General features: G+C 49.6%; 3 protein-coding genes across 8 annotated transcripts; all 3 read right to left on the bottom strand.

Annotated features, from left to right (window-relative positions):
* Positions 1–12857: 12857 nt before the first annotated feature.
* Positions 12858–31467, bottom strand: CACNG7 (calcium voltage-gated channel auxiliary subunit gamma 7). Of its 2 annotated transcripts, none has more exons than XM_033128329.1 (6): positions 31371–31467; positions 28408–28632; positions 27656–27742; positions 27025–27159; positions 14654–14799; positions 12858–14258 (listed from the first exon to the last, which is right to left on the bottom strand). In XM_033128329.1, exons 2-6 carry the CDS (start codon positions 28601–28603, stop codon positions 14001–14003), a joined length of 822 nt encoding a protein of 273 aa, XP_032984220.1. In that variant the 5' UTR covers positions 28604–28632; positions 31371–31467; the 3' UTR covers positions 12858–14000. The 2 variants fall into 2 exon arrangements, with proteins under 2 accessions (XP_032984220.1, XP_032984219.1); XM_033128328.1 differs by having other exon boundaries at positions 12859–14258; positions 27025–27165.
* Positions 31468–33270: 1803 nt separating this feature from the next.
* PRKCG (protein kinase C gamma) lies at positions 33271–49993 on the bottom strand. Its single transcript, XM_033128860.1, has 18 exons — positions 49440–49993; positions 49044–49075; positions 48023–48105; positions 44609–44720; positions 44329–44460; positions 43660–43816; positions 42811–42945; positions 42473–42560; positions 42164–42193; positions 40106–40258; positions 39587–39775; positions 38568–38659; positions 38417–38479; positions 38150–38288; positions 37034–37114; positions 35843–35950; positions 34454–34594; positions 33271–34216 (listed from the first exon to the last, which is right to left on the bottom strand). Exons 1-18 carry the CDS (start codon positions 49607–49609, stop codon positions 34028–34030), a joined length of 2094 nt encoding a protein of 697 aa, XP_032984751.1. The 5' UTR covers positions 49610–49993; the 3' UTR covers positions 33271–34027.
* Positions 49994–52574: 2581 nt separating this feature from the next.
* MYADM (myeloid associated differentiation marker) lies at positions 52575–59811 on the bottom strand. Of its 5 annotated transcripts, XM_033128289.1 has the most exons (4): positions 59554–59811; positions 58462–58941; positions 56522–56587; positions 52575–54999 (listed from the first exon to the last, which is right to left on the bottom strand). In XM_033128289.1, exon 4 carries the CDS (start codon positions 54995–54997, stop codon positions 54035–54037), a length of 963 nt encoding a protein of 320 aa, XP_032984180.1. In that variant the 5' UTR covers positions 54998–54999; positions 56522–56587; positions 58462–58941; positions 59554–59811; the 3' UTR covers positions 52575–54034. The 5 variants fall into 5 exon arrangements, with proteins under 5 accessions (XP_032984180.1, XP_032984178.1, XP_032984179.1 ...); XM_033128287.1 differs by lacking the exon at positions 58462–58941; XM_033128288.1 differs by lacking the exon at positions 59554–59811 and having other exon boundaries at positions 58462–59233.
* Between the last annotated feature and the right edge of the window lie 9974 nt (positions 59812–69785).

The raw sequence follows: 69785 nt of genomic DNA, 5'->3' as shown, positions 1-69785 counted from the left end.
CCCACAATCCCTGACACTCTAGAACACTCCTCCAGCCCCCTCCTGCTCCTCCCTTCTGGTCACTGTCCTCACCACTGGGAAAACCGTCCCTCACTCCAGCCCCCCTCCGCCCCCACCCTGTGCTCCTCCTCCCAAGGCCTTGTCCCTTCTTCCTCTCCTACAAGGCCCCCATCACCATTCTCCACGTACATTTCTACTTGCTTCCTGTGTTCCAGACAAGTTCCCCCTCTTCACCTACTGTGTCCCCTATCCAAGAAGCATAAACCCTTCGATCTCTCTTCAGCTAAACAGAAAATCTTCCCAAGAATTCTCACCGTTTGCACAACCTGGAAGAACCACATGGTTGCCAACACTACCACCTCCCCCCCAAACACATCATCTCCTCCGCCCGGGAACCCCCTTCCCTGAGCAGACCCCTCAGTCGTTGGACCAAGGTTCTAAACCTCCAATGCACCTTGAAAAGGTCACCAGAGGCCCTTTCAAGCTACTGATACCTGAGTCCCACCTGAGAAATTCTTATTTCATTGGTCTAGTCTGGCGTGGCCCTGAGCAGCTGGGCTTTCAAAAGCTCCCTGGGGGATTTTGATGGGCAACCAACACTGCATTGGACTCACTGGTTTAGAAGAATGCCCCCCATCTCCATCACACCCCCTCTAACAGCCCCCAAGATCTCCCTTGGACTATCCCCATCCCCTACTATGTCTTTGACTCAAGAAAACCCCCCGTTATTTCCTTTGCTTAACGAAGTCTTCTGAGTCTGGCCCCCACTATCTCTACAACTTAGACAAACTCATCATGACCATCACTTTCTCCTTCTGCATTTGGAAAAATTTCTTCCATGAGCTCCATGGCATTTTCTACTTATAGGAATCCCTTCCTCCAGACCCTCAATTCCTCCGCATTCAGAATCTCCCCAGCTGGCCCGCAGCCCACTGCTGTCTAAGGAAACCCACCCCGCCCACTCCTCTGCCCTTCCACCATCTCCCACTCCTCCAACCCCCACCCCAGGGCAAACCTCCTTATCTCATCACACCGGATAAACCCCCCAACTCAAGATTTCCCCAACTCACTTGGACCTCCCACTCTCTTTCTGTGTTACAAGAACCTTCCTCCCCCTGCCCTGACTTCTTTACATCATGAAGAATCCCCTTTACTCCTGCCCTCTTCTCCGCTCACTCCAACCCCCAGCACCTCATCTACTCAGGAAAATCCCCTTCCTGCCCCCAGACTTCCCTTCTAGGGAACACCCCCAGGACTGCCCCTACTATGTCTCCTGTACAGGAACATACATTGTACATGCATTTTCTTCCAAATTTAAAAAGAATCCCTCCATAGACAATGCCCCTCAGAAAAACAATGATCTCCAAGACTACAACTCTCTTTCAGTCAGGAATAATTTCCCACTCTGCACCCCTCCCCCCAGTGTCCATTCATTTCCCTCTTCCAAAGCAGTCCCACCACCACACTCCCAGCCCTGCCTTCCGCCCCTTACCCCAACCCTCCTTCTAGGCATGTGTCATTTACCTCCTTCCACCACTCACTCTTTCCTACACTTTGTCCCTAAGCCCCCTATTATAGTTAAAAGCCTGGAAGCCATAGAAGGGGAAGAAAACTACGCAGGGTCCCAGTACCAGGGTGACCTTGGCCTCTTCTGACCCCATCAGCTGGCCCCCACTAAGTCTGCTCCAAGGAGGGGCAGTTAAAAAAGGTTGTCTATGGGGGGTGTCTCTATGGCAACTGGGCCCAGTGCCCCACACACGTGTTCTCTCCCCCACCTCAATTCCTGCCTTCCCATAAGCAGTCCCTACCCCAGCCCCATTTATCAGACACTGGACACTGACGCCCCCAGCCTCCCTCTCCTTGCTGCTGGCCCCTTCCTCTCTTTCCTCTCCATGCATACGCTGAGTTTCCTCTCCTCTCCATCTCTGGGCCTCTTCTCTCCGGATCTGTGCCCCTCACCACCAGCACCACCACCTCCACTGTCCTAACAAATTTCTGCTCCCACCCAGGTGAGCCTGTGACCTCAGGATGTACCCTTCCCCCTGCTGGGCCCCCTACAACCCAAGATAAGGAGGAAATGGAAACAGGAAATAAATGAAGGAAATTCTTCATCAAGAAAAGATTTGAAGACCTTTTCTGTTGTCGATTTGGGGGGCAATCTATTTGGCTTTAGGGGCTGTTCCTTTAGTCCATCTGTCGGCGGCAGCAAAGGAGGAGGGAGCAGGGGACCCCCAATTCTAAAGCTTCCGGATATGACAGGGGTCACCGTCCCCTCTCCCTCTGAAGGGGACCAGCTCCTTCCTCCAGAACTAGTGGATCACAAACCCTTCATTCTACATCCACCCACCTCCGATCAATAAAAAGATCTGTCTCACCTCTGTTAATGATAGGTCAATTCTCCGATGCACTGGGGAGGGGATGATGAGCCCCCCTGTCGGCACCCCCCGAGAAACCCTTGTGGTTCCCAATTCTCACTGGTCCCCCTCCCCCAACAACGAGGGACCCAGGCGTCCGATCAGGTTGGGGGTGGAGGTGAGGAGGCGTAGGGGGGATGGGGGTGCTGAGGTGGGAGGGGAGGCTGAGGAGCAGCTCTGAGCCCTGGCCCCAAGGGAGTGGGGGGTCAGGATGGGGGAAAAAAGGTGAGGAGACAATTTGGTTCTCGTGTCGCTGGGTAAAGTGCGGAGCTGGAGGACGAGAGAGGGAGGGAGGAGGGAGAGAGGGGGAGGGGGAGCCGCTGGGGATGGGGGAGCCACAGAGTGGAGATGGCTGGGGGGGGACGAAAATGATTGGGGGGGCAGGGTCTGGGTGGCAGAAGGAAACAGGGGAAAAAGAGAGAGAGAGACCCGAAAAGGGAGGGAGAGAGACAAGGAGAAGCGGAAAGAGAGAGACCCGGAGACTGGGAAACAGAAACGGGGGAGGCAGAAATTTGGGGGAGGCAGTGACTGGTAGCAGAAGGAAGTTGGAGAGACACACACACACAGAGAGAAATATCCAGAGAGAGAAGGGGTCAGAGACAGAGAACCCAAAGAGAGAAACCAAGAGACTGGGGGGAAGGTGGGGGATGGGGAAGGGTTGGAGTAAGGGAGAGGAGGAGGGGACAGGGTCTGGGTAACAGAAAGAAAGAAGAGACACTGAGAGAGTCATCCAGAGAGGGGGGTGAGACAGGTGGGGAGGGACAGAGAGAGACTGAGAGGATGGGGGAGAGAGAGAGAAATAAAGGGGGGAGAGAAAGTGAAGATGGGGCAAGGTTCCAGTAGAGAAAGATGCTTTAGAAAGAGAAAAGGAGAGAGAGACAGACAGAGAGAGACTGAGAGAGAGAGAGAAAGTATGAGAGAAATTTTGGGGAGAGGGGTCTGAGTGTCAGAAGGTGCCTGGAGACAGAAAGGCAGGTACAAAAGGAAAGAGAGAGACCCAAAGAGAGAGACAGAAGGAGAGAGACTGTGAATGGGAAAGAAAGAGAGCCAGGGAATGAGAGACAGAGATAGAGACCCAGGAGGCATCAAAAGGAAGGTGGAGAAAAATTGGAGAGGGGCCAGGCTCAGAGGAATGAAGGAGGCCCGAGAGAAGGGACACCCCGGCCTCCGTCCCCACTCGCATCCTCAGCCCCTGATCCCTACCCCCACCCCCATTTCAAAGACACCACCCCCACCCCCACTAGCCTCCATCTCTCCACAGCATCGCTTGCCGCTGCCACCGCCTCTTCCTGTCGTCATAGCAACAGGATCCAGGCGCCCAGCCAAGGCTGGCAGCAGCGGCCGGAAATGAGGGGAGGGCCTTTTAAAAAGGACCCCAGGAGCTCTCCCCTTTCTCGAAATCCAAGGGAAAACTCAACTTCTCCGGGTCTTCCCACTCCCACCACACCCCCTCAAATGGCAGGGGCAAAGATCCCCTGAAAATAAAATTATATTACATTAATTTTACAAGGATAGCAAGTCTTTTGAGTTTCACCAACATTTTTTTTTTCTTTTTATCCCCTCCCCACCCCTAACTCAGAGTTTGATTCCCCCAAGATGGGGATGGGAATGAGGAGAAAAGTAGGATGCAAGAAGCTTGGGTGGAAATAAGTCTGAAAGAAATCTGTCTGGGGTTAGGTAGGAGGGCCATGACACAATTTTGAGAAGAGTTAGAAGTAGCCAGTGGGTAGGGAGTGGACAACTTGACGTAGAAAATCAGATGAGAGCAGAAAGTTTGGTCTTGGGTTCAAATCTCAGAGATGCCCCGTATGTGAACTTGAGCAAAACATTTCCTCTCTTCTAGACTCAGTTATAGTGGGGGGAGGAACTGCCTCCAATTAAATGAGGACATTGATGAGAAAGGGTCTTTGCACACTGTTCTAGACTCTGTCCTCAGGCAAATGCTATCAAATATGCAAAGGTAACTGGTCCAGAGTGCTGGGCTAAGCAGTTTGCATGCTTTGTGGTCTCTGGTCTCCTGCAATTCTTATAGAATCTTTGCAATGTGGGCACTGATGTTCCCATATTATAGATTAGCAAACCGAAGCTTGGAGGTGGATAGTGATCTGCCCACGATCACAGGGGACAAAAATCCCTCTTTCTGAGGGATTGCCAGGGGTGGACAGCAATAGGTGACCTTCAGAGCCACTCAACTCAATGCACCATTCCTGGGCCAACTCCTCTGTTTTGAGGTCCGGCAGAAGACAGAGATAAGCTGTGTCCCCCACACATCCAATTACCTCTCCCAGAAAGAGCCTGTACCCTGCAGCTCAGATTTCCACTGGAATTTCTACAGCTCAGTTTACTTACCATGCCCCATGGGGGAAAGGAGTTTAGAGAAACATTCGGACACCCCTGGTTTAGAAGAAAAGAACACCAGCCTCAAGAGAAGGGGGCTGGAATTCACTCCATTGAGAAACATTTGTTCCGCCTCTGCTCTTCCGCCAGGAGAAGGATACAGCTGCGGACAATAATGGGAAGCCATATAAATTAAGCACTGATATTACAGACTCTAAGTGATTTGCAGGCATTGAGTCAGTCTTCTGGGTCCTGTTATTAGCCCCATTTTAAAGATGTGACAATTGAGGCTGGGGGAAGTTAGCACATGGAGCAGGTAGGACGCGGTAGTGGTGGAAATCAGCGTGAAGTCTTCAGATTCCAGACCCTTGCTGTCTTCACTGCTTCTCTGTGCTTGGGTGGGTGGGTGAGGTGTTGTTTATATCCTAAACGAGGTAACTGAAAATAAACAACAAAAACAGATACTTTCAAAGGGTGAAAACAACTCTAAGATAATAAAATAAGACAGGGTTTTAAACATTGGAAGTATTGACATAAGGTGGGGGGCACGCTGTGCATTGTAGGAAGTCGAGCAACATCTCTGGTCTCCACCCACTAGATGCCAATAGTAAGGGATTATAATAAAAAGAATTCAGTTTGTCCCACCTCAAATCCTGTTCCTTACTGGGAAAGCCTTTTAAAGTTTTTAGCTTCTCTTACCTGCCTTTATGTCTCTAAATAATAATTATCTCTTGGATGTGTCAACATTATGGATTTTTTTTCTCTGATAGATAAGGATTTAACTCATGTAGACCTCATTTTCCCCTCTCTTCCTCCCAATATAAATATTTTTAATTCTTCTATGGGTTAATCCCGTGACGTTAAGTAACAGACTTACATCATGATTTCTTGTTTCAGAGGATATTATCTCTTTTTTTTTTGGCAGCTTTACTGAGATAGACTCCACATACCATACAATTCACCCACTTAACGTGTACAATTCAATGGCTTTTAACTATAATCACAGAAGAGTGCAACCATCAAATTTAGATCCATTGTAGAACATTTTCATTAACCCAAGGAGAGCCCGCACTCCCCTCAGCCAGCCACCACTCCCAATCTCCCCACATACACCCAGCCCTAGGCAATCACTGATCTGCTCTCTGTCTGTAGAGATTCTAGACACGTCATACAAACAGAATCATACAATATATGTTGCTTTGTTACTGGCTCCTCTCACTTAGAATAATGCTTTCAAGGTCCACCCATGTTGTAACTTATGTCAGTGCTTCATTTCCTTTTATTGCCAAATAACATTTCGTTGTATGAATATGCTACATTTCACTTGTCCATCCGATATCTGGGTTATTTCCACAGTTTGGCTATTATGCGTAATGCCGCTATGAACCTTCATGTACAAGTTTTTGTGTGGAAATGTTTTCACGTCTCTTGGGCACATCCATACCTAGGAATTGCTATGCCATAGGTTTATCTTTCTGAGAAATGAGATAGCATCTCTGGACTTCATTTTGTAAGATAGAAACACTAGAGCCCTTGATCTCCCCTTCATCTCAGGGAAGGACCCTTCAGAATGAATGTCACAGACAAGTTATGGGCCCTTTCAAATTTCCCAATTTGCTCGTGAATTCATCTCACATTAGCCAAAGTCTCCAATGGGCTTGACCAGGAGACCTAGAGACTGTAGACTCAGAGATACCGTGTTTCCCCAAAAATAAGACCTAGCCAGACAATCAGCTCTAATGCATCGTTTGGAGCAAAAATTAATATAAGACCCAGTATTTATATTATATTATATTATATTATATTATATTATATTATATTATATTATATTATATTATATTATATTATATTATATTATAATGTTGTATTACATTATATAAGACTTGGTCTAATGTTATAGTAAAATAAGACCGGGTCTTATATTAATTTTTGCTCCAAAAGACGCATTAGAGCTGATTGTCCGGCTAGGTCTTATTTTCGGGGAAACACGGTAATTCTGCTAAGCCCTTACTCCTGAGAAGGTCCTCCACCTTCTGATCCCATATGGTAGGTAGAACTCTAAGATTGCCCTCCACTGGTGTACACACCCTGTAGAATTCCCTCCCTTTGAGTGTGGGCAAGATCCGAGAATAAGATGGGGTGTCACCCCATGATTAGGTTGCATTGTATGACAAGGGGAAGGGATTTTGCACGTGTAATTAAGGCTCCTAATCATTGACTTGAAACTAATCAAAAGGAAGATCGTCCTGGGTGGGCCTTACTTAACCAGGTGATCTCTTTTAAAAGTGTCAAGAAGTCAGAGAATCTCAAAGCAAGAGATCCTCCTGCTGTTGTGGAAGGAGCAAACTGACCTGTTGTAGAGAGGGCCACGTGGTGAGGACCTGAGGGTGGCAACTGCTGGCGAGAACATAGGGTCGTCGGTCACAGCCACAAGGAAACAAATTCTGCTCAGCCTTGGGGAGCTTGGAAGTGGGTCTCTCCCTAACTGAACCTCCCGGTGAGACATCTTGACTTCAGCCTTGTGAGATTCTGAGCAGAGGACCCAGTGGTACTGTACTGGATTCCCGATCCATGGAAACTGTGACATAATAAAACATGTGTGTTTCTTTTAAGCCACTGTGTTTGTGGCAATTTGTTACACAACAACAGATAACTAATACATCCTGTAAATCACATTGCCCTGTGAAGGTCACACAGAGGCCACTTGGCCAATGTTGCCTTAAGGCCTCCCAATGCCTCCCTCTCCCTCCCCATGTGTGGACCTCTCTCCCTCCTGGATCTCTTTCATATCCATACCCTTCTCTCCATCCTGCTCTTATTTGTGCCACCAGCCTATACCACTGGTCTCCTCCAGTCCAATTTTCACATGGCCCTTACAGGCTTTTTCTAACATTCAGAGCTGACCCTGTCCCGCCTCTGCTCCAAATTCTCCTATGGCACCCTACTGCCCTCAGGAGAAAATCTAAGTTCCTCACCTATGTTCCTTGCCAAGAGCACCAGTCATGTCTTATGCCACCCGCCCCAGTGCTGCCTCCAGCAAACTGGAGTCATTTCCCCCACTACACTCAGCTTCTTCATGCTTCTGAGGTTTCTGAGTATGGCTCCCTTGCCCAGAATCTCCTTCCATCTCTCAGCCATACAACAAAGCTCTGCCTTCTCTTGAAGATTTGAAGTGCATGCTCCTTCCTCTGGGAAGCCCTCCCTGACCTTCCAAGGCTGCATCAGGCGTTACAGCTGTGCTTCCACCATGCCCTCTGTTGCCCCCATTAGAGCACAGTCATCCTGCATTGTGATTGGTGCATCAGTCGGTCTCCTCCAGCCAAACAGGAGCTGGTCAAGGACAGGCACAGGTATGGTTCACTTTGGTGTCCCCCAGAGCCCAGCCCTGGTAGACAGGAAGCCTCAGTCCCCAGGTGCTGGATGGAGGGAGGGAGGGAGGGAGGGACGGATGAAGGAATGAATGAAAGACTCGGGGAAGGAGTGCATACAGACGCTAAGGCGCCTGCCCTCTGGCGTCCATTGCAACCTCTTGTCCCCACCCAACCCCGGTCCCTGCCCCACATCCTGAATGTGCTGTTTCCCAGGTGCTCAAGTGTTTGTCATCAACAGCAGCTGGGCCCTTTGTGTTTTCTCAAGAGGAACAGAGTGGTGGTGGCGTGTTTTCCTGCTGTACCAGGAAGAGAAAATCAGCGTTTCTAAAACGTCCTCATTCAGGGTGAAGTGGAAATATTCCAGCACTAAGGAGTCTGGTGGCTTGGGTTCCAATCCTTGCTTTTCTTTGCCTCCCTAAAAGACCCAAAACCAAACCCTTGTTCTCTCTGCACCTCCACCCTCTTGTCTGTAAAAGGGAATGGGGGTGAAGTTAGTGATCCCCCTCTGGATGGCATATTCGGGTTCCAAATCACACATCCCGGGAACTCTGGCAGGGCTTTCTGGGTGTCCGGGAAGCCCCTGAAACTATGTACCAAGTTTTGTGAATATGAGTGTTCTCTTCTGGGGGTCCATAGCTTTGATCTGATTCACAAAGGGCCCCCTCATCCCTTACAAGTTGAGCCGCTGCTCATAAGTCAACTTAGGAAAATCTCATTTGTGTTAATAAAAATAAAGGCAGAATGACAAACAAGGGAGAATCTACAAATGCATAGATGTTGTCTAAAGCAGGTTTTTCTCAACCCCAGCACGAGTCACATGCCGGTAGCATCCTCCCTCGCCCCCCAGGGGTGATATCCCAAAATGTCCCCAGATATTGTCTGATGTCCTCTGGGGGCAAAAATACCCCACGTGGAGAAACACTGGTCTAAAAGAAGAAACTGATAACACTTGTTCCCTCTGGGAAATAAGACTGGGATTGAGAAGAGGGAGAGGAAGAGAGTTACTTCTTTCTTTGTACCCTTCTCTCTGCTTAATTTGAAAAGCACAACTTAAATTCATAATAAAAATGAATGTATTGTTAAATTACAGTAGTCCCCCCCCCCATCTACGGTTTTGCTTTTCACTGTTTCAGTTACCCGTGGTCAACCTTGGTTTGAAAATATTAAATGGAAAATTCCAGATATAAACAATTTATAAGTTTTGAATTGCATACCGTTCTGAGTAGTGTGATGAAATCTCTCACTGTCCAGCTCCGTCCTGCCCGGGACATGAATCATCCCTTTGTCCAGCATCTCCACGCTGCAGACACTGCCTGTTAGTGACTTATTAGCCATATCGGTGATCAGATGAACTGTCGTGGTATCGAGAGGCTTGTGTTCAAGTCATCCTTATTTCAGTTGATAACGGCCCCAACGTGCAAGAATAGTGATGCTGACAATTCAGATGTGCCTAAGAGAAACCGTGAAGTGCTTCCTTGAAGTGAAAAGGTGAGTTTGCATTGGAAAAAACATAGTATATACAGAATTCAGTACTATCTGCGGTTTCAGGCACCTACTGGGGGTCTTGGTATGTGTCCCCCAGGGATAAGGGGGGACAACTGTACCTCCACTCAATGGACCACTATATGATCATCGAAAAAATAAGACAAATCTCTACTTCTGATATATTGTCTCTGTGACATACAGCAGCAATGCTTGAACCCTTTGGTCTCAGGACCTCTCTATGCACTTAAAACTTTTAGGGGACCCCAAAGAGCTTTTGTTTATGTGTATTATGTATATTGATATTCAACATATTCAAAATTCAAATGGTGATTTTAAAATATGTATTCATTTAAGTAAAATAATAAACTCATTGCATGTTTACATAAACAACTTATTTTAGTTAAAAATAACTATATTTTCCCAAATAAAGTGGTGTTGGCTTATATTTTTGAAAATCTACTCAACCTTTGCTCTCATAGAAGAAGGTTGAGTTCTCATATCTGCTTCTGCATTCAATCTATTGTGTTATCATCTATCATGAAGCTACCCAAACCTTCTGAACTTATCACACTCATGAGAGACTAAGAGTGAAAAAGACAAACAATATTGTAGCATGACTATAAAAATGACCTGGACCTCGTGGACCCCTTAAACACATCTCAGGGATGCCCAGCGTCCTTGGGCCACACTTGGAGAACCACTGATGTGTAGTATTATGCTGTACATGAACCGAGTACAAAACACTGTGTAAAAATGATGATAGACAAATAGATGGAATTATGTGGCTTCAATATACATGGAGGTATACAGCTTAGTGGTGAAGCATGGCAGGCTCAGGAGTCTCCCAGAGTTCAATCTTAGCTTGACCACTGACTAGCTGTGTGCCCAGGAGAAAGTTAATTAACCTCTCTGTGCCTCAGGATCTCATTTATAAAATGTGGATGATAATAAAAACACCAACCTCCTTGGGTTATCGGATGTAAAGTGCTTAGGACTTGAATGCAAAGTGGCTGGCACATAGGAAATGCTCAATAAATTATGCAACTAATTTATGCAAAGTATTGTTATTAAGCAGCCTTGAAAAATAGTAAGGTAAAGTTACATAACTGATGTTAAGTGATCTCCATAATACATTGCCATGTGAAATTAAAAGGTACAGAAATGTGTGCATACTATGATAAATGTTGTGTCAAATAAATGTGCACATATATGCTACCTATTCACCTGTGTGTGGATTCAAACACATGCATATATGCTTCAATATGCATATGGTATTCTTAAAATTATATAATACATGACAAAATGATAGTATCTCGGGGGAGGGTGGTTTCTAGATGTCAAGAGGTCAGAAGTAGGACTTACTTTTCACAGCATTCCTTAAAAACACACAAATCTTTAACTATGAAATCCCATTCAATTTCCAAAGTGTAAACAGCAAAGCAAAGAAACAAATAAAAAACTAACTTGATGTTTTCTGAAAAAGAACTTTAGGACTTTAGGTTATGTTCTGGACAAAATCAGCAAATATGCCGTGCTCACACCGAGACTGCCCATCCTGCTGGCTAAACAGACAGCACCAATTGATCAGAAAGGCAGACAGTACTAATTGATGGGGGACATCACTTCCCACTGAGCAGAAGTTCAAAAATCCTTACCAACAGTGTGCTGCGGGCAGCCACTAAAAATTTATTAATCTTTACAAAGAAGCTGAAACATATTTGCCATCCTAAATCTCAAGCATGACTGCCAGAAATTCCTGAAATCATTGAAAATGACTCAGAATATTTCCCCCAGGGAGTCTAATCCTGCTGAATCTTAATTCTTTCCTGCTAACCTACCCCCCACCCCAACTCTCCCTGTTCCAGAAGGATTTGAAGCCCTTCCTTATAGCCCAACCCCCTTCTTTGTTACAGAAAAAGAAACTGAAGCCCCAGAGATTAAGACTTGCTCAAGGTCACAGAATGAGTTTGCATCAAATTCCTAGTAGTAAAATACAGCAGCTGAAAGACTAGACTCTGGGGTTAGACAAGCCTGGGTGTGAGTTCTTCTTTTGCATCTTACCAGCTGGGACACCTCACCTCCCCAAGTCTCAGTTTCTCTGTCTACAAAATGGGGGTACCTGAAATGCCTAGTTCACAGGATGCCTTGGAGAATCCGATAAGCAAGTAGATGGGAAGTGTTCAGCATAGTGTCTGACACCAAATGACAACTTGATAAATGTGGTTGTGGCTGAAGTTGTTCTGAGTGTCCCCAAGAGGCTAAATCATGACAAGGCAAAGAACCCAAGGGCTAGCTAGCACTGTATTTTCTTTTCAATACATCTCAAGAACAAGTTCAAGCACTCAGGCTGTTTTCAGTCCCTCAGTGTAAAGGGTGAGATCACAGATCTGAGCCCACTGTGTGTGTGTGTGCGAGGGGGAGAGAGAGAGAGAGAGAGAGAGAGAGAGAGAGAGAGAGAGAGAGAGAGAGAGAGAGAGAGAGAGAGAGAGAGAGGTGGAGAGATTGAGAGAGTGAGAATTCTTGCACCAGGGCTGCTCACGAGATCAGGTACGGGAAGAATGTGTGGCAATAAATGGTAACAGTTAATTCTCAACAGAGTGACTGAGCCAAGTGTTAGGAGAACCCACTGCTCCCTCAAGGCTCCCGGGCTCTGCCAATTTCTATCTGTGTGACCCTGATGGAGTCATTTTACCTCTACAGCCCTAGCTGCAAAGTGAGTCCAGTAAACTCAACATGTAGGCTTGGGGAGAAAATTAAATGAAGCAGTGAATGTTCTAGAAGGAAGGCGAGTAATAGTAACAGTACTCTAAGTGGTCAGAGTAATACCAAGAGTTAATTTTTATTGATCCTGACCCGTGTCATTTGCTGTCCTACATGCTTTACACGGACTGAATTATAAAGCGCTGCTGTTAATAATGATAAGGATTAAGCAATTTAACAAACACCAATCTAACCTCATTCCCTGACCCTAGGGATAGAGACCTAGACCCAGCCCCCAGTATCCAAAGCCCACCCCATCCCCGGCAGGCGGAGACGTGTTTGAAATAAAGTTTATTGAAGTTTCTGTTGGTATTTACATATGATACACAGTAAATAACAGAGCCAGGCCCCCCCAACCCACCCTGCTCCCCACCCCCAAACCCCTCCCCCCAGCCTCGTTAAAAATCGCTGCGTAAAGACAGGTTAACTGCTGCGGTCCCCCCTCCCGCCTCCCCCCTAAGATGCAAACTAGAAGCCCCCGTCCCTCCCCTGCCGCCCTCCCCCCACCCCGGGGGCCTTCCTGGTTCCGTGTACAACACTGTGCTACCTCGCCCCTCTTCCCCTAATAAGGGGCGGTGGGCGAATTTCTGGGACCCCCCCAAATCTGTCCAAGGGGGAAAATGGACCCTTGAAAGAGGCCAGAGTTGGGGGTCTGAGATGGGAAGGAGGACTTCAATGAGGGGGAGTGCCAGAAAATGGAAGACTTCGAGGTTTAGGGGGTGTCGACCCCCGCTACTGCCTCTGCCTCCTTTGAGGAACCTCAAGGGGGAAGAGGCGGGCACAGGTGTGGAAATGGCGTGGAATTCCCTCACCCCAGGGTCTCCATCCTTGTCCTGTGGTGTGCGGGGCTGGATGCACCCAGGGGCTTTGGATGAGTAAGTGGAGAGGAGGGAGACAGAAGGAAGAGGAGGAAGAAAGAGAAGCTAAGGACAGCTGAGAAAGCAAGATCGGTTGGATAGCGCTCCCTGACCGGCAAGTAACCTTCTGGCGGCCTAGAAGAGCCCAGCCGGTGAGAAAGAAGGGGGTCTCCAGGGAAGCAGAGAAGCGCAGGGGGAGACCAGATGAACCATACCCACAGCCTCCGGCCTCCACCCCACCCCGGAGCTGTGGACGGAGCAAGGAAGTCCCCCACTGCACCCAAGGACCCCAAGGTCCTGAGGTGAGACTGGGCCAGAAAAGAGAGAAGTCGGCAGAGGGGAGAAGAGGATGGTTGGCATTCCTGGCGGCTGCCGGACCCTACTCTCCAGCCCAGCGCCCCTACGGGGAGGGAGCAGATGGGAGAGCTCAGCAGAGGTGGGCGCCTCAACCGCCCGCTGGCTGCTGAGCCAGGTGCGCAGAGCCGGAAAACGCCGGAGGCAGTAATTGGCTGAGGGGCAGGGCCAGAGGAAACGGACGGACCCTACGGACAAGGGAGAGGAACCATCTGGAAGGAAGGTCCAATGAAGTGGACAGGCCAGGAAGGGGGAGGGGCTAGAGTGGTGGGCGGGGCCACCGAGAAGGGCGGGGCTAAAGCCAGAGCAGCATTCCCCCCCACCCCAGGTGAGAGCGAGGAGTTCGGTGGAGGGAGGGGAGCTGCGTTTCAGGGAGACCGGTGAGGGTGTGGAGGAGAAAGGGAGCTCCGAGTGGCGGGGCCTCAGCAGGGTGAGGTGGAGATGTGCAGATGGTCTGGATACTTGATGGCGGGAGGGTAGTTCTGCGTCATCTGAATGGACACGTCGCTGGAGATGTCGGAGGGGCTGCGGCCGCGGCGCCACGCCTCCGGCTGCAGGAACTGGCCCGAGTAGTCGGAGCAGTCGCTGAGACGCGGGCGGTAGAAGGCCGGGTGCGGGCGATACATCTCCTCCTCGGCGTAGCGCTTGGTGAACAAGTACACGGACATCACGCCAGCCCCCTGTGGCAAGGCACGATCAGAGTCCCAGAAGGTGGCCCTGGGCTCCCTGTTACCCCAGGACCCAAGGTTCTGGGCCTCTAGCTTCCTCTTTCCCCAGAAGCCAGGAATTAGGACCCCAGTCCCCTCCTTCCCCAGGACCCCAGGTGTCCAGGCTCCCAGCCCCTTCCTGACTCAGAACCCCCCAAATCCAGGCCCCCAGCGTCTTCTGAGGACTCCAGGAGTCAGAGTCCCCAGCTCCCTCCTCCCCCAGGATCCAGGGGTTAAGCCCTCAGCCACCACCTCCCTCTTAATCCAAAGTCTACACCCCCAGCCTCCTCTTCCTCCTGAACCCAGGAATCAGGCCCCCAGGCCCCTCCCCATTCAAAAACCTAGAGTCTGGGCCCCACAGACATCACCTCTTTGAGTAGGAAGGAGGAAGCAGCGAAGGCAAAAGACCACCCGTAGCGATAGTGGAAATACTGCTCAGAGCTGCTGGGCCTGTTCATGACCTCGTCATTGATGCTGGAAATGTAAAGAACCAAGCCCACCACCAAGGAGAGGCCTGGGGGAGCAGAGGGGTGCCCTTGGTCCATTAGCAATAGACCCCTTGCCCCAGCCCAGGATTCTCCTCGTCTCACTGCTGTCCTCTCCCTTTTCCTCCCTGCTCTGGCCTGGATTAACTTCCATCTTTTGAAGCCTCTTGAATGTGGGCCTTGCCTGGGTGTGAGGGTCCTAGAGATGAATCAGCCTCCTCCTTCCCTACCCCAAATTTTCATCCAGGTCACAATTGGGGAAGGCAAATCTGGACGTTGGTCAATAGTCACACATGGTGATATGTGCTGTAAGGGAACTAGGAGCACACAGCGCTCTGTGGGCCCAGAAGAGGCACCAAACCCACCTGAGGGGGGTGGGGGGCAGGAGGAGCCAGGGAAAGCTTCCTAGAAGAATGACTTTGTCCAAGTCCTATAGGATGAGGCCCAGGGAAGAATAAGAATACTCATTATTCCACTCTGGGCAGAGCGCAAAGGCTTGGAGGCCCAGTATGAGCTGATCCACCCATGTAGCTACAACATGCGCCATGGTCACAAGACACGAGGCCGGAGATGGGGGCGGGCACATGACCATGATGAACCTCGCATGCCAGGCTGAGGAGCTCGGCATTGATGCCAAAGGCACTAGGGAGCCATGGAAGGTCGGGAGCAAAGACAGGGCCAGAGTGGAGTGTTAGCAGATCCTTGGGGGGCTGGTTGGTTCTGGGAAGAGATTGGAGGGGAGACTCTAGAGCTGTATATTCGAAGAGGAGGAGGAGGAGGTCTGAGCTGAGGCTGGATGGATAACAATAGCAACAACATTAATTATAATAATAATAGCACCAGCTTATATAGGTCTTGTTCTGTGCCAGGCGCCACTCTTAGTGTCATACATGTATTACTCATTCAAACCTCACAACCACACTTTCAAGTAGTACCATTTTTAACTCCACTTACAGTTCAGGAAATAGAAGCACATAGGGAGGTGGAGAGGCGAGGTCGGGTTTGAGAATATATCAGAGGCAAATATCACTTCCTCAAGATGAACTTTCTTTTAAATAGTAGCCCTGCCAAGGGTGGCTTGAGGACAAAGTTCCCTGTCCTAAATTAATCCATGTAATCCTTATCAGCATTTCCTTTCAGACGCCTATAAACAAATACTTGTGTGCTCATCACCCCCCAGAACAAATCTAAATTCTTTCTATCGCCTATAATATGGTCGGCAAGCTATGGTCCACGGGCTAAATCCAGCCCACCTCCGATTTTTGTATGGCCTACTACCTAAGAATGGCTTCTACATAATTAAATGGTTGAAAAAAAATCAAAAGAAGAATGATATTTTGTGGCATGTAAAAAGTACATGAATTTCATTTGGCAGTTCCTCAAAGTCTTAAACATAGAATTACCAGATGAACCAGCGATTCCACTCCTAGGTGTCTACCCAAGAGAACTGGAACCATATGCTCACCCTAAAACTTGTGTACAAATGTTTGTAGCAGCATTATTCATAATAGCCAAAAAATGGAAACAACCCAAATGTTTATCAACTGCATGGATAAACAAAATGTGGTATAGCCATATAAAGGAATATTATTCAGCCTAAAAAAGGAATGAAGTACTAATTTATGCTACCACATGGATGAATCTAGAAAATATGCTAAGTGAAAGAAGCCAGACACAAAAGACCACATATCGTATGGTTCCATTTACATGAAATGTCCAAAATAGGCAAATTCACAGAGATAGAAAGTGGATTAGTGGTTGTCAGGAAATGGAGTGGAGGGGGAGAATAGGACTGGCTATTCAAGGGTGTGAAGTTGCTTTTCAGGGTAATGAAAATGTTGTGGAACTGTGTAATGGAGATGGTTGCACAACCTTGTGAACACATTAAAATCCACAGAATTATATGAGCTTTAGGTTATGTGAATTATAATATCTCAATTTTAAAAGTCTATGAATTTCAAATTTCAGGGTCCATAAATAAAGTTTTCTTGGGACACAGCCATAGTGCATTTGTTTACACATTGCCTGTGGCTGCAGCAGCAAAGCTGAGGAGTTGTGACAGAGACTGTATGGCCAGTAAAGCTGAAAATATTTATTGTCTGGATCTTTCAGAAAAACTTTGCTGACCTCCGGACTACAATGCCTATATGGTCTGGTGCCTGCCAGCCTCACCCCTGGTTGGCCTCTCCTTGCTCCCTCTTTAGACCATGTGAATTCCCATGCTCCCTTGAACACATCAAGGTCATTTCTGCCTCAGAGCCTTTGCACTCACTGTCCCCTCCACCTGAGATGCTCTTCCCCCTGATTTCTCCATGTCTTTCTCTGTCACTTCATTTAGATTTCGCCTCCCTTGTCACCTTCTTAGAAAGGCCTTCTATGATCTCCCTGTTTTAAAAAAATGTTCCTTCCCTCAAAGTAAGAGGAATGCAGATGAAAAACTATGAGGGGCTACTATGTCTCACGCATCAAAAAGTGAAAAAGCTTCACAACATTTTCTTCTGATGAGGCCAAGGGAACAAAGCTCTTATATGTTGCTAGTGGGGATGCAAAATGGCACAACCGCTATGGATGGGAGTTTGGCCATATCCACCAAACCTACAATGTATTTATCCTTTAACCCAGGCATCCCACTCCTAGGAATCTATCCTGAAGATATCCGCCCAATGACATGAAAGCTCATAAGCACAGGGTAACGCACTGCAGCATGATTCATAATTGCAAAATATCAGAAACAACCTAGATGCCCTTACACAGCAGATTCATGAAATAATCTATAAAACATCATACAACAGAGTACCGAGCCTCTGTGAAATGAGAATGAGGACAAGCTCTGAGAACTGACAAGCAGTTCGATGACAGTCCAGACTTTATCACTAAGTAAAGAAAAAAAGAAAGTAATGCACAAAACAGTATATAGAATGCTACGTTGAAAGCAAAAAAGAAGCGTACATGAGAACACATATATGAATCTGTTTATTTTTGCAAAAGGAGACCTATAGGGAAGAAAACAGACAAATGAAGTTGATCACCTAAAGGGGGCAGGCGAGAACCTGAAGGAAAAGATGGAGAGGAAGAGGCACTCTGAGTTTGACCTTTGGAACTATGCTAGTATTTTATATATTCAAAAGATAAAGTCAATAAGGATGGGGAAAAACTAAAATTGAAAACAAACAAAAACAAATGAAACTCACTTCATATCAAATGAATAGTACAACCACAGGAGGGGGGAAAGTAGGCGTCTAAGGAACTTTTAGATACGTTGCTTTGACTGTATATCTCAGTCTGAAGACAAAAAGATCTGCAAAGAAATCTTGAACCTTAACAATGTTTGTTGTTGTTGTTATTGAGAGTGGTCCAGAGGTAACAGTTAAGAAGTTATTGTGTGGGTTGTAGGGTTGGGCAAATGTGTAAATATATCAATGCTTTGGGGAGGTAGGGTTCTCATTCTGAAAGAAGGAAGATACAAGTCAGAATGGGATAAGTCAGGGAAGAACCCTGTGGTGTTTAGGTGCAATATAAACTCCTGTTTCATAAATATGTATAATTTCCCAACTTTATATCCTGAAAGATTCTAGAAGCAGTGACACCTCAGCAGCAATAAGCACATGTAGCACCCAGATTTTGGTCTCTAATACCATCCCCCACTAAATAAGGAGTTAGGGCTCCCAGGAGACATAGCTAATTTGAAGTCTGGGGCAGGAGCATAAACGTGTACTCCTGCCACAAAGTAAGGAAGGAAGTGCTCAAAAAATGAGGGGGACATATCAAACAAGGAAACAGGAACTAGTTTGAAGGGGCTTTCTGATAGTCCAATTGGGGAAAACACGAACATCAAAATGAATAACAAAAGTAACAGCGTATAATACACTGAATTCAAAAAAATGTGAATCCATACTGACATATTTTTTAAATAAATAAATGATAAGAGAGAAACATTTTCTTTACGTAGTTGGAAGACACCATCTTGCAGCCCTAACAGTTATATAATGATTCAGGCAAACTTCATTGGTGAACACTAACTCGCTGAATGATGGAATCTCCCCACAGAATATCTGCTAATTACAAAGAGATTATTTAAAACAAAACAAAACCAAAAAAACACACTTCCTTTATTGTAAAGGAACCTGACTGATACCAATTTAACTAAGTGATGGAAGTTAACATCAGTAATGGGGCAGACTGACACCACCACACCCCCATGTGAGTGCATCACGGCTTCACTCGGAGCAGAGTATTCCTGCTGAAAATGTGTAACCTGAATCCACTCCCGAGGAAACTGGGGCATTCTACAACACAGCTGGCCGTGCTCTTCAAAAAGAGTCAACATGAAAGATAATTAAAAAAAGAAAGAAAGAAAGAAAGGGCACAGGAGCTGTATAAAAGATGAAAGGAGACAAAAGAGACACGACAAGGGAACACAAAGTGTGATGCTAGATTGGATCCCAAATCCGGGGGGGAAACGACTATAAAAGACAGAGTACTGGGACAATTGGTAAAATTGGGATATGGATTGTGTAGTGGCTATAGTACTGTATAAATATTAAACTTTCTGAATTTGATTATTGTGCTGTGGTTAAAAAAGGAAGTGTGCTTATTCTTAGGAGATACTTGCTGAAGTCTTTAGAGGTGAATGAAGTGTTTGCAACTTATGTTCAAGTGGTTTTATAGATAGATAGATAAATAGATAGATAACAGATAGGGAAAGGCAAATGTGGCAAAATGGGGGTGGCCAGATGGCTCAGTTGGTTAGAGAGCGAGCTCTTTTCTTTTTAATTGGGGAATATTGGGGAACAGTGTGTTTCTCCAAGACCCATCAGCTCCAAGTCATTGTTCTTTCAATCTAGTTGCAGGGGGCGCAGCCCACCATCCCATGAGGGGAACTGAACTGGCAACTTAGTTGAGAGCTCCCGCTCTGAACAACTGAGTCATCCCGCAGCCCTAGAGCGCAAGCTCTTAACAGGGTTGCCGGTAAGATTCCCACGTGGGTCAGTGAACTGCAACACCCGCAACTAGATTGAAGGACAAGGACTTGACTTGGAGCTGAGGGGTCCTGGAAAAACACACGGTTCCCCAATATTCCCCAATTAAAAAAAAAAAAAAACACATGAAGAAATTAAAGTACTACATTGTAAATGTTATTTAAAAAAAATTAGTCTAGGTGAAGGGTATATCGGTTCATTGTATTATGTTTGCAACTTTCCTGTAGTTTTAATTTTTTTCCAAAAAAATAAAAAATAATAAAATAGGTATCCCCAAACAGGATTTTCCCCCAAGGTGCCAAACAAACTGTGCAGCTACTTATTCATTATAAAGAGAAAAATGTCCCTTTTCAATGGAGAGCTCTTATGACCACCACCTTTACCAAGGGTTCAAACTATACCACTCATGGTGGAACAACCTGACACGATTTGCTACCTGAGGTAAAGATATAAAGAACACGTACCACCTCTGGATCTTCTTGCCAAACATGTTCAACCTGAATCTAATCAAGCTAGGCCTCTAGTTTAGACAAACATCCAGCTTACATAAAATACAAGGACTGAGGAACAAATTAAATGATGCCACTAGGAAACAACACATAAATCCAGGGTGTAAGATAGTCTACAAAAGGGCAATGGTAACGGTCAAGCTGATAACCCCTGAAGCAGTGATCATTCTTCACATCTCAAAGAGAGATAACCAGGCATTGTTTTGTCTCCAATGTAATGCAGTCGGGTGTAAACAGCACCACTTATCTATAAAAGATTTTTGGGGAGAAAAAAAAAATCAAACCTGGACCCCATCGACAACAGTTCTACAGGAAAACCCAGTGATGGATGGACATATTAAACCACAACACAGGGACGCAATTGGAAAAATCTACAGCGTGGGAATTCTACAAGGCATGACCAAATTTCTTCAACAAATAAATGGCAAGGAAAAAATAGGAGAGAGACTGTTATAAACTAAAAGAGGCTTTGGAGATCTATCAACTAATTGCACAAGTGGAATTTAGATCCTGATTTGCAACAAACTAACTGTAAAAAAAGAACTTAGGAGACAAGTGGGGAAATTGAACACTTACTAGATATTAAATGACATTAAGCAGCTATTCTTGTTTGGGCATGATAATGGCATTGTGGCTATGTTAAATATGAGTAATAAAATACTTATTTCTCAGAAATATACTGAAATGTTTGTGGATAAGATGACTTAATGTGTGAGAATGGCTTTAAAATAATGTAGTGAAGTGCAGAAGGGAGATATGGCAGTCCGGCTAAAAAAAGATTCACCATATGTTGATAATTGTTGAAACTCAGTGAAGGATACATGGCACTTCATTATACTATTCTTTCTATATTTTTATAATGAAATACGTTTTAAAAGTCAGTGTTGTAAATAAAATAGTGGGGGAACTAGTCTAGACTAAAAGAGACATTAACTGAATACTATGCATGAACCTAGATGGAATCCTGGTTCTGGGGGAAAGCTGTAAAAGACATTCTTGAAACCACCAGAACAGTTTGAAAATGGAATAAATTATATTATGGAATTCTTGTAAAATGTCTAGGTGCTTTAATGCTGTTGTCGTTATGTAGAAGAATGCCCTTACTCTCAAAAGACGCATACTAAAATGGTTAGAGATGAGCAATCATGATGCCTGGAACTTACTTTCAAATGGTAAAGCCAAAACAAAAACAAAGCTGTGTGTGTGTGGCAGGGGGATGAAAAGAGGGTGGGGGGGGATAGAATATGGCAAAACATCAGCAAAATGAAGGACATAAGTGGATCTAGGTGGATACCAGTGGTATACCAGTGATCACTGTACTATTCTATAGATTTCAGTCTTCATTAAAAACTTGGAGTGATTGAGATGAGATTTATATGATCCCCCATCACTCTCCTTCCCCTTCCCCTGCTTTATTTTTCTCTGTAGCACTTATTGACTGACGTTATAGTTTCCATCTATTTGTAATTTCTCTGTGAGTATCTCCCCCATGCCCACTAGGAGCCTTGGAACTCGTCTATCTTATTCCCAATTGCTTCTAGCACAAGATCCAGCACATAACAAATACTAGTCTAATGGATGAATATATTTGCTTCTCAACTGGAACTTCTAGAAAAGCTCGTGGTTGCTCTCCCCTTTTTAATCCACTCTACATCCCACCATTCCTGTGTCTCCTCTAAGAACTTTTCTTGCTCTGAACTTTCATAGTGCTTTCAACTTGTAGTATTTCTTAATGTTGACATTTAAGAAGAGGATGCCCATGAGGTGTTGCATGGGGGAAAGTCATCTGAGATAGATCTTGACAGATGAGCATGTTTATAGGAAAGGAACACGGAAGGAAGCCCAGAGACCACATTTACTCGGATACTCTAGTCAAATGCGGGGCCGGGGGGATCATCTCGAGTCCTCTCTCTCATTTATCAAGAATGCTCAGTCATCAAGCCATGTCCATTTTATTTGCTGAATCTCAAAAATCTAAAACCCTTTTGCATCCCCAAGTCCTCTGACCCAGCTATGGCTAATTCTCTAGGCCTGCACCACTGCTCCCCAATCTTTATTTCCCTGCTTTAGAAACTGGCTATTTCTAAGACCCACACTGAATTCTATCCTTCTCTTTGCAAGTCTTCCTTGGCTCCCTACTGTCCACAGAAGAAGATATTCATTCCACAGCCTAACGTTCCAGGCTCTTTATGATGTGATCCCTGGTAATCACGCCTGCCTCACCTTCAGTCCCTTGTTCCACATTACAGTTCTAAATACCATACTCCATAAGGAGAGTCAGGAGCAGGGGTTCATAAAAAGACAACAAATATTTCCAAAGAGAAAGGTTTGTTGTTGTTGTTGTTGTTTTGCTTTTAGTAATTGAAAATTAAGTTAAAACAATGTCAAAAGGTAAATTATTCTTGTCATTCTTTCTCCTTCTTGGCCATTTTATAGTGTCTCTGGTGCTCCAAAAATAACCCATTTCCCTCTTTTTTCCCCTTCCCTCTTTTTCTACTTCCCTTCCCCCTTCCTTTCACTGTAACCCAGCTCTCTTTCTCCCCTCTCCACTACACCAGCTTCGGAATTCTTAGAGCACAGTAGGCAAGAATCACCTACACTCCAAGTGGAACAGACAGACACATTCTGGCTTTAGAATAGCGTTTCAGGACCGTGGAGAGCTGCACGCGTATCCACCTCAGTCTTAAGTGCTTTTTAGGGTCTTAACACATGCTGTGAATACCATCTACATACAAAGCACTTCTCTTTCTTCACTTGAAAAATTCCCCCTCGCCCTTTCAGCATCATCACCTTGGATGTCAATTCTTGGAATCCTGGTCACTCCAACCCTCCTCAGGCCCTTACGATGTCAGGTTAAGACACGCCCCCTTTTCCCAGCATTCCCTGAGCTGTCTTTATCATTCATCTGTTATACAAATATTTCCATATGCATTTGTACCAGCAACTCATCTAGGCTCGGCAGATACAAATGGGAGCCTATTTGTAAAGGTCCCTGACTTTTAGAGTTTACATTCTGGTATGATGGGACAGAAAAACAAATATGACTGACAATAGCAATAAGTGCTATGAAACAAATAAAACACGGAATGGGATAGTAGAGCGGGTGCAAGGCAACATTAGGTATTGTCAAAGAAAGAAACTCTGAAGAGGGAAAGATGAAGCCCTTTGAGAATCAGGGGGAAGAGACTTCTGAGAATGGAGGGCTAGTGAGTGCAAAAGTCCTCAGATGGGGCCCGAGATTTACATTTTCAAAGAATAGCAGGAGGCCAGTGGAGCTGAAGTTATAAGCAAGGGAAAGAATGTCAGTGGGTTAGGAAATGAGGTCACAGATCTGAGCAGTAGTCAAATCATGGAAAACCTACAGGCCAGCATGAAGAATCTGGACATATTCTAAGTGCAATGGGAATTCGCCAAAGCACTGAAGGGATTTAAGAGGTGTGTGACAAGCTTTGATGGACATGTTGGGGCCTGTTTTGTGACTGACTGCATGTGAGCCTCATTTAGGAATCACCTGAGTCTCCAGTGCCCAACACAGAACCTAGCATTTTGGATGTCTCTGTAAATGTTTGATGAGTGAATAAAGGAGCAGACGCATAGAACCTGTATTTGAGGATCAGGGGTTAATACAGGTCATGTCGGAAAGCATGCTTCTGATGACCTGGAAGAAAGTCAGTGTCACTGCAGCCTCCCCACCCTGTCTCTCACTAACCATACCCAGTCAGTCATCTGTGTTATTGATTCTTCTGTCAATATCCTTCTCTCTCAAAGCCATCCAGTCACCTTTACCCTGACAGCTCCAGCCCCAGTTCAAACCTTATCAGCTCTTGCTTGGACCATTGTATAAGCCTCCTCTTCGGTTTGCCATTTCCCTCCAGTCCATCCCCAACATAGGTCCCTGAGGGATGTTTACCACCCAGTGTGACCTTTTCCTTCCCCTGCCCCAACCCATCCACTGCTTTCTCCAGAACTGTATGCCAACTCCACCATTTCCCAGACCTCGGGCACCTCCTGTCTTTCTCTCTAAGTCTTGGTTTCCTCATTGGGAACTTGAGGTGGCTGGACAGATCATTCCATTCTAAGATCTAAGACACTAGTACTATTTCCATCCTTTCCTCTCCTGTTAAATCTTTTTTCATTTCTATGATTTTTACTTGTGATGGGGCAGTGTAGTGCCATGGTGAAAGCCTGGGTTGGAATCCTGCTTCCATGATGGGGCAACTTAACCTCTGGTGCTTCTGTTTCCTCAACTGGAAAATGAGAATAATAATGGCATCTGCCTTACAAAGTGAAGAAAAAGAAATAATTTAATTTGCACAAGGCACTTAGAACTTCCCCAAACCATGTCACTCAACAAAGTGTTTATGATTATGGTTGTCGTTGCTACTACTACTATTTATGTATGCATGTATATATGTATTTAGAACTACCACGTGTTGAGCAGTTATTGTTATACACCAGGCACTGGGTTAGCCCTTCACACCCATGATCTAAATCAGGGATCAGCAAACAACAATTTGTCCCACCGTGCTTTTTTGTGCAGTTTGTGAGCTAAGCATGGTTTTTACATTTTTAAATGGTGGGGAGAAAACCAAAAAAAGAATGTTCGTGACCCATGAAAATTAGATTGATTTCAAATTTCAGGGGCCATAGCAATGTTATTGGAACACAGGCAGGTCCACTGCTTCATCTCCAGTTGCTTTGGTACTACAACGCTACGGCTCACAAGCCTGACATATTTACTACCTAAAGTTTGCCAACACTTGACCAAGATTTGTTCTCTCAACAACTTCACAAAGGAAGGCTGTAGCACACACAGTAAGTGGCAGAATTTGAACTCAGGTCTTTCCAGTTTCACAGCAGCATGTGCCATGAGCCACTACACCCCACAGCCTTGAAAGTACGCGACTGGACACCTTGGGATGGGGTACATAGGTCATAGTCTGTGAAATAAACTCGAGGAAGGAGTTCAGGAAATGGGGATCAATCCTTCTCACATTACTCTGTTGTGACATCAGAGGCCTCACTTCAGCCTTGACAATACCATTGATCCTCACCTTGACCTTGGGAAGTCAGATCCTGGTGCACTGGTATGAGCATGGGTTTTGCGATGAGAAAACCCTCAATTCTAATCCCAGCTCTGCCATTGACTAACTAGGTTACCTGTTCTGTTTCCACTTCTGTGAACCACAAACAATGGGATTTTCCTTGTAATGTCTTGGGTAGATTAAATAAAGTCTCCATGCTACCTATTCTAGCCCCACTTTCTCTCTCTCTAGGCCACCATTTTTCCATCTGAAAAATGATTAGACCTTTTGCTCTGACACTCTGGGATGGTGACATTCTACATGTCTTTTTTTAGCTCAGTGTCTGGCTCCACATGCCGTGACTCAAGTTTGCATGGAGGTCTCACCCTGGTTTCCCTGGACAAGGTCTCATCGTTTCAGGTTAGAGGCACGAGGGAGGTTTAGCCTAGAGAAAGCTGGGTGAAGAGCGGGAGAACACTGAGGCAGGGATATTCAAAGATTTATCTTTGCAGAGCCACCTCAAAAGCAGGTAGCCAACTGGGGGCCCCAAGTGACAGAATGGAAATAAGATGTACAGCAGGGTTTGTTTATAAAATATCAACTGGATTAAAAGGACTTGGATGGAGTTTAATTAAATTATGTTAAATTAATTTGAATTGAATTTAAGAATTGAGTCAGAATGAAATGGGGTTAGTTGGACCAGATGTATTAGAGCTGAGGTGATCTGGACTGACCTGAGATGAGCAGGTCTGAATTGGACTATACTGAGCTGCAATTTCGAAGAGGGGGACACCAGAAAGAACCCCACTCTGGAACTCACAACACTTGAGTCCCTGAGGAACCAGCTTATGCTGGTATCTTGGGCAACTCCCTGCACAATTCTGGGCCCCGACCCGGTACCCCCATTTTATCAAGTGAGTGCTAATAATAACTCCCAGGCAGAGATGTTATGAGGAGGGTGTGAGATCACTCAGGCAAAAGAGTCTAATAGCTCAAAAAAAAAAAAGAACGATAAACACATATTGAACTCCAGTTAATGACATGCATAGTGAACTATTTAGGGTGAAGTGTACTCATGCCTCAACTCACTTTGCATTGCATAAAAATAAGATAAATAACAATAAGATAGAGTGATGGATGGGTAGAAATATAGACAGATGACCAGACACAGGACAGAGCAAGTCTAGTAATATGGTATTCGTTGATTCTAAGTGGTGGGTACATGGGTACTGACTTCAAAATTCTTTTGCCTTTTCAGTTTGTTCGAAAAATTTTTAAATAAAATGTTGCACAGGAAATAAAGAGACTTGTAATCTGTTAACTGCTGAAATATCAGCCGTGGTTAAAAATACAGCCTCTGGAAGCAAAATTCGTGAGCCCCAGCTCTGCTCTCACTGGTTGTATGGCCCCGAGAAATGACTTCATCTCTCCGAGTGGTTGTTTCCATATCTGTGAAATGGGTCTATTAATAGTGTTTACCTTACAGGGTTGCTAGTATCAGAACAGAGCCTAATACCGAATTAGCACCCAATCAGCATTCGCTATGAATTGGTCCTCTCAACGAAGCTGTGAAATAGGCACTGCTATCTCCACCTCACAGAGGAGGAAAGTGGGTCTCAGAGAGGTGCCGCAACTCCTCTAGGATTACACAGCAAGGAAGTGGCTTTCTTAGTGGAAGAGGGACTACAGGTTCTTGGAACCAGAATAGTCCCGCAGACCCTAAGTTCTTTCCTTGGGCTCACCCGATAGAATGAAGAAGATGCCAGAAACGAAGGCCAGAATGGTCCTCTGTGGGCGGATGTGGCCGATGTTGCTGATGACGAAGGCGGTGAACACGAGGAAGAGGCTGACCATGGGGAAGGGAGTGGCTGTGCGCACTGTCTCTGGGGGAGGGGGAGGGAAGAAACGTGGGGAGGCGGTGAGGGAAGAGTCTTCAGGGGACACCTCCCCATTCCCCTGCCGTCCCCATTTCCACCCTCACCCGCGCCCCCTCAGGTGGCTCCACCCCTTTCCAGACTCCTCCCCTTTCTGATATTTCCAAGGCAGACTCCATCCCTTCACCCAGGCCACGCCTCCTTTGCTTTGACCCCATTTCCTGTTGGCTCCACCCACTGCCGGGGCCCGCCCCTTCCATCTCGCCCCTCCTCCTAACCCACTGACTCTGCCTTCTTTTTTTTCCCTTTTTTTAGTCACCAAAAAGGATTTATTCGAGAGAAGAAAGGGTTGCATGCAAGCCACGTGCACCCCCTCTGCCTTCTTTCCAGCCTGCATTCCTTCCCTTCTACCTCACTTCTTTCCTGGTCCTGCCCTTTCTCCCAGGACCTGCCCTGTGAACCTGGCCCCTTGTTGCCTACGCCCCCCACGTCCCCTCACTCAGAATATTCTCCGTGTTTTCCGTCACCAAGTTGATCTCCGGTTCAAGAAAATATTCCGAGGCCACGCAGCGACCCTTCTCCCGGCCTGGGGGATGATAAGAAGGCAGGGCTAAATGAGAGGCTCCTAAGCTCTGGAGAGAAAGTCCTCTGAGGGGACGCACAGTCGAGAGACCCCGGGATGGAGATGTGAGGCTTAATCCAGGGGTTACTGTTTGTGCTATTCTTAGGCGGTTGTGAATTGGGGTAGGCAGGAGGTCTGGAAGCTCCTCTTGCCAGCTGCCCTAGAGACCCATGGATAGAACAGGGCAGGGCTTGAACCCTGGGTCCCAAGTGATGAGGGGCTGTGAGCCAAGACTCCCGGATCCCTAAAAAGGATAAGGTCTGGGGGACGGGCAGGATTCCTACAAGGGGGCGTCTCTGTGGTCGCTGGGAGGCATGGATGCTTTATCCTGCCCATTCAGCACTGGAACTCTCCAGCGAAAAAGTTCTGAACCTACACTACTGCTTCTAGGGGCGATTTCGTGGTTCTCCTGGGATTAGGGACCTGGAGACAGTGTCAGCACTGGGGCTCCTAGATCCTGGGAATAAAGGGTTAGAAATTGGGTCTCCAGGGAGAAATTTGACTCTCCAGGAGAGAAAAAGGATTCGTTTCTGGATTTCTGGAACCCAAGGGATGGCACTACGGATAAGTACTCTTGGATTCCAGGCAAGGACCAGGACCATTGAGTGGAGGGCAGCTGAGGTCTGTACCTGCGAAGAAGCAGACGCGCCAGAGGCCGGCGTGCAGCGCCATCTTGACCTCCGTGGTCTGGTTCTGCGGCAGCACGGTTCCCTCCTCCATGTACAGCCAGTAGTCAGTGCTGACCGCGATGCCCACCAGCAGCAGGCCACACGCACCAAACACACTGCTCAGCAGGGTCAGGGCGCGGCTGCTGCAGTGACTCATCCTCAGCGGCGGGGGGCGCCCTGCGGGGCCTGAGGGACCGGGAAGCTGCCCTGGAGACAACTGATGGGATGGACTAGAGTCCCCAGTCCCATGCAGCCAACTGGGACAATGAACCCAGGCCAGAAACACCAATCCCCAAACCCAAACCTCTTTAATCTGACCTCTGTGTCTTGACCTATGACCCCATCCCTGGATTTGAACCAGTGACACCAACTGTTGACCCTCAACCCAGGGATTGGCCTTCCCAAACTTAATACTTGTGCTCTGGCTCTGGATCCTGATCAGGGACACCACACCAGACCCCCAACTTCAGGGTAAGGTTTCCAGCTATCACCTTCAGCCCAGAGTCAGAGATTGAACCTTGACTCCAACTATGTGTCTACATCTGGATATCAAATATTATGACTCTGATTAGAAACTCAATATACAGATTCTCAACCTCAGGACCAGGCCCTCCAACCCTAACCTCATGTCCTGACCCGAGACCTTAACAGCAGAACACTGGACTGCCCCAGAATCCCTAACCCTGAGCCTGGGCCCATGACTCGGAAGCTGTTACACTGATCAGGCACTCCAACACTAAGACCAGGCACACACCTCCAACCCTGACTCTGTACCCTGATCCAAGCCACCAACCTTGAATACCTGACTCCAACAAGGGCCTGTGACCTCAACTCTAAGCCGGGAACTAGGTCCCTGGACCCTGAGTGTTGGACCTTCAACACTGGATGCTGAGCAACGTGACCCTGTAAAAACCCTAACCCAGGCCACACAGTCCTGACTCCATGCCCTGACCTTATACCCTGACCCCTTTCCTTTGGACTCTGTCTCTGAAAGCAACCAGAAATCCCCCAAGTGGGTCACTAACCAAAGACTTTAACCCCATAAGCTGGCCTCAGGCCCTTGACCTCAGGCCTACCGAAGACCTTGAGCAGAGACCCCCACCTTAATTTAAACCCTTAGAATCTTATCTTGACCCTTAACACCCAATTGTAACACCAACACCTTAACCCATCAACGTGGGTTAACTCTGCTCCTGTGCCTTGACCTCAGTTTGGTATCCCCAATCTGAGATCGTGGCCCATGACCCAGATCCAAGATTCCAGGACCCTAATGCTCCCCCATCCCAGATCCAGGCAGGACCCTGAATCTGGGACCCTGGAACTCCATCCCAAGCTGCAGGATCCCAGAACATTGGGACCCAGAGACCTGGAGCCAGGATTTTGAATAGAGGCTCCAGAATGTCAAATCCATGATTTGGAGACCACCAACTCAGCACCCTAACCACAGCACTCCAGCCAAATAAGAGACCCTCCTTCAAACTAAGGATCAGTGCTCTAACCTCTAAAACCCTAATCAGGAAATTTAGGATCCCATCCCCTCCATCCCCCATCACAAGATTCCCCATTCCCCACCCGAGATTCCCATGCTAGGACTTCAATTACACAGCCTCTTTAGCATCCAAACTGGAACCCTGATCCCTATCACACTGGATCCTTCAAACAGTTCACAGCTGGGGCTTCCAAATTCAAATCAGGAATCTGGAGATTTCAACTGGGGTGCTCCTCATCCCTTATCCACCACCCTTCACCCCCATCACAAATTTTTCCCTAAACTACACAATCCCATGATTTGGGTGACTCAACATGGGATTCCCATCCTATCTCAACCAAAGACCTCTACATCCCTGAGTACCAGACTCCCCATCATCTTTTTAACTATGAAGGTTAAGACATGTAAGCACTCCCTCAACAATGCAGCCATGACTTGAGACCCCACTTTTTTAAACCACAATGCTGGTGGCCTTGAAACTCTGCCTTACCCCTATAAGGACAATAAGGAGTCTGAGACAACTTTCACCACTAACCCCAATACAGCATCCAGTGCCCCCGACCCCCACTCCCAGCCTGCTGGGGGACTCAGGAATCTGAGTCTGGCAGAGCTCAGATCAGCTTTTCCTCCCATCCCCCATCCCATGTCTGCAGGGCTTGACCGCCAGCTGCCTGCTCCTCTTCCAGTCAGCTCAGCTCAGAAATAAGCATCAGAAACCCTGTTACCCTCACTGCCTTAGTCTCAGGTAGCTGACCTCAGCTCCACCCCCCCTCGCCCCACCCATTGGCTCCCTGGACTCTGGGCTGGGACCTGGTCCATTGTCACCCATATCTCTTCCCCTTTGGGAGCCCCTTCCTTTCTTGCTCCGATTCCTCCTCAGTCTAAATGACCTGCCCAGATCTCTATATTCTCCAGTCTCCAGCCTTTATCCTTTGGGACCCTCCCCCCAGGCCTGGAATCTCCTTCTTATCCTTCATTTCCCCATCCTCTCCTGGATTCAGGCATTCGGATCCCCGTCGTCCCCTTCGCCAAGTCCCACGTCCAAACTCCATGTCCCTTCAGTCTCTGGTGAGATGTACCCCCCTTTCCGGGGACTCCTTCTCAGACTCACATCCTGCTCTTAGCGGGCCAGGCGCCTCCTCCCCCAGGACCGCTTCCCTCAAGGACCTGGCCTGCACCTTTCCCAAGCCCCACGGTATCTAAGACTCGGACATGAACAGTATAGTTGCCCCACTCCGGACCCTGGGACCCAGTCCTTCGAATTCTCTAGGCCGAAATGTCCCTCCATCCCCCATTGCCTCTCGAACTCGGGCGTCCTGACCGCCAGAATGCCACCCCCCGGAGCCACTCAGGCCCCTTTTAGCCCCAATGTCCGGCCCTCGGCCACCTCCAGGGGAACCCCCACCTCCTTCCAGGACCCTCCCCTCGTGCTCACCTCGCTCAGGGCTGGGCGGACGCTCCGGGCCGCGGGCCCCGCAGCCGCATGACCGGCCCCGCGGCTTCCCCCGGCCGCTGCCGCCGCCACCGGGGTCGCCGGTGCCCGCGCCCCCCGCCGCCGCCCCGGAGCCCGGCGTCCCGGCCCCCTCCCGACCTCCCACCCCCCACCCCCCGCGCCCGCGGCCTCACTCGGCGGACGACGCCAGGAGCTGGGACCGGCGGCCGCTCATTGGCTGCCACGGAGGAGGGGAGGGGCGGGGAGGGAGAGGAAAGGATGCAGGGAGGGAGGGAGATGGGCCTTGAGAATGGGGGAGGCAGGGAGGGAGAGAATAGAAACAGAGCAGAGCGCCGAGAGGTGCAGGGGCACACAGAGACCCGGTGAGAGACAGCAGAGGATCGATCTAGTCACACCCAGACCTCGAGGCTGAGAAATCCTGAGACTCGCAGGTCTGGAGATCGGAGGAGAGACACAGAGATGGCTTAAAAGAGACAGAGAGAGAAAAGGCGAGACAGAAATTGCGTCCCAGACCCCCGCTGTCCCCAGGCTCAGAGATTCTGAGGCACTGGAAGTGGAGAGGTCAGAGAGTCAGAGACAGAAGGAGACAGGAGGAAGGAGACAGGAGATGCTCAGAGGCCTTGGTCTGAGAGATCCTGAGACTCAGAGAGAGAGAGAGAGAGAGAGAGAGAGAGAGAGAGAGAGAGAGAGAGAGAGAGAGGGAGAGAGAGAGGAGGGAGAGAGAGAGAGACCCTGAGAAGGAGAGACAGCAGGGGCAATCCTGGGGGTCCCCTGATGGAGGGCTAGGGCTCTAGCCAGGCCTGGGGCGGAGCCTGGGGTCTGGGAGGCTGGAGAAGGCAGGAGGGGGCGTCCCGGGCCGGGGTCCCCAGAGCGGCAGGCGGGTGCAGAGCTGAGTCGGGTCCTGCAGCGGCCGCGGAGCCGGGAGCCGGGCCAGCCGCCACCACCCCCCCCCCACCCCGCCGTGATGTCAGCGGGGCCACTCTTAAAGGGGCAGGACCGCCGCCGAGGGTCGGAACGGGGTCTGGGGTCCGCGGGCACTGAATGGGGGTACTTCTTTGGTGCTGGGGAAGACAGGGAGAGCCCCAGCATTCAACTGGACAGAGTCCCGGAAACCCAAGAGGGACAAAGAGACGCCGGGCGCCCCGAGGGAGCCTGTGAAGCTTTGGGGCTCAATCCCTCCAAACACACAGACAGAGGCACACCATTGGACCAGCCTGTCCCCCTCCAGGGACTACATTTCCCATCAGCCCTGGAGATGAGGGGCCGCACTTGGGGGAAGGGTCCGCCGCGATGTCTGCTGGGATGTGTAGTCTATTTGCACTGTCTCTCCACTCCCCCGCACTCGCAAGTGGGTCAGGGAAGGAGGCCCGGAAGACACGTCTGCCTACTGCCTCATCGCTGATCCTTAAGCTCATGGTTCTGGTGTTTAGGTTTCTCTGTCGTGGAGTTTGTCCCTCTGATCAAGTCTCCAGGTCTCTCAGTGGGAGGCTTGACTTTCATCTCCCTTCTCAGGATTTCCCAGTGTCTGGGTCTCTGTTATCTGTGAGCTTGTTTGTTGTTTTGGGTGAGAATATGGGTGCTTGTGGCTCTGTGCCCGGAGTCTCTCCTTGACCCTCTCACAGTGGTCTGTGGACATCTCCATCTTGTGCACCTGTGCCCCTTGGTCCTCTCTGTGGCTGTCTCTGTCTCTCTGTTCTGTTCTCACGCTGTGGGTATCTTCTCTCCCTTTATTGTTCTCCATACTTTCCCTCTCTTTCTCTCGATTACCCCCCTCCCCAGCCTCTGTCGCTCTCTCTCTCTTTGTTTGTATGTACAGTCATTGCCCCACCTCCGCACCCCCTTCCTCTTCAAGCTTAGAAGAAAACATCCAAACACTTCAGCGTCAGCATCTCAAATTTATTCTCCAGCAGCTGTGGCTGAGAGGAAAAGGCAAAGAGGAGGGGGGGTCCCCGAGAGTGGCAGGCATGGGGGGGTTTCCGAGCAGGACTGGAGCCATGCACCTGGCAGGCGGGCAGGGATGGGTTTAGGAGGGGGTAGTCTAGAACGGAAAGCTGATTGAGACAGTTGGGGAAAGGATCCTCCGCACAACCCAGGAATCCCTGGGGCATGGAAGAGGGCACTGAAGCACGGGGGCACAGCCTCCCACTTACTCCAGAAGGGAGAGGGAGTGGGGTGGGCAGGGCCTCAGAGGTAGGGAGTTGTCCTGGAATTCGAGTCTGGAACAGCCCACCCCATGAGACTATTTCCCAGAACAAGAACAACAACAACAAAATAAAAACAAAACAAAAAAAAAACAGAAAAAAAAAAGAGAAGCAGAGATTCTAACAAGATGGAGTCTAGAACTCCATGGAATAGGGGACGGTAGTGCTGGTTCTGGAACCTGGTGGAGCAGAATCCAGAACACCGAGATGAGTGAGAATCTAGGGCTCAGCGCAGCAGAATCTAGAGCACAGGAAGGCTCTAGAGACTGTATGGAGTTGAGAATTCCAGGAACGCTTGAGAGGGGCATCTAGCACCCAAGGGGCAGGGGCCAGAATGCTGGGGAGCAGAATCTAGAATTGGAAAGGGTATGGTGAAGTGGGGCCGAGGTTGGCGCGGCGGAAAAAGCCGTGGAGACACCTAGTGGCAGTGGGTGGTAATTACATGACTGGCACAGGTGTTGGGCTGATGGGGCTACGCGCATCCGGGTGCACGAAATCCGGGTTCACGTAGGTGAAGCCTTGGAAATCGGCCTGGTCGATGCTGGCCAGAACTAAGCGGTCTGGAGGGGTCAGCGCTGGCGCCGCCCGCGTGAAGAACTTGTCGAAGTTCTCACCACTGCGGCCACACTGTGGGAAGGAAACAGGGAGGGAAACATGACGCTCTGCCGGCTCCTTAGGTGCCCAGCTCCGTCCCCCAAATCCATCTCCTATCTCCTTTGGAATCTCTGCACATCTTCGTGGCCTCTGCATCTCCCGTTAGGGATCTCCGCAGAGGGAACCCCACCCCATCTCCTCATATAGATATTGGAGCTCCTGGGTGTCCCACCCCCAGGGACCAAGGCTTTTTTCTTGAAGGTGACTTACCGGGCGGGGTCTAAACGGAGGCGGGATCTCCAACCGTTCCAGCCGCTCCCAGTCGATCCAGCGGAAAAAGCCATGCGCACGGATGGTGGGTTCCCCGTCAAGACCTGAGCCCAGGCGCTTCGCTGGGTGCTTGGTTAGAAACTGTGGGGAACATAGAGAGATGAACGGATGGACAGAGCCCTGGACAGGGAGGCCCAGAGACTGAGAAAGGGAGAGAGAGACAAGGATGGAGGAACGGAGAGACACAAGCACAGAACTCCAGGAAGAGAAGAATGGGGGGACGGGGAGAGATGGGGAAGGAGAAAGGGAGAGAGAAAGAGGAAGGGGGAGGATAAATGAGAGTGGGGTAGATGAAATCCAAACCCAGAGACCCAGGGACAGACAAAGAAAGAAAAATCGGGGGCAGAGAAACCCAGAAGGAGAGGAAGGGGACAAGAAAAAAGAGAGGGAGAGGGAGGGAGTGAGGGAGGGAACAGGGGAGAGAGGGAGGAACAAGGAGGGAGGGAAGGAGAGAGGGAGGGGAGGAGACAGAGAGAGATTAGTGGTCCAGAGAAAAGGCAGAAGAGATCCAGAGAGAGGGGGAGACCCAGAGGGCAGAGACCCAGAGAAGATAGGAGATGTGAGGGGGATCCAAAAAGACAGGAGAGAGATCCAGAGTGTGTGTGTATGGGAATGGGGGAAGAAGGTAACAGAGACCCAGAGAGAGAGTCAGAAATGGAAAAGGTGGAAAGACATCCCAAAGAACACAGAGAAAAAGGGAGAGAAAGCCCCATGATATGTAGTTGGAGACAGAGAGACAAGACAGAAACCCAGAGAGATAGAGAGATAGAGATAGAGATAGAGATAGAGATAGAGAGAGAGAGAGAGAGAGAGAGAGAGAGAGAGAGAGAGAATGAGTCAGAGAGACATGGAGGCAGGAGCTGGAAGCACAAGTGTGCTGACGCCTGTCAAAAAGCTGCTATAGGCTCATCTCTTTCTCTTACATTAACTCCATAACCCCAGAGGGAGACTGAGGCTCTCAGAGTTTCGGTGACTTGCCCAAGCTCCCCAGGAGAACAAGTGGCAGGAGTTAGGTACGCCTGACCCACCTGGGTCTGAAGAGGCAGGTCCTGACCTTCCAGCCCTTCCTGCAGTGAGCCCCTGGGGCATGGGCGCAGCAGCAGAGGATGGGACAGAGGCCATCCTTGGACTGGAGTGGCAACAGGGCAGTGAATTATTGTTATAACAAAATGTCTGTAGGATGTAAACTTTTCCAGCAGATGGAAGTAAAGTGGAATGAGGAGCGGGAGCCTTTCCAATGTACACAGACACTGCGTAGGCAGCCCTGGATGGCAGCATGGGCTGCATGGGTTGTGAATCTGGATAATCTGGGAGTCAGGGGGCTCTCACCCCCTTGCAGATGGCCACAGCTTCCCGGGAAAGTGACTTGGGGTAGGTGACAGTTTGTTCCATGATGGCCTGAAACAGCTCCTCCTCGTCCTCCCCATCAAAGGGGGGCTAAGGAAATAGAGGGGATAAAGAGTCAGAGACTTGACAGACTACCTCTCCCCACCTTCCACACCCTCATTACCCACCATGAACATACCTCCCCTCCCCCCAATATCCTAGGGAAACATATGAGCAAACCACCAAAGCTTTATCTTTCTCCCTCTCAGATGCTCTGGTTTCCTATCTCAGATGCTTCTGCTCTCCGCACTTCTTTGCTGTTCTGTCTCTTTCTATCTGCTACGTAAATCAGCAGGGTGTTAATTAGGCAATATGTCATTTAAATAAAAGAGAGAAAAAAAACTGCAGGAAAAGCTGTACAAGCATTCTGGTTGGATGAGAGGCCTCCAGTCTTCTGGGGTTAGGAAGAGCAACAACACCAAGGAAAGGATTCTTTATATGAGTTCTGGAGATTTTTTTATAGAGTGGAGGGGGTCCATGAACTTGGATGGGGAAGAAATGCATCTTTTTTTTTAAAATGTCTAACTGAGACTTAGCATTCCCTTCAATTACAAATGTAGGCAACAAACCACAACAGTAGTACTTGTGGCTTCATCACCAATAGAAATCACAGATATTTTCTTATCACATCAGAGTTGCAGATATCTCAAAATATCAGTCATCTCTACTTCAAGATTACTGGTAGACCTTCCTATTTACTTCTCATTCCTGTGCGATATTACTATTTAATTCATTAGTAGGAAATCACTTATATGTCCACTTACATGTCACTTAATATTTAAGCAACTGTATACATTGAAATTAAAAATTTTTAGATGGTTAAATTATTTTCAATTAAATTTTTTGTTTGATAATCATATTTCAATGATTACCTTTTTTGTAATCCTATTATTTTATTTTGTGCGTTTGAAAACATTGTTCTGAGAAGGGGTCTGTGGAATCAAAAAAGGTTAAGAACCCCCAGCCTGGGAAAGATAATGCTTCAGCACCACGGACAGCGCTACGTGGGCACGACCTTCCCTAAGCTTAGCACCTCCTTGGACTATAGACATCCCTTCCTAAGCTGCTGCTCCTGAGATAAAGGCCACTGCGTGCTGTGTTTAGCCAAGCCAGCCTCTCCCCACTTTCCCTTACCTGTCCCGCCAACATCTCATACAGCAGAACCCCAAAGGACCACCAGTCGACAGACTTCCCATAGGGCTGATAGGCAATGATCTAGCAGGGGAAGATGGAAGGCAAGGAATCATGCTTTGTGCTTTGAAGAGACTAGGACTCCTGTGGCCTCACCCCCTGGTCACCCTACCCACTTTAAGAATTTTCAGCACAAACTTCTCCTACTCAGAATACCTTAGCCAGAGCTCCAGTCTTTGAGAAATCCACAAAACAAACTTGACCTACTTAGAACATTCTTTTGGTCCCAAATACAGATTATCTGGGGCCAACTCACAAGTTCCACCTATCTAAAATACATAGGCAATTGGAACCTCTCCTTACAATATCAGGTGCACAGAATTAAATTTCAGAGACTAGAGATTCTTAAATCTGGATGCATTTCAGATTCATCTGGGGAACTGTTTAAAAATAGATGTTTCCAGTCCCGAAGAACTCAACCCTTAATAAGTCAGAGTCAGAGGCAGGAATGTGTGTGTATTTTTCAAAATCTTCCCAGGTAATTCTGATTAGCAGGCAGGTTTTGAAACCATTGACCTTGGTTACTCGGATACTAGCATTGAATCAACTGAAAAGATCAAGGCACCATCAACACCATCTCCTTCTTCAACTGAAAGAAGTCAGGACACACTACTTATATGCACTCAGATCATTAGCTCTACCCTCTTCACAAAGTCAGAGCATATATTGCCCGTTTGAAATATTCAGGAGACAGCCTCCACACGCTTAGTGTTCTCGGGGGACAGGCCCCACCCAGTCAGAGTAACTGGAAATCCTCACCACCTTCTTAGAATAGTCCAGTAAAAGACCCCGTTCTCTTGGAATTCTTTGAGCTCGTCCAGCTCTTTCAGAACATTCACCCACAGGTCCCACCCACTTTGCCTATTTAGAGACCCAGCTCCACCCACTTCAAATGCTCAGCGCACAGGCCTCTCTGCACTGCTCTCCGTGAAAAAGCCCAGGACTCATGCAAAGATCCCTGGGCCAGGTCCCACGCATTACAAATGCTAGACAACCAGCCACACCCAATCAGCGGACTTGGAGCGTGGGTTGTGGTCCCGGGGAAGACATTACGGTTACCTCGGGGGCTATGTAGTCTGGGGTCCCGCAGAAAGTGCGGGTAGTGGTCCCAGGGAAGACGTTCTCCTTACACATGCCAAAGTCAGTGATTTTGATGTGTCCTTCAGCATCCAGCATCACGTTGTCTAGTTTCAGGTCCCTGGGGGTGGACGTGGGGTGGGTAGGAATTGCGGGAAGGGTAGAGTTCAACAGGCTACAGCAGTATGTTCTAATCCCTTCCCCTCTAGGGACCTGATTCCCTCCATTGAAAGGTCTGGGGCTGCTCACCGGTAGATGATGCCCTGATTGTGAAGGAAGAAGAGGCCGATGGCAATTTCCGCTGCGTAGAACCTGGAGGAGGAGATGGAGGGTCAGAGGTCAATGGCTGGACTCTACCTCCTTCCACCTTCCCTCCACCCTCGCCTGGACCAAGACTCACGCTGCATGGGGCTCCTTAAACTTGCCCAACTGCTGAATGTGGTACATCAAGTCACCCCCGGTGACATACTCCATCACAAAATACAGGCGATCCTGGGGGTGAGTGGGCATGGCTTAGAGGCGAGGACACGCCCACCAGGTTTTCTATCCGAGCAGCAGCGTAGGTAGGCCTGTGAGCCCAGCATTCGAAGTGGGCAGAGCTGGGTCTCTAAATGGACAGTTCCTCTCTCCAGACAAACTGAAAGGCTGGGGATCCACCCAATCAAAAACCAAGAGCAAATGACCACGCCCACCGGAAGGCCCCGATGATTCTAACAAGGCCAACTCAGAATCTCCACCCGCCCCATCCCCCTACCTCGTTAGTCTGAGCTACAGGTGTTCTGGTCCCACCCTCTCAGAATTGAAGTTTGAGGGCCACCATTCGCTGGAAATCCCGGGGGATCCCCAAACCTCTTTCCATACCCACTCACGGACATATGTAGTTCTGGCCATTTATTAGGAACCAAAGTCGTTCAGGCCTCATGTGCCATTAATGATGATGATGATGATGATATAATAATAATAATAATAATAATAATAATAATAATAATAATAATAATAATATAAAAATCCAAGAAGCTGGCCAAGCCCGTTCAGAGCTCTTGGAAGTAGTCACGCCCTCTCAAACTCTGTCGGTTCTGATTCCTTGTCCCATTCTACAATTTTGGAAAACCCTTCTTTCTATGGGATCCCTCACCCAGAATCCAAAAGTAATGACCTCGTCATTCAGAGCTTAATTCTGGCCACGACCACTCAAAAGACGTTCTTCTCCACGCACTCCTTTACTCAAAAACACCCACTCAAGACCAAGCTCGCGCCGGCCACATCCACTCAAGATCCCATCTGTCTGGCCACACCCATTCAGAGAGCATGAAGTTTTCTGGTCTTGCTGTAAACTCAGAATCCCGGAGCAGATGGCTGACCCATCCAGGGGGAATGAAGCAGGGCTCCAGAGCCAGCTTCCACTCCCTCCTTCCTTACCGGGGTCTGGAAAGTGGAGTGGAGCTGGGTGAGAAAGTGGGGCCTGCCTCCTGGGCCTCGGCCCCCCAGGGCCAGGACGCGTTTCTCCACCAGAGTGCAGTCCACATCATCATCCTGGACGATCACATCTTTCTTCAGGATCTTGATGGCATAGAGTTCATCAGAGCCCCTACGCTCGGCCAGCATCACCTGGGGACAGAGGCCCAAAAGGCCCATTCTGTCCTAAAAACCCCAGAGGTGCAGGTCCCTGCCCCTCCCTTTCAGGGACACAGAGAATCAGAATCCCAGGTCCTTCATCTCCCTCTCAAGGGACAGTGTGTCCTGACTTTGCCAACCACTCCCTCACAGAAAGCATCCACATCTTTATGCCTCCCCTCTCCAGGGACCGAAAGGGCCCCATGGAATCCTTTTGGGAACTCAGAAGCCTTGTGTCGCTTCCCTTTTACTTTCCCCCTAAGGACCAGAATGTGATCTCCCCCCAGACATCCTTCCCTTCCCCCAGAGCCCCAGGAAGCCAACCTTCCCAAAACTTCCTTTTCCTAGAACCATGAGGAAGCTGAAGTCGGAGATGTGCAGACGTCCAGGGCTCGCCCCGAAGAAACAGCGCTTGGAGTCAGTGGGACTAGGGGATGGGGAAGGGATGGGAGAGGAAGAGGGACCCATCCGCACCCGCTGTGAGAAAGGGGAGAGACCCCAAGATAATCAGACTCCCGATAAGAGTGTGCCCCTAAGAGACAGCATCCAAGAATGAAAGGGGTGGGGAGAGATGGAGAAAAAATAAAAGTTGTCCCCCCCACCCTCCTTGGCTTAAGAACTTTCTAAGACTTCCCATAGCCGGAAGATTTATTTATTATTTAACTAAGCCTTAGAGAGCTAACTATATGCCATAAATCTTCTGGAAATCCCTGTTACCTCTCCCCATTTTAGAGAAGAGAAAACTGGCACAGAGACATTAAGTAACTTACCCTACGTCATACAGTGGGTAAAAAGCAGAGCCAGAAATCAAAACCCATAAAGCCAGACGTGTGTCCCTCCTTTCTGTTTCTCCACCATCACCCAGCACATGGCTTGGAACACAAGAGGGTGTTGAGTGGATGACCGGCTCCAGAGATGAGTGCTCAGTGTGATTCCTGTTGCTCAATCCTCAGAGCAGACCCAGAATCCGAACACTGTTCCCACTGTCCCCCTGGGCCAGGCTACCTGTTGCTCCCACCTGGTCTTCATGATAGCCTTCTTCCTCCTTCCACCTTTGCCTTCCACCACCTAGTCTCTGTACAGAGGCAGTCATCTTGTTCAAATTTAAATCATCTCAAGCCACCTCTGATACTCTCCCATCTCACTTGGTTTAAAAAGCCAAAATCCTTCCAAGGAATGACAAGACACACACACACACACACACACACACCGCCACCCCACCGTCCCTCTCTGACTTTATCTCATGCTTCTCCCTACCCCAGCCTGTGCTGAAGACACTGCTGGCCTGCCTCAGACATTGCTGACCTGCCTCAACCTCAGGGCCTTTGCACGTACTCTTCCCTCTCTGTCTGGAATTCTTTTTTCTGCTATCCCCATAGCTCACTCTCGCCCCTCCCTCATGTCTTTGCCACACAGCACTTTCTCAGTGAAGCCTTCTCTGCAATAAACTGCTGTTAAAATCATAATCTTCTCCAATGGCACTCCCTATCCTCCTTAATGTTTATTTTTCTCCATATCGCTCATTGCCTTCTAACATATTATTTACTTATTTTATTTAACGTCTCCCTTCACGTGCAAGCCCCATGGGGGCAGGAATTTTTTCTCTCTCTTGCTCGCTGCTATATCCCCAGTGACTAGGACCATGTCTTACCCACAGAGGGGCTCAATGAAATATTTTGTGAAAGAATAAATGAGGGAGAGAGCATTCCTTTCTTTGGCCTGAAAATCTGGTCTCCCTTTCCTTTGCCTGGGAATCCTGTCCATCCTCCAGGACTCACCTCTCTGAGAAGCTTTCTCTGACTCTCCCAGGTGGTGCCAGGTGCTTCTGGGACCTCCCCAGTGCCTGAGGCTATCTCCATTATCAAACACATGCCTTCTCGTGGTGAATGTCTCTATCTGTAACTTTCCCTCACACTAGAAGAGGAGCACCCCAAGCAATGACCTGATTCTACTTCCAGAACAGGTTTGGCTAATGTGGCACCTCCAGAAATAGGTGTTCAGTGAGTGAGTAAATGAGTGGAGGAGAGAGAGGCCACAGTGATAAATAAATAGAAAAACTCAAGAATCAATGCAGGTGACGTCTCTTCAGGGAAGTCCTCCCTGACCACCTTCCTCCCAGGCTGGGTCAGTGTCTCCCATGCTTCTTTAGAGCTCTGGGCTCTGATTTAGCCTATCATCCAGAAATTTAAGTATCATATTTGTGACTGTGTCCCTACCTTGGGGACCTGAAAGTCAGATTCACCTAGGATTACTCAGCAAGCATAACACCTGCCACCAAGTATGTGCCCAGCCTGTGTGTGTGGAAATGAAGACAAATCAAGAGAGAGAGATACAGATCACAGGAATGAAACTGTCTCCATTCCAGGCCTCAGTTCCACTCACCTCATATAGTTCCAGGGGATAGTTACAGGCCTGGGGGCGGGGGGAAAGAAAGCAAGTGTCAGAGCCCCAGAGGTAGAAGATTGCCCTGGAGCAGGGGGTGGGGGCCCCCAAACTCTCAAGCCAGGGTAATAGATAGGAACTCAAACTCCCATCAGATTCTGGGTCAGGAGTCCCCTAGAAAAGCAGGTGAAGGAGCCCCAGGGTCTTTTGGGAATTATAGTCCCAGGACCAGTGGCACTTGGGAAAGGCCAGCTCTGTACTGTGGGGAGCTGGGCTGGGCTCCCCGTGAAGAAGCCAGGGTAGGGGTACCTCAAACTTCTGGAGGAGGCTGCAGTTGTCAGCATCAGCCACTGGCACGTTGTAATATTCGCCCTCCTCCTGGTTCAGTAACTTGTACCTGATATATAGACGGAGATCAGAACTTGGCAGGAGGGCGGGAGATGGGTGGGGATGGAGGGACCCACGGGAGAGGCAGAGACATCAGAAGGGGGGAAAGAGACACAGACAGACACAGAGATGAAGAGAGTGAGGTAAGGAGGGGATGGGGAGAGGTGTGCAGGGGGAGAGAGAATGATGGTGGCCTTGAGGGAGACCACACACAGACTGAGGTGGAGATGCTGGGGCACCTGCCCCACTCGGGCCCTCACCAGCCGTCCACAGGCGCCTTGAGCAGCTCTGAGACCCCAAAAGACATGGCGCCCATGAAGTCGTTGCGGGAGGTCCGGTCCCAGTCCCACACCTCCACGCTGAGCCGGCGCTCCACGTCCCCTGGCTTCAGGTTGCTGCAGGAAGAGGGGGGCAGAATGAGGTGCCCAGCTCCAGGCTCCCTCACTCACCATCCTTGGTGCTGAAAGAGGAGGCTAACCCAGCCAGCTGGAGTCTGTTTCCTGCTGTGTGAAGTATCTTCCCACCTCCAGTCCTCACGTAGGGGGGCTCGCTCCCACCTTCTGGGGCCCTAAGTAAACCTAGACAGCTCTCTCTCCATCTCTCTCCCTCCGTCATGCATTCTTGGCCCCTTCGCATCCCTGTCTCCTGGGCTTTCTCTTCAGGTCACTCTCCTACTAGTCTCTGTGCCCCTCTTCTCCCTCCAGTCTCTGTCCTTCTGTGTTTCTGTTACTTTTCTTTCTCTCCCTGCCACCCTCCACCCCTCTGCTCAACCCCCATATGCACACCATTCCAGCTGTGTCTCTCTTTGGGTCTCTCTCTCTCTCTCTCTCTCTCTCCTCTGTCTCCCTCAAAGTGGTGGGCTTTAATGAAGATTAAATACACAGATATCTGTCTCTCGGCTTTTATATCTCCATCCTTTTCTCCCAATCCCATTCCCCTCTCCCTTGATCACTCCATTCCTTTCTCTCACCGCCTTTCTCTGCCCCCTTTTTGGGTTCCCTCTATCCTCACACCTCCCACCAGCTGCTCTCTAGGGGTCTTGTGGGCCACCAGGACCCTCGAATCATCTTCTATCCGCCATCCCAGCCTCCCCTACACTGGAGGCTCACAACACAAAGGTCTCGTTCCACACAGGGTTCAGCGTGGCTTTCACTGTCCGGGTCTTCTGTTTTGTCAAGTTCCGAGGGTCTGGGATGAGCTTCAGTTTCACATAGGGGTCAGACAGACCATTGGGGTCCATTGGGATGAGATTACGGGCCTCACCAACTAAGGAGGGAGGTGAAGGAGGATAGGTTGGGTTAGAGGCACCCTAGCCCTCCCCCAGCAGCATTAAGAATTCCAAGCTCTCAGCCGTCTGTCTCATGATCAGGTGTCTTTGATGTCTTACCTGTCCACTACCTAGAAGATAGGGCATAAAGCCCTTTTCCCAGCCAGTGACCCCAAAATCAGCCCCTTCCTCCATTAGGACCTAGAAGTCAGGACCTGGCCATGTCAGCAGTGGTAAACCCAAGCCTCACTTGGAACCACGTTTTCTCTCATGCCTCCCTCTCAAGGACCTTGACACCTCGAATGGCCATTAGGAGGGGCTGAAAGTTACAAGAGGCAAGGCTGGAGATAGGGCCGCCAGCTAGAAGGGGCGTGGCCAGGTGGTGCTCAGCCTTTGCGGGTGGGGTCAGAAGTGTGGGCGTGGCCTTCGAGAGAGCTTGGTCTTCCCGGGTTGGGACAGCTCAGGTGAATTCAACGGGCCCAGCACACATGGTAAAAGGGTGGGGCCTCACCCGTGACATGGATCTCATCCGCGGTCGGAGCCCGGATTTCCAGCTGCAGGCGCCCGCGGCGCTCCGTGTGGTCCACGCCGCAAAGAGACGGCACACTGCGCACACAGCGCCGGTGCACGTTCATCTCGCAGCCTCGGGGGACAAAACTGGGGTTAGCGCTTCAGGCCCCGCTCCAAACCCCAGACTCCATCACCCGGCATTTCCCCAAACCTAGACAATGTGCTTTTGAAAGGGCCCCAGATGCGCCAAGTTCTGGCTTGAGCAGCGAGTGTAGACTCACAGGAGCATTTCATGCCCTGGTGTACCAGCCCGTAAAGGAGGGAGCCGCAGTGGTCGCAGAAGGTGGGGCTGCTGTAGCTGTGTAGACGGAACTTGTGCTTGTTCCGGGGATCCTGGGGGCAGACAGGAGTCGGTCAAACGGGGCGCCAGGGGTGGCCTAGACCCTGGGAGACAGCCCTCTGAACTCTTCCTCCTTCTGCTTTTCTCTCCCAATCTTCCTGATGTTCCACCTCACTCATTCACTCTACTGTATTTATTGAGCATTTACTGTGTGCCAGGCACTGTTCTGGGTGCAGGGACCCAGCAGTGAATAAAACAAATAAAAGCATAGAGTTTGCTTTCTGGCGGAGGGAGACAGAAAATAAACATGATAAATAAAATGTTATATGATGGATGGTAATAGGTGCTCTGGAGAAAAATGAAGCAGGAAAAGGGACTGTGGGGAGGGGGCTGAAATTTGAAATAGACTGGTCAATCAGGGACAGCATCACTAACAAGGTGGCATTTGGGAAGAACCTTATGGGAGGTGGGGGCTTCCAACATCCATAGCCCCTGCACCCCCACCTCCCACAAGCTGTTCTTTGAGGACTTCTGGGCCACCACGAACCCCAGATCGCTCACTGTCAGCCGCTGTCAATGTCTGCCCACTGATGATTTGCCTTCTCCCAGCCCCTGGTGGGATGGAGAATCTGACCTCTGTTATACAGCCGTAGGCATTGTACATGAAAACCACACAGCAGGGCCTGGCATTAAATATGCTCAGTACTGTCACTCTTACTGCTGTGGTTATTATTAGTGATTTTATTGCAGTCTCCACATAGCCCTGGGTTTAAATATGATCAAGGCTATTTCCCAGCTGTGTGATTTGGGGCAAGTTCATGCCCAATTTTGAGCCTCCGTGTCCTCCTCTGCCCAGTGGAAATAAACAATCTATATCGTGAAGCAATGCTAACTGTCCAGAGTCCAATTAAGCAGGAATTTAGGGCACCAGTAAAGCACTCCTCCCTCCACCTTTGGCAAGGTCTGAGTTTTAAATCAGTTATTTGCCTTTTGTGAAGAATGCATTGCATGCAGGACACTCTTAGGCTTTTATTTATTTGGCAGTTTAGTGGGGGTCCTATTTTGAATGATACTTGGGTGGCAAAAGGATGTTGGTAGTTGCCATGATCTCTTTCAATGCTCTGGACTTCTAACGGTGTTCAACTGAGGGGTCCTGCCTCATGGAATGAGACACCGTATGACAGCCCTCAGCAAGATACCTGGTACACAACTGCTCCAGGGATCGAAGCTGTTGCTATTATTCTCAAGGTGAAAGTCATGATTAAAAAGGAGACAGTCCTGGGGCTCCAATTAGATCGATCAGAGTCCAAATTTTGAGTCTGCCCACTACCCAGCTGTGCGGGCTCACCCCACCCATTCCAGAGACCCAGGTTTCCTTCCTATAAGATGAGGGCTGTGAGCCCTCCCTGCACGGGATCTGAAGCCTAATGAAACCATGCTTGTAAGCCCTTAGCACTTCTTAAGCCCTTGATCCATGTTACTTACAAGATCAAAAGCATTAGGAATAAAAAAAGAAGTCAGACTGATGTAGAGGAAAGACCACCTCTTTACTAATTCACTTCTGTTTCCTCATCGGTAATAGTGTAATAATTTTAACCATGATAATAATTAATAATTTGTCTGTTGCCTTTTGCCAGGTATAGTCCCAAGTATTTAATTCATTTAGTTCTCAAAACAATCCTATAAGGCGGGCATGGTTATCCGCCTCACTTTAGAGGTGATGAACTCAAGAATTGCCGAGAGGCCAGCTAAGTGGAGGGAGGTCATAGAACCAAGAGGTGGTGGGGCTGGGATTCAAGCCCAGGTGTTCTGGCTTAGGAGCCACTGGTCAGATGAGGACAGAAGCAGTCCCTACCGGATTCAGTCGTATACTGCCTTCACCACACCTGGTGAGTGTATGCAATGAACATGGATACATCAGAACTAGCACTGGTAGTGGAGGTGGGCCGGTGAGGCAGCTAGTCAATAACAGACACAGGCACTGGCACACAGTGATGCTCAATATGTATTCTACGGTCACATTCTCCATGTAAACTTCAATTTTCTTCACCTGACAAGCTGGCAAAATTACTCATAAGCTTCTGTGGTGCCATCTCTGTCTCTTTCTCTCTCTGCTTCTTTCTTCGTCTACTAATCATAAAACCATCTCCAACCCTGTGTCAAAACCTGAGCTACACTCTTAACCGACCTGATTTCATCGAACTGTCAAAACAAGCCTGGGATGTCTAGATTTATGCTGCCCCGTACTGTAGCCACTAACCACACATGGCTATTAAATTTAAATCAATTCAGAGTCAAAGGAATTTAGATTTACCTGCCTCAGTCACGGTGGCCCCTTTCACATGCTCACTAGCTGTGTGACTGGTAGCTTCCATATTGGACAGGGCCGATACGGAACATTTCCATCACAGAACCAATAGGTGGTGGGGCTGAGATTCGAGCCCAGGGGTGGCTCTATCTGTCAACACTAGACTGTCAGCCCCACTTTATAGGGGAGGTACTGGTGAGGGGAACTGAGGTTCAGAGAAAGGAGCCCCACAGCCAGACAGAAAGTGAAGGAAGGATCAGTGATGGGCTGTTTTTGTAAGCCCCTGATGTAGGGGAGCAGCGAGGGAAACAACTGTACGTATGTGTGTGTGTGCACATAAGAAAACTCTGTATGAATATGTGTGTGCACACGAGGAACTGTAAATGCACGTGTATGTGTGCACATGGGGATCTGTATATGCACATGTGTGTGTGCATGTGTATTACAGGATCTCTCTGGGCCTCCCTTTCTGAGCACCTCAGCTGTTCTCCATATCCACCATTTCCTGTTCTAGTCTCTCTCCAGATATCTGCACCTGTGAGTGTCTGTCTTATCTCTCTATCTCTCTCAATCTCTCCAGGTCCCCTTTTCCTTCCTCCTGTGTTGCCGTCTCAGTTCCATTCCTCTCTCTCTCTCTCTCTCTCTCTCTCTCTCTCTCTCTCTCTCTCTCTCTCTCTGAGATTCCCTCTCTTCTTATCTCAGGATCAGTGTCTGCATCAATATTTCTCTCTTTCTCTGTTCCTCAGCTCTCAGTTTTTAAATCTCTTGAGCACTGGTATACAGCCCACCCCCTCCAGTGCTGGTCTTTGGTCTCCTCACCCTGACTCCTCTCTGTCCCCCACCTGTGCTCCCATCCTGTCTCAGTCTCCTCTGATTCCCCCTTTCCAGGCCAAGGGCAGGAAATCTGGGCCAGACTAGCTCCCCTTATCTCTCCAGCCCCCCTCCCCTCCCAGCCTTAAAAATAGCTGGAGAAATTGGGACGGACGCAGAGGGGGTGAGGGCGGGGGCCCGGCCTGAGGAGGAAGAACCAGGTGTCCGGGCACTCACGTCTGTCTGGGGGCCCTTCCCAGCGCCTGGACACTCGAAGGTCACAAATTCGTGGCATCTTCGATGAACCACAAAGCTGCAGACTGAAGGTGAGAACCATAGAGACACAGAGACAGAGAGACCCCAATGGACAGAAAATCAGAAAGAGAGACCACCGACAGAGAGAAAAATAGAGAGTGACGCTGATATACAGAGAGTTCAGTTGAGAGAAAATCAAAGGAGAGGCTTCACATGCAGACCAAGAAAGAGAGAGAGAAAAAAGACAAACCAAGAGATGAAATTTAAGAGACGGACCCAAAGACAGAAACAGAGATGCAGAGAGTCACAGAGAGCCCAGTGCATACACACAGCCAAAGGGAAACAGAGAAAATAGGATCCTACTGACAGACACAGGCCTGCAGACAGAGACAAGAAAGACAGAAGGAGAGAGGCAGGCAGAAAAAAAGAGAAAACACAGAGCGAAATCCTCCGACAGAGAGCAGCAACTTGGGCAGAAGTGAGTCTGGGGGCGCTGCTGCCGGCCACCACCCTCCCTGACTCACTCTGTTCTCAGCAGTAGCAGCTGGTGCTTTAGGACTCAACCCCCTCTCCCGTCCCCCATAACTGCTGGCCCCCCTCCTTGGCCCCACCCGCCCATCAGTGACCCCACCCCGCCTGCCCCTGCCTAGGACGGTTGATGTTGTCATGGTGATGGCAGCCTGGGGGGGCTCTGACTTTGCATCTTCAGCCCCCCCTCCAGCTCCCCTTTTCCAAAGCTCCCTGTTCCCATGGCAACAGATTCTCCAAATATCTGTCCCCACCTGGAGCTGGCCAAGGGAGGGGCCCCCAGCACCACCTCCGCGGTGGCCCCACCATCAGAGCTCCCTCCCCACCACAGGCTGTGTCTCTGCCACACCCCCCGCCCCGGGCTCCCCCGCGCCTCTCTGGGGACCAGAGAACACGTGTGTCAAACAGCCTCAGCTCTGGGGCCCCAGCCTCCACCTTCCTGAGGGTCCCAGGAGTCCAGGTCCCCAGCTCTTACCTTGACATTGCAGACCCTGTTTTCCAATTCCCCTGCAAGAGTCAAGGATCTGAGGTCAGATCTAAGGTCAGTGCACAAAAGGGTACCTGGACCCCCTCACATAGGAGGCCTCTGACCCTCCTCCCCGCAGGAGCCAGGAGTCTAAGCCCCAGCCGCCTCCTCTTTCTAGAATCAAAAAAATTCTGGCCCCTAGCCCCTCTTCTCTCAGACCCAACATCCCAGGACCCCCAACCCCTCCTCCCTCAGACTCAGGAGCCCAGGCTCTCAGCCCCCTCCTACCCTAGGACCAGGAGCCAGGACTACAGCCCCCTCTTTCCTCGTTACTCAGGGATCTGGTGTGACAGGGGTCTCTACTCTAGTCCCCTCATCCCGCAGGCCCCTACCCCCTTCCCTCACCAGATGAAGTCGGTGCAGTGGCTGCAGAAGGTTGGCTGCTTGAAGAAGCGAGCGGTGAACTTGTGGCTCTTGACTTCGTGAACCACCTTCTGCCTCAGAGCTCCCTTCCTGCAAAATAGGGGCCGGGGGCCTCCCTCTGAATCGCCTCCGCCGGGGCCCAGGCCTGCCATGGCCCCAGGAACGTCGCAGGGACCAGGATCCTGCCTTTCTGGGGGAACAGGTGGAAAGGCGAGGAGCCGGAGACTTGGGAGAGAAGCGGAGCCTCGGGGAGAGCCCGAGGACGGGAGGAGAGGCGCGAGGCACCTCCAGGAGTAAGCGCTCGGGGCAGGCAGCGGGCTCCCCCGGGAGGATCAGGGGGTGCGGGCGAGTAGGGCGCAGAGCCGAGGGCAGTGCCCGAGCAGCCGGAGGCACGGGCGGCGGCGGTAGGAACTCCGGCTCCAGCACCTGCTGAAATGTGGGAGCCCCGGGTGGGGGGAGGCGTTGCCATGACGACCAAGGGGCGGGGTTTCGGCTTAAAGGCGTCCCCCTCCCTGAACAGGAAACGAATGCCTTCCCCCCAACCCCCCCATATATACGCACACCCCCTCCGCGGGGGCTGGCTGGAGGGAGGGGGCATCTTCCGAGCCGTGCTTTCCCCCCACTCAAATCTGTTGCCGAGACCGCTTTCCATCCCCCCTCGCGTGCCTCGGTGGCTCCTTGTAACCCACTGAGACTCCACTCGGATCTCTGTCTCTGACTGTGTCACTCAGTTTCAACCCACAAACTTTGTATTAGGTGTTGGTTTCCACTGGTGAACTGGGAGACTTGGTGTCTCACTTTCTTGGCTGCTGGCTGCCACCGGAGTCTTGACTTCACTCTCGGAGCTTCTGTGAATTTCTATGGCTATGTCTCCCTTTGGGATTGTCTGTCTCTTTTCCTCTCCGTGGATTCCTGGCGCTCCTGCTCTATCTGTTTCTGTCTCTGGGTAGATGGGTTTTCTTTTCCTTGTCTCTGATTTCTTTTTCTCTGTTTTCTCCCATCTGTGTGTCTCACTCATTTTGTGACTCTCTCTGGGTCTTGGTGTCACTACGCTTCTCTAGGTCTTGGTGTCTCCCTCTCTTTCTGGGCGTCTCTCTAAATCCTGCTGTTTCTCCCTCCCTGTGTTCTCGTCTTTGTAAATGCTTTTATCTCTCCTTTCTGTCTCTCCAACTCTCTGACTCTCTTTCTCTCTCGCTGTGATTCTGTCTCTGTCTCTCCCTCCATCTCTCTCTTTCCCTGTTTCTCTCTCTACGTCCTCTTCTCTCTCTGTCTCTCCAGGGATGTCCCTCTCTACACTCTAAATCCTTGCTGTCTTTCCTCTCTCTCCGTTTCTAAATGCTTTCTCTGTCTCTGTGAATCTCTCTGTTCGTGCTTGCCTCTTCCTCCTAATCTCTCTGTGCCTGTCCCTCTCCCGAACCACCCTCTCCCTCTGTTGCTGGGGGTCTCTCTCCCTCTCCCCCATCTCTGTCCCTTTCTCAGCCACTCTCTATTTGTCTGACTCTCCTTCCCTCCATGTCTTTCTGTGATTCCGTCCCTGTCCTTCTCTGGCTCTGGAGTTCTCTGTCTGCGAATCGGTCCGGGGGTTGGGAGGATCTCTTCGAACGTCGGCCCGATGGGTCTCCTCCTGTCGCCCCTCCGTCGCTCCACCAGCGCCTCTGCCCCTCTAGGTCGCGCTCCGTCTCCCCTAGCTCCGGAGCGCGTGCCAATCTTCGCTCCAGGAGACCCGTTTTGTTGCCAAAGGCAACCACGGCCCTTCCCGGGCTGCAAGGCGCTCGTGCCTCCTGGGACTTGTAGTCCCAGCCTGCGGACCGCCTGTTCTCGCTACGTGACCGAGAACTCCCTCTCCCGGCACGCCCCGCGAGGCGGGGTGAGGCGCTGAGGCGATTCCTGAGTGTTAGGGACGCCCACCGCACTTTCCCCGGACTCTTTAGAATCGGGTGGGGCTACCGGAAGTCGAAGAGGAGGTGGGGGAATCTGAGTGTTCTCTTAACCCCCCCCAAAAAATGGGGTCCTCTGGCCTTCCAGCCACCTCCAGGCGTCCGCCGTGTGCCAGAGCAGATAGAGCGCGGGGGTAGCCCCCGCCCCGAAAACGGATCTCGGAATCCCACCGCGCTCTGTTCAGCGCTCCCGGGTTCCTTCCCTAGTTACCAACGTTTCACCGGGTTCTAGAGCAGTATTCTCTGGTGCCCGCCAGAAGGGGTTTAAGCAAGGGATGGGGTGGGAGAGAACCCCAGCAGCAGAGGGACAGAGGGAGGAGACACCCTTTAAGGAAGCAGGTGTTGGTGGTCGGAATTCTGGGTGGACACTGCAGAGATCAGTGACTATTCGTCACCAAAATGGAGTGCCAGCCTGCCCTGCATAGTTAGCCATTCCCCTCTTCCGGCTGGATCCTTCCCTCCCTTGTAATTATTTTTCCCAACTGCTTTAGTGGGTGTGAATGCAGAAAATGGGCGGCATGATCCCGGAATTTCCCTGGATTTATATATTTATGATTCTCCTCAGGCTGGAGAACCGGACAAGATGATCTGTGGGACAGACTCATTTCAGGAGTAATTCATTTGATCTTTTATCAAGGTCTATTGACCAGGTGTGACAGGGAGCTTAGAACTGAGTGGGAATGTAGTAGGCAGGGTCGGATCCTGAAGGCCTTGAACGGCTGTCTGAGGGGCTTTGGTATTATCTATAGGCAACGTGGAGTGGGATATGGAAGGATGTGAGCAGGGCAGGGCAGGGTCAGACCTGGCTGTTGGAAGCACCCTCTGGGGCCAGGGTGGGCCAGAAGTAAGATGGTCAAGGAGGAGGCTGGGGCAATAGCTCCGGTGAAACGAGTTATTGCCCCAGCCTGGAAGAGTTGATATTGGAGGAAAGATTCCACACTCAGATTGGGACCTTGTATTTCTGAGGTGCTCATGGGACTCCAAGGAGGGAGAAATCTTGTTCATTTCTGTCCTAACTAGCTCTCCTGGTTTGAAAGTAATTTAGAATATCCAGACTCAGCTAGTATTTTCTGATGAGGCCAAAGTTGTCTTGGCCCCAATCCCCTTCTCCCACCAGACCCAGGAATCTAGGCCGGGCCCCATCTCCTGGAGTCCTCCCCAATAATAAAGCAAGCACAAGTCTTCCTTTTATCTTTATATCGAGGTAAAAAAAATTGTTTTAAAACATGGGTGTGGTAGTGGGGAAAGGATAAGGCCTCCCTCTATGATTGACATCAGGGGCTGATGGGAACCAGAAGCTCCAGGGAATAAAAAAAATAAAATATATATTTATATATCATGTTATGCATGTGACTCCCAGAGAAGCAGGAAGAAGCAGCAGCAGGAAGCAACTAGCACACAGAAACGTGTGTGTATCACAGATTCAAGCAATGCAATTCCTCTGACTATGGCAGCAGCAATCCCCACCTGCCCAACCCACCCACAAATAAAAAAAAATTTTTGAAAAGAAACGTCCCCTTTAAGAATAGGTCCACCCAGTAATGTTTGCCCTAGCAACCAGGAAAAAGAAAAGGGAAAAACAAAAACAAAAAAAAAACCCAGGCTAACATTCCCTTTAAGGCCAGCAGTGGCCATTTTCTCCACCTCCCAGCAAAGGCAGTTCATGCTATTTTCAACACTGAGGCTGGAGGGCCATATCACTGCCCCTCACAAATACATCAGATAGTTGCCTTCAACACATTGTGGTTCTTTGCCAGCTTTTTTTTGTGTGTGTGTAGGGCACAGCTCACAGTGGCCCATGCAGGGATCAAACCGGCAACCTTGTTGTTAAGAGCACTGCACTCTAAACCATCTGAGCTAACTGGCTACCCCCTCCAGCTCCTTTTTTGATACTCCAGGGAGTAGCTGGGGGGGAAGGCATCCACCAACCACCCTTTGCTTCCTTTAAGATGGCCTCTAGGCAGTGGGTTTTTCGTAAGCCTGGCAAAAGTTGTAGAGCCGATCTCAGGTGAGGCTAAGTGCCAGGTGGGGCCTCGGGACCCAGGGAAAGCACTTTAGGCCTCCAGCCCACTGGAAATGACTGACCTCTAGGGATTTTTTTTCCCTAGCTATCCCCCCCAACCCCCAAAAAACACACATACACATCTACTAAGGCACAGCCAGGGAGGGCAGGCATGCTTTGGCAATAAGGCCCCGCAGGAGGCCCAGGGTCTGAACAGCTGCAAAGAGGGGTATGGCATGGTGGAGTTCAGCACCTTTGGAGGTGGGGGTAGTGGGGGGAGAACAAAAAAGTTTCAGGGCTCCCAAGGAAATCAAAAGAAGGAAAATGGGAAGAGGAAATGGGCAGATTAGAAAACAAACAGGACAGCCAGAAAAGAACCAACCAACAGACTAAGTAGAAGAGAGTGAAAAGAGAAAGAGGCAAAATGGAGACAAAACAGATTATGTGCAACCAAACAAAACAGGAAGGGAAGGAGACCGATAAACAGGACGGGAGAGCAGGAGTGAATGAAACAGAAGAGAGTGAGCTGAATGGGGAAGGAAACAAGGGAGGAGAGGGAAGCCAGGTAGAGGACATCAGTGAACTCAGTGAAAAAACCTCTGGAGAGAGGAGGGAATTGGGAGCTCCTGGTCAGAGCCTCAGACTCTGACAAAGACCAGGTGGGCTGAGTACACCAGGTCGGCCACATAAGCCAGCAGGTTGATGGCCGTCAAGATGGCCACAGCCAGGCGGGAGTCCCAGGCGCACACGCTGTAGGTGTGACTATTACGGCAGTTTGAATCCATCCGCCGCTGGGGCTGGCCGCCGTACTTCTCGTCGAACTGGTAGAGAGGCCAGAGTACCATTGCCGAGGCGTAGAAAAGGACGGAGAGCAGGGCCAGCCCAGACAGGAAAGTGGGGAAGGGGATGGGCAGCATGTTGGTGCAGTCGCCCAGGTTCAGCAGGATGGCCACGGCCGCCAAGATGAAGCAGATGGCATAGACGGCCACGCACCACTCCAGGGCTGCCTTGTACTTGTACAGGTAAGAGTCCACGATGAAGGCAAAGATGATGCAGGCCACGAAAGTCTCAACCACTTTAAGCAGGCCTGGCACTGTGGCCATGTAGCCGGTGATCTCGCCGGGCCGGGCCCGGGTCCAGGCCACCTCAGTGGCATAAGCCACACAGGCGATGCAGGAGAAGACGGTGGCAGCAATGGCGTGGTCCCTTGAGCGGCCAGGAGACATGAACTGGACCAAGGTAGTGGGGTAGATGACGGAGGCCGAGAGGCAGAAGAGGGCAGCATAACAGGCATAGGTGATGGGGAAGTTGCGCCAGGACAGTGGGAAGCGTGGCTGGAGCCCACCTACCTCCACGATGATAATGAGGAGGGTCATGGCGAAGCAAAAGCACCAGGCGAACATGCACCAGTTCCCCATGAACCCATTCCAAGCGCCCACGCTGGCCACTAGCGAGAAGGCCACACAGGTGGAAAACAGCTGTAGCAGGCGAAGGAGGCCCAGGGGCTGGGTCAGTGCCCGAGGGGACCCCAGAATGGTTGGGGAGCCCAGGCCTGAGGTGGTGGTGGTCGTGATGGTCGTGCGGGTCACTGTCACCGGCATGGCTGCAGGAAGAGAAAAGATGTCCTAAGAAGGTTCCAACTATTACAATCCAGGCCCCCAGCTCTTGCCTCTAGGGAGGAGAGGGGGACGAAGACAAAGTAACTTGGATTCTAGCTGGAGAGTGTCCCAGATGCAGGCCTTTCAGTTTTCAAAGTGGGACAGTCCCAAGCCTAAGAGGATGAGTTGGTCGCCCAGGTCCTAGCCCCCTGCTCCCCTCTGGCCTCAGGTCTCCTACCTCCCATGTCAGAACCTAGGAGTCTAGGCCCCTATCTCTCTCCTTGTCAACTTGTGCCTTTCCTCTCCCTGCAACCCAACTCCTGTAAAACCACAGAGCTTTCTTCCCACTCTAAACACTCAAGATTGCCCTCCTTCCCCCAGGGAATGACAACCCAGCCATTCAAAACTGGGCTCTGATGCATCCCTTCCTCTCCGCCCCCACCCCCACTGTCAGAACAACAGGACAGAGGACCTGTCTTCTATTAGCTCTTGACCCATCTCTCTCTCTCAACTTCCTCCTTTTGGGTGTCCAGGACGCTGCACCCCAGCCCTTGTGCCCAACTTCCTCCTTCATCTAATAGGCCTAGATATTTCCAGCCTCCAAAAATTCAAGAGTCCAACCTCCATGCGTGAGTGTTCTCAGGGACGCACATCTGATCAGAGCTTCCAACCTGGCCCTGGAACTGCTGCTAATCTCTGGGCAGCACCCCCACCTTTCCACACCCCCACTTCAGAAATCAGCAGTCTCCACCCTCCCACCTGGGATTTCCATCTGAAGAACTTCCACCCAAAGGAAGTGGTGCTTCCCCCTCCCCCACGTGGAGTCCAATTCCCTAAGGAACACAGCCGGCAAGTTCCCCAACTTCAGGGAAACTCAGCTCCCAGCTTCCCACCTGTCCAGGGCCCCGCTGCTTCCCCTGAGATCTCTAGGCCTCCCGGGTTCGGTTATACAGATTCAGACCTCAAGACACTGGGCCCTCAGCCCTAAGCACACCAGACACCGGCACTCCGTGAAATCAACTTCATTCTTCAGAACCCACAGCTTTTACCTCCTGTCCTAAAGATCCTCAGGAATCCAATACCCAGCCTCTTGGGGACTAGATCCTCCCTCAGGCCCGAAAACGTCTCAGCTGCCACCTCTGAAAAGTTCAGAAGGCTACTCTCAGCTCAAGGAAATAAAACTTTCTTCTTCCAGTGCCAGGCGCCTGCACAATAGGCTTTAACTGCTTCCAGCCCCGCCGCCTGCACAGTAGCTTCCGGAGGACTCAGACCAGCTTGAGGACACACTTCCTCAGATACACAGGTAGTCTGCGCCCCTCTCCTTGTTCCCAGGTACTTCTCTCAGTATCTAGGAATCGACGAGCCCAGCCCCATCCACTCTTAGACCCAAATATTTAAGACCCCCCCAGCCACCTCCTCCCTGACACAAAAGTCCGGGCTCCCAGCCCCTCCTCCCCAGCCCCAGAATCCCAATCCCCCAGCCCCTCCTCCTACAGACCCAAGAGTCCAGGCCCTAAGCCCACTCACCAGTGGTCTTAGGTGAGGACCCCGACGGAGAAAGATCCGGCTGTGGAAGCAGATGAAATCAGACACCTGGAAAAGGTTAGTCAGAGCACAGGAGGGAGAAAAAATATCAGCGTCCAGCTCAGTCCCGGCTCCGCCTTCCCAGGACTCAGACGGCCCGTCAGCCCGCCGCGGGGGCCTGCCGGGAATCCGCCAGAAGACTCCGCAGCCTGGGCGCACCTCCCAGCCGGGGCGGGTCCGGGAGATGACCCCAGGGCAGCCCCGCCCCTTCTCCTAGTCCCCAAACTGCGGAGACCGAAACAAAGGCTGCGCCGCGAAAGTGCACGCCCCACGGGCCGGCGTGGGCGCTTGTGGTCTTAACCCTGCCCCCGCCCGGCTGCCGCGGGGTGGCGGGCGGGCGGGCCCTGGGCGGAGGCTGCGGGGGCGGGAAGCCGGGCGAGCGCCGCGTCTCCTATCCTTATTAGGACTTCAAGTCAGCCCAGCCTTCTGGAATGTGGCGGGGACCGGGAAGCAGCCCCGGGACCCCAGCCCCGCGCTGATCTCCGGGAGGGCCCGCCCCGCTGGTCGGTTTCGGGAGGGTGAGGCGGAGGGACCCTAGACTCCAGGTCATAGCGGGTAAGGCCTGGGTCCCAAATTTCTGGGACGTTCAACATGTGAGTTCTGGGTCCCTATGAAGACGGGCTGGTCGCCTGGTTTTCCCGAGAGGGTCTTTAAGAGCGGAGTGACCGGGAACCGGGACCCCCGGGTTCGCCTGATGGAAACCCGCCGCCATGAGGCCCTAATCTGTGCACGGCGTTGGAACCACAACAGAGATGAGTAGCCTCCCACCACCTCCAGGAAGACAGATCTCCCAGGCAACCTGGAAGGTGCCTCCCTCACGCCCCTCCAGCACCCGTTAGGAGGAAGTCGGGACCGCCCAGGAGGAAGAAGACGGGCCAGAGTTCCTGAAGTGTCCTGGGAAGTCAGGATAATTCAAGGGGCCACCCTCAGGGTCGCCTGAGACAGAGCTCAGGAATGCGCGGCCGGACACTGGAGGAGGGAGAGGAACAACCCGCCCAGTTCTGGACTCCCGCGGCCACAGCCCGCCCCCCACGTCCAGTACCACACCCCATCTCTCTACGGAATCAGTCCGTGCTCTCAACATCCAGGGGCGCGCCTCAGCCTTCTCCTCTCTCGGTCTTCGGGCTCTTGTCTGCCAGCTCCGACCGCGTTTCGGGAGCATAGGTGCTGGACCTCTACCCCCGGCCTTTCCAGTCCAAAGTTTGGATTCTGTCCCCAGAGTGGGGAGGTCAGTAATTCTGAACTCCAGCCACTCTCCCAAACTCAGGACTGCCAACTCCAAGCGCCTCCTGAGGACGTCCTCGTACCAGATTTCAGCCCCCTTCAACCCGGGATCCTAAGAGTCCCCATCCCTCTGCGTCCTCAGACCCAGGAGTCCAGGCCCCTAGCCCCTCCTCCATCAGACCCAGGTGTCCCGGCCCTCAGCCTCCTCCTCCATCAGACCCAGCAGTCCAGGTCCCCCGTCCTTCCTCCAGTTTCAGACGTATGACCTGTAGGAGTCCAGGTTCCCAGCCCTCTCCTCTCCAGAACGCGAGTCTTGGCCCAGCCCCAGTCTTTCCAGGGACTCAGACATTCTGAATCCCAGCCCTTTCCTCCCTCTGCACCCAAGAATCCTGACACCCTCGAGAGTCACCGCAGCCTCACCTCACGGGCCTGTGGCAGCTGCAGCTCAAGCAGAGGTGACCGCTGCAGACTAGAAGGGTCTGCGGACGGGGTGGTGCTGGCGGGTTGGGGCGGGGGCGAGGGCGGAGCCACAAGAGGGGCCGGAGCGTCGGGCTCAGGCCGAGACAGGGACTCCCCAGAGCTAGGGCTACCCCAGCCCCGCCCTGGGGAGGGGCCAACGCAAGACCACGCCCCTCGAGGATAAAGGAACCTCTACTCACCCGCTCTGACGGAGGTGGGGGGTAAAAGGCTGAGGTCACTGTCGCCATGGTGACAAAACAGGAAGACACAACAGCTGGAGGAGTTGGGGCTCCTGGGGGCTGCCCTCCCCGACACTGCCCTAGTGGTGTCTCCAGGGGAGGCCCGGGAAGGCCGTTGCCACGGCTACCCGCCTGTTTAGCATTTGTTTATGACAGAGACCCTCAGCCCACGTCCCCACCCTAGTCTCACCTCACTTTTCCCTCTCCATTTCTGCCCCCTCCCTCCCCGTATGCTCCAGCCCCGCCTTCCAGGACGGATGAAATCTTGGACATTGGATCGCAGGGGGTTGGGGACCGAGCCTCAGTGTAATGGGATCTGTGAGTTAGGGTTTCTGTCTCCTGGACCTGTAAGATGAAAGAGGTACCGATCTCTGGGCTTCAGAAGGTTTCTAAGCTGAGGTCCCCGACTCCTGGGTCCCCAAAAGAACAGTGGTTGGATTCCTGTATTTAAGGATCAGGGAGGAACAAAATGAGTCCCCTAAGCGTCATTTACACTGGGACTTGTGGAGCAAGAACTGGTGGGTCGAATCCCTGGGTCCCAAATGTCACAGAGGGCGGGGTGGTGTTGGTAGAAAAATTCCTAGATCTAGAGCCATAGGAGTTGGGGGCACGGACTCCCGGGTTCCACAGGACGCGCAATCTGGGGACCCAGATTCTTGGCTCAAAAGAGCAGTCAAAGCTCAGACTCCTGGGTGTTCCGAGTAGAAGCGGTTGCAAGCGGAGCCTCTTGGCTCTGGAAGGGAGAGATATTTTTGGCCTGCATTCCTGGCTCCTGGAAAGAGGGAGGGGCTCAGAAGCTTAATGAGGACGGGGCTGGGGGCGCCAGATTCCTGGTTCCTGCACGAGGGGAGGGGTTCCAGGGGCCGGTGTGCTCGGGTCCCCGAGCTGGGAGGGGCTGAGGGGGTCCTTTTCTAGGGGAGGCTCTGGGGCCCTGACACCGATTGACAGAGCCAAGAAGCCAGAAGGATCTGAAGGTCCGGCTGCCCGGTCTGGGGTCGGGCGAGGCGGGGGCCCGGCCGCCTGGGTCCCTCCCTGCCGGCTGAGCACACTCACCGCTCTCTGCAGTCCTCGGCGCGGCCTGGCTCGCGGATGCCGCGGGGCGGGGCCTGCTGGCGACTGCGGATGCTCAGCAACGCTGAGCTAACGGGGCGCTGACCTCGCTGCTGCTGCTGGGTGCCTTCCAGGCCCACGAAGGAGGAAGCTTTGAGGCCGGAGACCAGGGGTGGAGGCCGCGCGAGTGGTGAAAGGAGGGGTCCGAAGGGGTCCGGGAGCTCCTTATACCCGGCTGCGTGCCCTACGGAGGTGGGAGGGGCTGGGGGGACTGGATACTGCGAGCTCTGCAGAAGCCGATGGGAGGGCAGAGATGGGAGGGGTGTGGAGCCTGTATGCCCAGTTTTGTGCCCCTGCAAAAGGGGTAGGCACAGACCCTCTGTCATTCTGAGTCCTGCTTAGGGAACAGGTCTCCATGAAGCCCGCATCAGGACAGGCAGGAATCAGGATGTCTGAGTTAGAGGTTCTCCAGGGATGGCCCCAGGTTCTATTCACACACCCCCTTGGCACCCAGCGAAGCAGCATCTCCCCACCCCCTCCTTCCTGCCCAAATTAGTCACTCTCTTTGCCTGACCCGGTAGTGGCACTCCTGAGATACCCCGAATAGTCCATGGGCAGTGTCCATGGACTCACAACTTACTATCTCATGTATCCTGGTGGAAGCCTTCCTTTCATTCCCCCGTTAGGCACTAAAACCCTACAAGTGCAGAGTTCAGGGCAGGGAAACAGGAAGCAAATATGTAAAGAGTGAGTCATTGCGGTGTGCCTTTGAGAAGTGATACCTTAGAGTTCTCGGGTCTGTGTAACCTGGCAAAAAACATGTGCCACCGGTTCAGTATTTACCCATCGTGGAGGACAACATCCTGACCCGAACGATGTTGTCTGCAGCCTGGCACTGTAACTCCATCTCAGACAAGCCGTGCCTCTGTTCCCTGAGACGAGCTGCTTTGGGGTGATGGGGCACATGGACCCACCCACTGACTTCCTAACACTGAGTTCCTTGATCAGAAGCAATATTATATGGGTTAACATGACGGTGAATAGGGCCATTGAGTGGAGACACATGCTGCTGTTGGCAGGAGTGCGGAAGGCTAGGAAAGCAAATAACAGCCCAGAGGTAATCATTTCAGGGAGGAGAAACTCACTACCCACTCCATGATGGAAGGGGTCCCATGTATTCTTCAGATGACCAGGTATTTGGCTGGGCTCCCTAAGAAACCATCCCACAAGGGGAGCTCAGCACTGCTTGCTGCTGTTAACAAGGTGGACCTCCGTCAGTGACATAGCCAGCTAAGCATAGATGAGTCATTTTTTTCATGAGCCCATTGACCACGCACCAGGGAGGCTGGGGAAAGATGCTGACTGAGAGCCGTGGAGCAGTCGTCTGATCTACCGATGGCTTTATTCTCTGTCATAGATGTTTTGGGGGTAGAGTTCACATGGGATACAGACGATAAACTGTTTTTCATGACACCAAGTGTGTGCATTTTTGTTGTTGTTCACTCTAACAATCAATTCTCCAACTCTTGGGACACCAACTGGGTGCCCAGTGAATCGATTTAATTATGAATCTCAGTACACTAATGACCTAGACTGAGCTCTAGGCACCATAAGTGAAGGGCTCAGTCCCACAAGATCACTCCACTTCAGACACCAACTGCAAGTTCCAGGCCTCCCATACTTCTCACTGGGGATGACCGTGACCCCCTCCTGGGTTTGATAATTTGCTAGAATGGCTCACAGAACTCTGGAAGTCACTTTATTTAGTATTATTGATTTATTATAAAGGATACAACTCAGGAACAGCCAAATATGGGGTGTGCGGTGCAGCCATCCTCCCAGCACCTTGATGCATTACCAACCTGGACGCTCTCTGAACTCCATCATTTAGGGTTTTTATGGAGATTCCATTACGTAGGTATGATTGATTAAAATCATTGGCCATACCTGATTAACTTCAATCTTAGGAGGTCTAACCCTCGAATTACAGGATTGGTTCCTCTGGCAACCAAAGCCCCATCCAAAAGCTATCTAGAGGCCCACCCAGAGTCATCTCATTAGCATAAACTCAGGTATAGTTGAAAGGGGCTTATTATGAATAACTAGACACTCCTCTCACCCCTATCACTCAGGAAATGACAAGCGTTTTAGGAATGCTGTGCCAGGAACTGGGGACAAAGCTAATCTATCACAATATCACACAGCTCTTTCCATACTCTGGTCCATTGGAAAGTTTCATTCATTCACCAACAAATATTAACATTTATGACTGCCTTCTAAGTGAGAACAAAGCAGGCTAAGGAATACCTGCTCTAATGGAGATTTTATCTCCTTTGTTAGTGGCAAAAGGTTCAAGATGTAGTAACTTCTTCATCTGGTGATGTGGGATATCCTCACTGTCCTCAGACTGTTGGATTCTCAGTAACTTCCCTAAGGAAACAGGCTCCCCAGTTTTCATGGGTTTATCTCCCATGCTCTGGCATATGTGTGTCTTTTTCTTTTTTAACTTTTATTTATTTGTGTTTTTCCAGGACCCATCAGCTCCAAGTCAAGTAATTGTTTCAATCTAGTTGTGAAGGGCGCAGCTCATAGTGGCCCATGTGGAGATCGAACCAGCAACCTTGTTATGAGCTTTGAGCTCTAACCAACTGAGCTAACCCAGCCTCCCTGCATGTGTGTGTCTTGACAAGACATACAGTGTATCTATCTGTTCCTTCCTACTTTTTAGATCTTATCCACATGATGCCATCAGTGCAGTTGACCAGAAAAGGGTATTGAAACATCAAGTTTCCTGAAGAATAAGCTGTGGAACAGAGTTGGAGAGTTAATGTAACACTGGGAGAAGTTGTGACAGTCCAGCTGTATTAGTTTTCTAGCGCTGTAATAAATCATCCCAATCTTGGTGGTTTAAAATGACAAAAGTGTATTCTCTCACAGTACTGAAGGCCAGAGTCGGAAATCCAATTAGCAGTTCAAGGTTGATATGGGGCCTCCATGGTCTCAAGGAGTCATTCTCTCCTGTGTCTCGTCATGTTTCTGTTTGGGATACAACATATAATCCAGATCATATTACTACATTGGCATTGCAGCCAGCAGGAAGAGAAAGTGAAGGGTTTGGCATGCTTTTTTGTTTTTAAGTATGCGATCCTGATACATACATACATCCCATACATTTCCCATTGTCCAGAACTTAGTTACATGGCCACATATAGCTGTAAGAGAGACTGGGAAATATTGTCTTCAATTGGGGAAAACATATGAGGTTGAATAATTAAGTTCACAAACTTGTTGCAACGATGTTGCTAACCTTTTTTGATGTCAGAGGGATTATTCATTATCAGTTTGTACCAACTGGACAAATAGTTAACCAAATTACTATTTGGAAGTGCCAAAAATGCTGCGTGAAAAAGTTAGACGACCTGAACTTTTCACCAACAATTCATGGCTCTTGCATCACAACAATGCACCAGCTCACATGGCACTGTCTGTGAGGGAATTTTTAGGCAGTAAACAAATAACTGTATTGGAACCCTCCCTACTTACCTGATCTAGCCCCCCCAATGATTTCTTTTTTTTTTTTTTTTTAAAGATTTTATTGGGGAATGGGAACAGGACTTTATTGGGGAACAGTGTGTACTTCCAGGACTTTTTTCCAAGTCAAGTTGTTGTCCTTTCAATCTTAGTTGTGGAGGGCACAGCTCAGCTCCAGGTCCAGTTGGTGTTTCTAGTTGCAGGGGGCGCAGCCCACCATCCCTTGCGGGAGTTGAAGAATCGAACTGGCAACCTTGTGGTTGAGAGGATGCACTCCAACCAACTGACCCATCCAGGAGGCAGCTCAGCTCAAGGTGCCATGTTCAATCTTAGTTGCAGAGAGCGCAGCCCACCATCCCTTGAGGGACTCGATGAATTGAACCGGCAACCTTGTGGTTGAGAGCCTACTGGCCCATGTGGGAATCGAACTGGCAGCCTTTGGAGTTAGGAGCATGGAGCTCTAACTGCCGGAGCCACCGGGCCGGCCCCCCCAATGATTTCTTTCTTTACCCGAAGACAAAGGAAATACTGAAAGGAGGGCCGGCTTTGTGGCTCAGGCGGTTGGCCGGTGCGATTCTGACATGGGCCAGTGGGCTTTCAACCAGAAGCTTGCTGGTTCAACTCCTTGACTCCTTGACTCCCGCAAGAGATGATGGGCTCCGCCCCCTGCAACTAAAATTGAACCCAGCACCTTGAGCTGAGCTTCCGCTGAGCTCCTGGATGGCTCAGTTGGTTGGAGTGCGTCCTCTCAACCACAAGGTTGCCGGTTCAACTCCCGCAATGGATGGTGGGGTGTGCCCCCTGCAACTAACAACGACTACAGGACCTGGAGCTGAGCTGTGCCCTCCACAGCTAAGACTGAAAGGACAACAACTTGAAGCTGAATGGCACCCTCCACAACTAAGATTGAAAGGACAACTTGACTTGGAAAAAAGTCCTGGAAGTACACACTGTTCCCCAATAAAGTCCTGTTAAAAAAAAAAAAGGCAGGAAATTTCTCATTAAAACAAAAAAAGACATTCATAATTAAAATGCCAAAGGTTAAAGACGAAGATAGAATCGTAAAAGCAACAAGAGAAAAGCAGTTACCTACAAGGGAGCTCCCATAAGAATGTCAACTGATTTCCCAACAGAAACTTTGCAGGACAGAAGGGATTGGCAGGAAATACAGTGGTACCTCGGTTTTGTAACATAATCCATTCCAGAAGACCATTCAAGTTCTGAAACATTCAAAAACAGCCGACAGCCAGGCCCAGGATCTTGCACTCGGCGGAAGCCGTGACATGTTCGACTTCTGAGGTGTGTTCAAAAACCAAAGCATTTACTTCCGGGTTTATGGCGTGTGTAAACCGAAATGTTCATCAACGGAGACATTCAAAAACCGAGGTACTGCTTTATTGAAAGTAATGAAAAGCAAGAACCTTCAACCAAGATTACTCTACCAGCAAAGCTATCATTTAGAATTGAAGGACAGATAAAGAGCTTCCCAGACAAAAAGCTAAAGGAGTTCATCACCACCAAATCAGTATTACGAGGAATCTTAGAGGGACTTCTTTAAGATGGGATGAGGGTGAGGGGATGGGTGAAAAGGGAAAGGGATTAAGACGTACAAGTTGGTTGTTACACAGTAGTCATGGGGATGTAGGGTATAACATAAGGAATACAGGCAATGATATTGTGATAACTATGCACGAGTATGGTGCCAGACAGGTACTAGATCTATCAGGGTGATAGATGGAAATGGGGTTGAGGGCAGGTTGAAAAAGGTGAAGGCATTAAGACATACAAGTTGGTAGTTACAAAATAGTCGTGGGGATGTAAAGTACAAGCAATGTAATCAATAACATGGTAATAACTATGTACAGTGCCAGGTGGTACTACTTAGTGGGATCACTCCCTAAATTATATAAATGTCTAACCACTATGCTGTACAGTTGAAACTAATATAAAATAACATTTGAATGTCAATTCTAATTGAAAATTTTAAAGAGGGGGGAAGATCAATAATATTGTGCTAACGTGGTACAATGTCAGATAGTTGTTGGACTTATCATAGTGATCACTTCTTTAGCATAGGGAATAAAATCAATAATGTGGTAATAACACTGTACAGAACTAGTTAGGTACTGTTGAATAACTATGTTGTACACCTGAAATAAATATAATATTGTATATTAACTGTATTTTAATTAAAAAATATATATATTAAAAAAAAAGAATAGCATGTTCAATCTTAAAAAAGCACATGGGGCCAGCCCAGTGGCCCAGGTGGTTGGAGCACCTTGCTCCTAACGCCAAGGTCGCTGGTTCGATTCCCACATGGGCCATTGAGCTGCACCCTCTACAGCTAAGATTGTGAACAACAGCTCTCCCTGGAGCTGGGCTGCCATGAGCAGCCAGAGGTTGGCATGAACTGCAATGAGCTGCCATGGGCTGCCGTGGGCTGCTGTGGGCTACCATGTGCCCCTGTGAGTTGCTGGTGGCCAGCATGAGTGGCCGACAGCCAGCATGAGTGGCCAGCAACCATCATGAGCTTCTGTGGGCTGCTGTGGGCTACTGTGTGTTGCCATTGTGAGCAGCCGGAAGCTGGTGAGAGCTGCCATGAGCTGCTGTGAGAGACTAACTCGACAACTGGTGACTGACTGCCTTGGGGGGGGGGGGCATGCAAGGCTCATAATACCAGCATGGGCCAGGGAGTTGTGTCCTATGCAACTAGATTGAGAAACAATGGCTTGAACCGGAGTGGGGTGTGGGAGGTAGAAAAAGGGAAAGAAAAAAAAAAAGAATGTGAATGAAGGATTTCTGCTACCAGGTATCAAGACTTATTTATGAAGCCATGTAATTCAGTGACTGTGGCATTGGCACAAACCCAGACACCTAGAACAGTGTCACATACTGGAGAGTTCAGAATGGAACTGGAGAAGAAAATGGGAGCTACCTAATACCCAGAATCCCTCTCTCTCTCTCTCTCTCTCTCTTTTTTTTTAAAAAGATTTTATTGGGGAAGAGGGACAGGACTTTATTGGGGAACAGTGTGTACTTCCAGGACTTTTTTTCCAAGTCAAGTTGTTGTCCTTTCAATCTTAGTTGTGGAGGGTGACATTTAGCTTCAAGTTGTTGTCCTCTCAGTCTTAGTTGTGGCAGGCGCAGCTCAGCTCCAGGTCCAGTTGCCATTGCTAGTTGCAAGGGGTGCAGTCCACCATCCCTTGTGGGAGTTGAACCGGCAACATTGTGGTTGAGAGGACCCGCTCCAACCAACTGAGCCATCGGGAGGCAGCTCAGCTCAAGGTGTTGTGTTCAATCTTAGTTGCAGGGAGCGGAGCCCACCATCCCTTGCGGGACTCGAGGAGTTGATCCGGCAACCTTGTGGTTGAGAGCCCACTGGCCCATGTGGGAATCGAACCGGCAGCCTTCGGAGTTAGGAGCATGGAGCTCCAACCACCTGAGCCACTGGACGGCCCTTTCTCTCTTTTTTAAAGAATATTTGAGTGTGATAAATAGAATTTTCCAAATATTGCTGGAATGAACTTTTGTCAGGTCCACACTTGTCGGAATGGACTGGACTAAAAGGATCCACACAGTGACTCAGTTTTTTGTGTTCTCCATGCCCACAATGACTCAGAAGCCCATATCCAGATTTTTTTCAGTATCTAAGCAACCCCTCTCCTCTGACTGAGCTTCTTCAGCTCTTAGACCATCTTGCATCCAAGCCTATGAGTGCATTTCTGCTTCCCTTAGAACAGTGCTGTCCAATAGAAAAATAATGTGAGCCACAAATATAATAGAAACACTTCTATTAGCCACATTTTTTAAAAGTAAAAAAGAGACAGGCGAAGTTAACTTTAATCATATTGTACTTAACCCAACTTATTGATATGTTTTACATTATTTGGGGGAGAAGATTTCTCAATAAGACCTACTTGTTGGCCATGATGATGTTGGTGGTGTATACTCTCTAATATCTAGTGGGTAGTTTGCACTTAGAGCACATTTCAATTTGGACGCTAACTTTTCAAAGGAAATGCTTCATCCATAGGTAGAATTCATAAAATGGCTGAAAAGTGAATTCACATGCCCAAGTTGTCCAAACACACTTAAAAGTTATCTAATAACTAAACAAGAATCAGCTTCTAGGTTTAAGTTAGTTAAACATGAAGTTAAAAATTCAGTTCCTTAGTCCCCCTAGCCACAGTTGAAGCACTCCATGGGCCTATCACATGTGATGGCACAGCCTTAAAGTGTGTTAGTTCCTTATGCTCAGCATGAAACTTATTCTGAGTGTGCCAGCCTGTACCAGCATAGCGATTCCAGCAGTATTTTTAAAAAACAATACATTGTAACTAAGTAGGGTTTATTCTAGGCAGGCAAGGATGGCTAATATTCAGAAACCATTAATGACATTTATTATATTAACAGCCAATTAGGAAAGAATCGTATGACCAGCCCATATATGCTAACAGAGTATTTGACAAAACTTAATATCTATTCATGTTTTAGGAAAATAACACTGAATAAATAGGACGTTATGGTTCCTAAAGCTGTTAGCTATCCGTGGCTCTCCAGGGCCCCTGCTTTGCGAAGGATTTCTCCGGTCTCTGGTGTCAGGGCATCGAAAACCCCTACTTCTCAGAATGTCCTCTGCAGGACTTAAGCATATTTAACCACCATAGACAACGTCTGGTATTTAGGGGCTCCCTGGTATCTAAACCCCCAACTGATTTTGGAGGGTAATCCGCCCTGGGGGCACACTGGTGGAAGCTGATTTATTAGGAAGACTAAGGGAGCATACCATGGAAAGTATGGGGTTGACAGACAATTGAATACTTCTTTCTGGAACTTTGAACGCAGCAGGAAAGAGGCAAGATGTAAGGAAATTAAAAGTGTAGCAGTGTATCAGTGAAATCATATGGTTCTTGACTTTTTCTGTCTGACTTATTTCGCTTAGCATAATAATCTCAAGATCCATCCATGTTGTTGCAAATGGCACTATTTCATCTTTTCTTATGGCAGAATAGTATTCCACTGTGCATATGATTTCACTGATATATAGGATATAAAATTGAAAACAAAAAGGAACAACACAAACAAATAAACAAAAACTCATAGACACGGGGCGGCGGGTTAGCTCAGTTGGTTAGAGCATGATGCTCTTAACAACAAGGTTGCCAGTTCGATTCCCACATGGGCCACTGTCAGCTGCGCCCTCCACAACTAGATTGAAACAACTACTTGACTTGGAGCTGATGGGTCCTGGAAAAACACTCTTAAATAAATAAATAAATTTTTTTTTAAAGATTTTATTGGGGAAGGGGAACAGGACTTTATTGGGGAACAGTGTGTACTTCCAGGCCTTTTTTCCAAGTCAAGTTGTTGTCCTTTCAATCTTAGTTGTGGAGGGTGCCATTCAGCTTCAAGTTGTTGTCCTTTCAGTCTTAGTTGTGGGGGGCGCAGCTCGAACCGGCAAACTTGTGGTTGAGAGGATGCGCTCCAACCAACTGAGCCATCTGGGAGCTCAGTGGCAGCTCAGCTCAAGGTGCCGTGTTCAATCTTAGTTGCAGGGGGCGGAGCCCACCATTCCTTGTGGACTCGAGGAATTGAACTGGCAACCTTGTGGTTGAGCCCACCGGCCCATGTGGGAATCGAACCGGCAGCCTTTGGAGTTAGGAGCACGGAGCTCCAACCGCCTGAGCCACCAGGCCGGCCAATAAATAATTTTTAAAAACCCAAAGAACTCATAGACACAGACAATAGTTTAGGGGTTACCAGAGGGAAAGGTGGGAGAGGGGGGTGGTAGATGAGGGTAAATAGGATCAAAAAAATGGTGATGGAAGGAGAACTGACTCTGAGTGGTGAACACACAATGTGATATACAGATGAAGTATTACAGAATTGTACACCTGAAACCTATGTAACTTTACTAACGATTGTCACCCCAGTAAACTTATATATAAAAAAAAAAAGAGTGTAGCAACAAGGATGAAGGTGTCACTGGTCAAGTGTCCCGTGGAGCCGGTGGCGTGGGCAGCTTCCCAACCAGGCTGTGGTTGGATGGGATTTCAGAAACGTTCTCTCTGCTGTCTCTTCTTGGCTTCCTCCCTGATTCTCCAGCCTTCCCAGGCCTTCTGTGGCATACTCAGTGTCTTTCATTAAATCCCTCCTCTGCGTCTTAGATCCAGAAGTAATGATTGTCATTTGCAAACCAGAACCACAATAGGTAGAAGCCCTCATTGCCACAGTGCAGGGGACCCTCAGGGATTTTGCTCTCTGCAGCTTGAGAGGAGGTTTCACACCCATGAGACCATTTTCCTGTTCCTCATGATACAGGCTGCATTAACAGATGGTGGCTTTCGTAGTCCTTAAGCAAAACAGACTGACGTCTCCTGTTTTGAAGACGTAGGCTGCAGTTCCTGGGGAATGAGGAAGGAAATCTATTTGATTTGTAAAACTTCCCTGCTAAAGGTGCTTACCAGACTGGCAATAAATCAAGTTTCCATTTGTAGGGGCCTGGAGAAATAAGCTATGGTACCTGCAGAGAAGGTAACACTATGCATATCTAAAAAAAATAATAATAATATTAGGAAGGTCTAGTTACCTAATTGGAACATTTTCCAGGATACAATTTTAAGTGAAAAAAGCAAGATGCACAACAGTATGTGAGGATGTAAACTTTTGTGTGAGAAAACATGAAATGGATTCCTATTTTA

This window comes from Rhinolophus ferrumequinum, chromosome 15 (genome assembly GCF_004115265.2).
Source record: "Rhinolophus ferrumequinum isolate MPI-CBG mRhiFer1 chromosome 15, mRhiFer1_v1.p, whole genome shotgun sequence".
Taxonomy (NCBI): domain Eukaryota; kingdom Metazoa; phylum Chordata; class Mammalia; order Chiroptera; family Rhinolophidae; genus Rhinolophus; species Rhinolophus ferrumequinum.
This window is presented reverse-complemented; position numbering and strand designations above follow the sequence as displayed.

What these genes read in the sequence shown, in the direction of transcription:
- CACNG7 (XM_033128328.1), bottom strand. Translation starts at nt 28,603, where the DNA reads ATGAGTCACTGCAGCAGCCGCGCCCTGACCCTGCTGAGCAGTGTGTTT. An exon ending in GCGCGTCTGCTTCTTCGCAG is followed by an intron (nt 27,743 to 28,407) that starts GTACAGACCTCA and finishes ATCATCCCCCAG; the next exon opens with GCCGGGAGAAGGGTCGCTGC. An exon ending in CCTCCTTCCTACTCAAAGAG is followed by an intron (nt 14,259 to 14,653) that starts GTGATGTCTGTG and finishes GCCTTGCCACAG; the next exon opens with GGGGCTGGCGTGATGTCCGT.
- PRKCG (XM_033128860.1), bottom strand. Translation starts at nt 49,609, where the DNA reads ATGGCAGGCCTGGGCCCCGGCGGAGGCGATTCAGAGGGAGGCCCCCGG. An exon ending in AAGGCGCCTGTGGACGGCTG is followed by an intron (nt 42,561 to 42,810) that starts GTGAGGGCCCGA and finishes TCTATATATCAG; the next exon opens with GTACAAGTTACTGAACCAGG. An exon ending in CAGACTACATAGCCCCCGAG is followed by an intron (nt 37,115 to 38,149) that starts GTAACCGTAATG and finishes TTCCCCTGCTAG; the next exon opens with ATCATTGCCTATCAGCCCTA.
- MYADM (XM_033128289.1), bottom strand. Translation starts at nt 54,997, where the DNA reads ATGCCGGTGACAGTGACCCGCACGACCATCACGACCACCACCACCTCA.